Below are 67,858 nucleotides of genomic sequence, written 5' to 3' on the forward strand. Positions count from 1 at the left end.
CTAATGTGAAGAAAAAAAGGCTAAAATAGAATAATAAAGTGGGATAGGATAATCAGGTAGTAGAATAAAATGCTTTAATGCATTTTTATATTGCAAAGGTTACATTCAAATTAGTTTCCCAAAATACTTGATAAGGGAATATATATTCACAAATGAGTTATTCACATTGTAAACTGAACATAATACATCTAATTAATAACTTAGACTTTTAATACTTTGAAATTTAAATTTTCATTTTACTTCATATTTGTGATGTCAGAGCATAATCTATATACATGAAAGCACTGTGCTTGCTGACAAGAATACCCTTTTTACCAGTACAGAGAACATCCTCCTACTAACTCAATCCAATAATCCAGCTTTTAACATTGTTCATAAAAATCAGAACACAAATTAGTCTTAATTGTGCCAACAGCTAAATTTTGTTAAAAACAAGATTAGCTAAGCAGTTAATTAAAACAATGTTTTACAGATTTATAATGATAGTAATAGTGGGACTGCAGAGCTTATATACTTACAAAAATGGAATTTAAGGTAGCCACTAGTTCTTGAGGTATTGATCCTTGTGATAATGTTCATCTTGGCTAAGATGTAACTCAGCGTATTCAGTGTTCAAAATCCATAACAGCACTTGCATTTGAAAGATGACCCAAAAAAAAAAGGTGTTAGCTTGGCTGTCAAGAAAAACAAAATGTTAGAAGCTCAGTTTTTCAGCTTGTGCAGGAAGCACAAGTTTTCATTAGAAACTCCATTTGCCTGCCTACAGCAAACTCAAATAAATGCACAAGTTCAAACAGAAATGTAAAGACTAACTAACACAAAATCATCTTTGAAATATAACCCCATAAAAAAACCCCACTGGCTGGATAAATGGAAATATTTGAAAGTAAATGTCATGTTTGCAATGAGGTTTTTGTGTTCTTGTCATTCAAACAGTATTGCAAAGGTCAGTTTATTGAAATGTCATGCCTGAAAAATCTACATGCATTTTTTCTCCCTACACTTTAGAGAAGTTTTTTTTTTCAGTGACCATCATCACATTGTCTTAAACAGTACAATGAATCAAACTAACTGGAAGTATGTTTTGTGCTATTGTAAAATACAATAAATATGAAATAAGTAGTTACAGCTGACACAAAATTCAAGCCCTTTCAGTGAATTTACCAAAAGAAATCGGTACTTATGGACAGACAGAGTGCTCACATCAAATACATTATCCTTTTAAAGAGCAATGTATTAATAAGTAAATCCAAGATTACAAAGACAGTGCTTAAACCTTAATCCAGAACTTGAATTCATGTGTGGAGGGCATAATCTCAATTCTGTTCCTCTTTCAGAGTGAGGTTCAGCAACCTTGCTTCCTCTCTGCCTACTTTAACTGTACAGGAGAAAAGAAGGGGTAACATGCATCTCAGACAGTAAAATGCTCTTAATGATAAAAATACACTTATAATCTCTTCTAGAGATGTACTTCTGATAAAAAGAAATAACAGAAAATCTTAAAGATTACGCAGAAATCCTTTGTTTGCTGAACAATGACTTTCCCTCTGAGAGAAAAAATTAAATAATTGCAACATCCAGAATGAACAGAAGAGTGAATATTCATTGAGCATTGCATTATCTTTGTGATGTTGTATCCTAGACATTGAACTGGAGAACGGTGTGTTGAAATGTGGCACTTTCTGCAAGACACTTATTTGTGCAGAGCAGGACTTTCTTAAGCCTCCTAAGCTTGTAGCTTCTGACAAATGCCAGGTACCTCTCCTGGAGGAGCACCAAAAAATGGATCAGTGCCTGACAAACATGCTCCCAAAGAGGCTGGCTGAATAACTCTAATGGAAGCGGAATGCTTGCTGCCTGCATCAGCAGTGCTAAAGGAGAGGAGGAAATTACCTCAAATATTATAATACCTTGCCTTACTTAGGAGCAAAGGGGCTATTTGTATCACTTCTGATGATAGATACCTGCCTTCTACAGGAGTAATTTCAAAAGACTCTGGTGAGAGTCACAGTTATTCTTCTTCAGCAATGCCATCTGTCCCAGTTTTGTATTTTTTTTCCTCAGTGAAAGTACCTTTTGTGTAGAAGGAGGCAAAGGCAAATATTTCAGCGTTACCATGCTTTTTAAAAATGAGTGATGGACATAAGCCATTCCTGTTGCTAAATAAACCATGAAGATTAGTCTTCTGAGAAAGCCTGAGTATATGTCAGTTGTCTGAAATGAGTTCAGCTTACTAGTTAAATATATGTATTCAGTCCTTGGCAGAGGTGGTCTTCTCTTCAGAGACTTTTATGTCTGTCACAACATGGTTTCTTTTTTTGGGATCATCTGGTGCTCCCACAGCAAAAGTTCAGTATCTGCTAAAGCACAGTAACATTCACAAGGGAAGGAGAGTCTCTAAAAGCCAAGAAAGAGCAAACCATGTCTTTGAGCTCTAGATCTGAAGTTTCCACTTTCTGTTTTGCAGTGATGCACTCCTATGTCAGCAGGTTTTTTTATTACATTTCAAAACGTGGTTTCATTCACTATCTCAAGCTCCACAAGCTCCCCAAGGATACCATTTTCAGCAGTCCTAGGGTGCAGTATACCCTGCCTGCATCCACACTGGCTTCTACCATCTACCTGTATGACTAGAACAACAGGGGGTGGCATTCTTTGTGCAGTTACATCTGCCTTTCATCCATGAGGCTCTTTTACCTTACTGCTGGAATAAGAAAGAGCTTTACAAATCAAATGTTGAAATAGGTAGGAAAGGAAAGGAAAACTTGTAGATTTGTTCTTACCAGAAAGAATATTCCAACATTCAATCATATGGACGTTACTGTATCAATATAAATCAAACATATATAGAGATAAAGATATTGTATAGATGTAAAAATACAAATTACAGCGTTTATATAGACAATGTTTCTAGGAAGGGTTAGGAAGGCCAGGGTTTAGTTGAGGTGTTAGGGCATGGGTGGGACTTGAAAATCCTTAAGGTCTCTTCCAACCTAATCATTCTGTGAATTCTGAAAGAAAGTAATTGAACAAAACCTAAAAAATATTTAGAAGTTTATGACTAAGAATGGTCTTTGGTCTTGATCAACTTCAAAAAAAAAAAATAAACTGATAAAAGAGATGTATCAGGTTCTAGAAAGTCAGAAGTGTTAGACAGATGGAATTTTTTATAAAAGAGAGGTGGCTGGTAGAAGTGTTTCTGTAGTTCATTGGTAGAGGAATTGCTTTTCTTGTGCACTGCAGGGAATCATGCCTATGTTTACAGAACAGAAAGGAGTTGTTTAACATGTACTGCACATTCTCCAGTGGCGTTGATGAGCATGCTGAGCTGTAAATGTAACAAATTCTTCCTTTTGGAACTAATTATAGCAACTTCTTCTACCCCACCCTTTTTCTTCCTATGTCCTTGTTCCCTTTCTTCCTTTAACACTTTCAGTTCATCTCTGTAAAAAGTAACTGAAAGAATTCATGACGACCTATTTCAGAATAAATTGTGGAACTGTACCAAAAAAAAGGATCTTTTTTACACCAACATATGGGAATGAGAAATTAATTGTGCCAACACAAGAAAATCCCAGCACTTCTGCTTTCTGCTCTGGTAGAAATATGATGTCTCAGGAAAAGCATCAGGAAACAACGCCTATAACTCATTGCTGTGAGCTCTTTGATAGCAGCCTCATAGCTTCTCTCTGCAGATCTGCTGCTGCTGTTGTTTTTTTTTATTATCATTATTATTTCATCATTGAGTACTGCCTGGTTCTTATCCAAGTAGAAGAATACGTGTGCAGCTCTAAATGTTGAATAAGGCCAAAGCTCTAAACATTGAATTTGAATGCAAAAATGAACTGCAGAAGAGTATCCTACCTCTTGAAAAGGGGTAAGCTTTACTGTAATTTACACCTAGAGCTAGAAGGAATCAGATATATCTGTTCATTATTAACCTCTACATTCATAGCTACCTCAAATTATCATGTAAGTTTGTACGCAATGAAATCCATTTTACAGACAGTGAGGGTTAATTTCCAAACTGAAAGCCAATGGAAAAGACCCTATAATCTGCCTTATACCTACTCTGAGCAGAAAAAGAGTTTGAATTGCTTCATTCACTTAGTTTTGAATATATATCCATGTTTTATTAAAACAAAATAAAAAAGGAAAGGGAAGGGGAAGGGGAAGGGGAAGGGGAAGGGGAAGGGGAAGGGAAGGTGGAAGGGGAAAGGGGGAAGAGGAAGGACTGCAAGATCAGTTCTGAAATTCACTGAAGAGACTTTGAATATTCAAATAATCCTCAGATTATGGAGATGCCAAACAGAAGCGTCTCAACATTGTCATTAATTTTGTAACCTCCTATCAATGACAACATACATATACAAAATCAAACAAAAGCTAATTAAGCAGTAACAGGTAACAGCCTTGGTGAAACAAAGCAGTATATTCTTTCTTTTCAAGCTTTATGTAACCACCCTAAGACATAAAATGCAATGCCAGTATGAGCAGCAATATTAAAACAGACAAGAAGTCTGTTTCTCTGATAAAATACTTTATTGTCTAAGGAAATATATTTCCAGCTGAGGAAATACATCCATAAATACCTAAGGTAACAGTATCCTTCGGTCATTTGCTGTGGCAAAGATCAGTTTCATAAAAGCAAACATTCCATTGAATTAATAGCTGTGTTTTCCTTTTCAAAATCTGATTAGAAAAACAAGAAGGAAAAAAATTGTGGCTGTCCATCCTTTGAAATACTGCTTTTAAATACATCCTGAAAAATGCTTCTGTTTCTGGGTGAAAAACAAATGCTGAAATATCTGACTTTCTCCACAGTGAAATTTCTCAAAGAGACAGAGTCAGACAAATCACTGAGACAAGCAGAGAGACTATTCCCAAAGGCAGAAGATAAGAGACTGATGAACACCTGACAACCTGCAGTGTGGAGAGCACATGACTGTTTTGGAATAATTCTGGTTTTACCTTAAACTCCACTGCATACACTGCTACAGATCTCCCTGTTTTCAGTGTTTCTGTGTAGGTCAGGTCTAAGCATCCTATCCAGACTCCACTTGAAACCAGCAGTACAAGGGGTAGGGAAAAGGGAGGTTGCCTCACAGACACTTGAAAAACCACACCTTTGTCTTCAGCTGCAGTCTGGCTGTCCTGTGACTGCCCCAGAGGGGTGATGATGTATGCAAACTTTGACAGACTAACAGCTGATGGATTTAATACCTACCACAAGGGTTTCTTCTTTTATTCCCATTTGCAATCTCACCATGATCACTCTCCAAGGGAATGTAGTTAGCCATCAGCTTTTCAAAATAACTAACTTCCATTACTTTACCATGTCCAATAATCAAATAAAATTTCCTGATTGTAGTAATACATATCAACTAAATTATCTGTCTCAGAGTTTGAAAAAGTTTTAATTGTACTAATCACATACTAACTCTCTGAAGTAGATTCATTATTGAATGTATATTCTGTAGCATATAATAACTGAATAAAAAAATTGCAAAAAATCAGTTTTGAGGGTTTTTTTCCCCACCAAATGCTAATAGAAGTTCAGCAGTTAAGAGAATATTTTGAATATACAGTGCAGATAGACAGTAAGTAAGGTGGGGGAGAGAGAGGACTATGCAGCCTATGTGAAACACACAGTAGCTGTACCTTGGCAGGAGATGTAAAATAAGTCATATCTAATAGAGCTGTCTTGGTCCATCTGGCACAGGCATCTCTGTACTCAGTAAAGCTCAAGGGAGACACTTTTTAAAGAATGACATAAATTATTACTTTGCAGCACTCCTATCAGCATTCTTAATCAAGTGCTCACTTCCAGGTCGGCTTGTTCAAGGGCGAAAAAATCTCAGAGTAATTATCTGCCTGTCTTCAGCTCTGCATCTTCCTGTCATTCATACAGCCAAAATTTCTCTGAGACCACTTCTGTGGTATGAAGAAGAGTGACAGACTACCAGACCCTTATGTCTGGCAACCCTACAATCCATGTCCTTGCTATTTCCTGATTAATAAGCAGCTGATATCACAAAAGAATTCCACGTAAAACCTACTTGTGATCTCTATGGTCTCTCAGTACAAAGCTGGCTTGTCAAAACATGAGAGAAAAAGTCTGAAGTCTGAATTCTTCAGTGCCATGGAAACGGAAGTATTAATAAATGTACTTTTTTTTTCAGCTGGAACTGCACTTGAGACAGTCTTTTAGTATAAACTGTTAAACTGTCCCTATGATTTCACTGGTGGTGAAGTGGAGTGGGTTAAAAAATACTGAAAAGAGTTTTTTTGGTTTTTTTTTTTTTTTGGAACAGAGCAGAAGTCAGAAGAAGCAGGGGATATGACTCAGAAAAAGAGGTAAATTTGATAAATTTTAAGACCAGAAAGATCACAAGCTGACACTTTGACAGGTTTCAGTAGCAGCAAATTTTTTATGATTCAGGAGTGTATAGAAAACACAGTGATACAGGGGAAGATGCTATGAACCATACACAACCTTTTCCTCAAAAGTAATTGTCTTTTCCTTTCTCACAGCACAGTACATTCACACAGCTCCTGCTTCACAGACCTCTGAAATAAGAACAGGGCAGCTTGTTCCCACTGACACTCCTCAGCACTCACTGACAGCAGCTTCTGGGATTGTGTCTTTGGTGGAAACTAAACTAAAGGCTTTCTGCTTTATTTGTCATCTCCAGTCATGCACTATTATTTCAAGATGAAGAAAGCCTGCAGCACACAGGTCTGTGACCCAGGACCACCCCTTCTGCTTTTGAGCACCTTTTGAACTTTACCAAGGCAGCACTGCTACAGCACTTGCCCTACTGTCTTGGAGAATAAGACATCAATGCAACCCTGGTTTATTGTCCCTATTTCTGGGAGCCTGCAATTTGGAGATCTCCAGAGGGCCAAAGACTGAACTGAAGATTCAGTAGCCTTTGCAATCCAATAAATATGCTGAAGGAAAAGTCATTGTGCATTACAAAGTGTTTGGAAATTCCATCAAACTCTTGTGTCCCCAAACTGAAAATAGGAAAAAGATGCAAGGCTATCAGAAGGAACTACCATACAACCTGTCCTGATGGTTTTATTATTTATTAAGCCTTCACTTTTCATCACTGCTGAAAATGGGATACCAGGCTAAAGTTGTCTTTGGTCTCACAAAGGACAGTCAGTTTTCCACGCCCACTCTAGCTGCTGGTGCTACTGGGGCATTTGTTTGTTAGACCAGCCCACAGGAGCAAACACTTCTCCAAACCCAGTACCTTTATACTGGTCAAGGTCCCACTAAGGAAATCTTTCAACTATTCTGACTGGCAACAGTTTGATAGTTGCTGTGGCTAATTAAAAACTTACAGATGGTTAGGTAGGGCTCAGAAAATTTTGTTAGCTTCTCTCCAGCTCCCACAGTTGCTACTAATTCATCTGCTTTTCACAGCACATGTAAGGGAAAAAATTATGCAATCAGGAATTCAACTAAGTGTTTGCTTTTAGAGTCGCAGATTCTTCACATATAAAACTTATCATTGTCTAGATCTTTTGCTTTATTTAATCAATAGTGAAAATCTAAGTAGTTACATTTCTAAAAAGTAGGTTTTTTCCTTAGCTGTGAAGTATGAAAGGACTGACAGCATATATTTTTCTTCCTTCTTCTGTTTCCTACGTTTTTGTTATCATGGATGTCACACAAATTGATAAACTCAATACCTTTTCCACTCCCTCTGCTATCACAAAAGCAACATTTATCTCTGTGGACAACATCTTCTTCAAATGCATCTTATAGAACTATTTTATAGGAAGACAGGAAACTGACAGGTTCCAATTTATCTCTGCACAATGCCACCCATTTATTGCTGTTCAGGAACTCTAGATCTATTTCTATGTTCATAGTAATAGGCAATACATACTACTACAGAAATATTTTCCCCTCTTTCAGGAAACATTGAGCTTACAAACAATGTTTACTAGGTCTGCAGTATTTCCTTTAGCCTTGCTGAGCTAATGGAAACATTCAATGGTCAGTGGCAACAATAAAAAGCAGTGGTTCAAACCTGTACTAGAACAATTATTTTAAATTGCCTACTTCATACTTTATGCCCACATAGAACAGTACATTCTTCAGCCTTGTTTAAGCCATACAAACAGTCCAGATGTTTATGCTGCCTCTGTTTTGTAGAACTATCTCGTTTGAAACTCATTTTGATGCTATTCCAGAGCTTTGCAATTTATATTGTAGACTGTTCAGTCACTATGCAACAAACTGTTCAAACACAGATCTAAATTTTAATAAATATGTCATGAACAATCATTTAGTAAGAGTAAATTTACAGGATTAAACTTCAGATATATGTTTTTATTGCATTCTGCGGGAGCAAGTTAAAATTGTTGCCTATACACATATAATTACTAGTGGAACTTGGCAAGATTATGTTATCCTTGTGGCTGTCTTATATGAGTTGCAGTTACTTGTGAGTTGCTGACATTTTATTGTCTCATACTGGTAAAACAGCAATGGCATCTATATTTTTCACAGCCAAGCTTAATCATAAGTACATTTGTCAAGATCTCAAAATACACTAAAGGCTTTTCTGCTTCATGGATTTCTTTTCTTAGTTTTTCCTTCCCATTCTGCCCTTCCCCAAGTGACATTTAAAGATCCACTTTCCTTCCCCCAGATCTATATCTGAAAAGCAATCAACTGGTCCTCCAAGCATCTGGCACATGCTTTTTTGTACTTGTTGTTAATTTTGAAGATTCTGCAGTTTACAATTTCTTTGACACTTACTCTGGATTTGTGGTCATGAATACATTTATGTGATTTATTTATCCCCAGTTGTTTCTGAAACCCCAATAAAGGCAGAGCCTGATCATTACAATATACTTGCCATGAGTGTTTGTTAACTGCTTTGAGTATCCCTCTGCTTCTTGCACCACTTCTGCAATTACTATGGCATTTCAGCCATCCCTGAATGCCTTATAATCTTTAATGTGCCTTCAGTGTGCTTAAATAAAGAGACAGATGGACTAAAAAAGATATAATCTATATGTATAAAATACATTAAGAATGTACATATGTCTTTCCATTTAGTCCACCTCTAATATGCTCCAAGATGATTGCAGTGTGATATAATCTAGTTAAACATGATACTGTAAAATATCCAACTATCCAAACACAGTGTCAGTCACAAGAAAATATTTCAGTTCTAAATATTCCAGTGGATGAGAAAAAACCCTTTCAGATTATGCAAACAAAAAGAGTGTGAAAGTGACCTGGGGAAGGGAAAAGAATACCTGAGTGAGTGACTGACTGCCTGCCTGAGTGAAAAATCTGAGCTGTGAAAAAAGAGTTCAAGCTAAAAGCCTGCAGTCTATAAGTAGGTAAAAAGGGTTATGCAAACAAAAATAGTGTGAAAGTGACCTGGGGAAGGGAAAGAGTACCTGAGTGAGTGAGTGACTGACTGCCTGCCTGAGTGAAAAATCTGAGCTGTGAAAAAAGAGTTCAAGCTAAAAGCCTGCAGTCTATAAGTAGGTAAAAAGGCACTGCATGTCTCCTTTTCTAGTAGAAATAGGCAGACTCAAGCTGCCTATAACAATGTGATGGTATTAACCCGTTTCCTCTCTGAAAATCAGAAAACCACAGCAACCTCAGAATCCAGCAGTGGGATGATAATATCTTAGCTTCTGGCAGCAGAGGATGGAAACCAATGAAATACACAAAATATCCATGAAAAGGCAGATAAATTCAGATGGTTATTTAAATCTATAAACAGCAAAACCCACAAATATTATTTCGCGATCTGAATATCCTATATGAAACTCCCTAAAAAGAAATCCCTAAAATTATATAGCTTCAGAGAAGGGACCAGGTTGGAAAGGACATCGAAATATCATGTAGTCCAACCTTCCTGCTGTGATCAGAGATACCTCCCACTAGCCCAGGTTTCTTGAAGCCCATTCAATGTGGCCTTGAACAGGGGCAGGACCTTGTGCTTGGCCCAACTGTTGAATATCAGATTATATAAAATTATGCTTTGAACAACCTAAGGATCATGCTAAACTTCTAGTAAAATATCATCTAATGATATAAAGTCATGAATTCATAATGCATGAATTTTTCTTCACACAGTTGATACCATTCTTTAATATTTATAAAATGTTGAATGTGTATAGAAACTAGAAGTCACAAAGTCATATTAATCATTTGAAGTTTTTAATAAGTAATATAAACCTACCTAATATACAACACATCAAGAAAAATATAAACTCTCAGTAGTATGTATTTTAACAAAAACTGATTTATTTAATTAGATGCAATTAATACAAGTTTAGGATTTTTAAATCTAGTCAGAGTTGCTACTCAAAAGTACTGTAAAACTTTATTAAAATTTTCTTTCAGCATTCTAAACAGAGACACGCTCTAGTTCAGAGGTTAGGCTTTCTTTAAAACTTTAGTGTTAATCATCTATCATGAAGAAATGCCTTTAAAACTACCAGGAATTTTAGCTTATTTTAGCTTAACTGCAAACCACTCAATAAATCACCATTTCCCCTTAACATTCAATAAGCTCTAAAAACAGTTAAATTCCAGTGTAAATGCATATATTTTCTTTATTTCATTTTATGTATATTGCTCAAAATTAAGACTGACTGGCAAGAGTGGAGTGGTGAAATGGCCTGGTGGTATGTCTTTGGAAATATGGGCAAGTAAAGTTGTATTTGAGTGCCAATATGCTCTAGAAGGTGGCCGAAGTTAGGAGACTACTAAGTACATGAATTGTACCTACATTCTTGTTTGGTTTTAAAATATCAGTTGTGACAGGATCTGAACAGGATTTGGGAGTAACATAGAATTATTTCAGCAAATTTTCCATGGTAAGTGGAAAGGTGTTTAAACACTCGTGGTGCACTCTAAGACATGGCAGCCAGCACTCCCTCTCAAATTGCATTCTCACCATGCATCAACCAGCTATCCCTGGCAAGTCTCTGGGGGCAAGTAAAGTTGTATTTGAGTGCCAGGTTTTGCAATCTGCTCTAGAAGGTGTCCAAAGTTAGGAGACTACTTAGTACATGAATTGTACCTACATTCTTGTTTGGTTTTAAAATATCAGTTGTGACAGGATCTGAACAGGATTTGGGAGTAACATAGAATTATTTCAGCAAATTTTCCATGGTAAGTGGAAAGGTGTTTAAACACTCGTGGTGCACTCTAAGACATGGCAGCCAGCACTCCCTCTCAAATTGCATTCTCACCATGCATCAACCAGCTATCCCTGGCAAGTCTCTGCAACAGCTCCAGCCCCTAGGTGTAATCCATTTTTACACCTGCCCACATTTTCGGTGCGTTTTTCATGTTTCAGATGCCCCTTTGAAGGCAAAATAAAAGCCATTCTTTACCACAGGCTGTTCCAGGTTTGTCAAAATTAGCTATTCCACTAGCCAAATAACTCAATAGCTAAGCTACTTTGTTTTTCTAAGGTTAAATAAAAAGCAGGCAGAAAGAAGAGATGAATTAAGGCCTTTTCCAACAGAATATTAAATAATGGAAAAATACTAAAAATACCAAAAATCAGAAAATGCACCTGCATGAAGCACTTTCTATCAGCTGTGATTATCTTCAAATATCCACAAAAGCAGCACACCAGTTATTGGATTTGCAGTACACTTGATGCCAGCACTTTCTTCCCAACTGATCTAGGAGCAAGGTGTGAGTACAGTCTGTCAGAGAAACTTGACAAACCAAACTTTGCACTGAGCTCATTGCTTTATTGACAGCTTGCCCCCCAGGTAAGAAGAAAAGTTTGATTAGACCCTTTCATCCTTCGGCAGAGATATATAAATGCAAAAAAAAAAAAAAAGAAAAGGCCGGAAATGCTCTTGCTGAAGGCTAAGGAACACTTGGTCTGAATACAGAGAAATGTCAGTAGGGAAATGGACTGGAAATGGATGGAAATTGCTCTTTCTGTGCCAGAGGAGAGAGTAATGAGATGGCATAGAACTGATTGGTGCTGCAGTGGAATGGGACTGAGATGGGCAATTTTCATATAGAATTTTAAGGTCTGAGGATATAAGCAAAGCAGTCTCTTGGGTTAAATAAGGGATAAACAGACTTTCTACCTAATGCAGACAAGGAATGTAAGAAAAAACCATCATGAGCTAGGGAGATTTAGTGTTAATCATTATTGCCTTTGCTGGTGGACATTTCTAAGATATCTCTGAAATCTAAGGACAAGCTGTAATTTCACAACTGCTTTACAGTGACAAAAAGCAGGCACAGCTGTCAAAAAAACCAGTCTATCTCCTGCTTCCAAGTGCTTACCCTCTGCCTCTATCACCCCATATTTCTACTGGCAGAAGTTGCATTCAGGGAGATATATCCTGAAGTTCACAGAGAATCTGATTAAGGATATGCTGGTTTAGGGTGGCCATGAAACTCCCATTACAGTTTTGGCTGGGAGAGAACCTGGAAAGCAAATACTAAAATGAAATGTATATGTGCCTGTAGCAAGTTCCTGCTCTTTCCGTGAGAAACCTAGAGCTGAGGCAGATGAAATTTTGAGCAGTTTAATTAGGGAGATCCATCAAAAGAAAATTATAGTTCACCTCTGAGCTCAAAATGTACCCAACTATAATTAGCATTAACTTTTTAAACTGTACACAATAACAAATATTGTATTAAGTCAAAACTGTATTATCTAACAATGCTGTATCTAATAACAAATGCACAATTTCAGTAATTATTAAAATACTGGTACCTTCCTTCTTCCTATAAATAACTGTTAATTGATATTAAAAGTTTAGTAGTAAATAAAGCTGCTCATTTCCTTTCAAGAACCTGTCATTCTCACACAATAGAATAGCAAAGAATGTTTGGTGTAATAGCATCCTGGCAAGGAAAGAGAGAAAACAAGGAGCTCTGTCAAAACAAAAAAAATTCAAATACCAAAACTTCAATATCAACAGCTTGGGAATATACCAGATTTTCATGTTTTTCCACTAAGTTGATTAAAAAACTTGACATATCTAGCTAGAATTTTCTGTTATTTGTTTTTAAAATTAGATCTGTAATGGTGGGTTTTTTCCTGTATGTTAAATGTATCTGTAATCCTGGAGAGAGACACGCAAACAGGCAATGCAAAAAAAGCACGGTATGCAAGCCACTTATTTAATTGAGGATGCAACATTTTGTCCCTTCATGTTAAATGTATCTGTAATCCTAGAGAGAGACACGCAAAGTTAGTATCTGTAATCCTGGAGAGAGACATGCAAACAGGCAATGCAAAAACAGCACGGTATGCAAGCCACTTATTTAATTGAGGATGCAACATTTTGTCCCTTCATAGGTTACCCACACAACATTTGAAGCCACGTGGATTAGCATTAAAATTAATTAAATATAAAATCACACAAGCTTAGGTCATCACAGGCATTACTTATGCAATTTATGGAAGATTTAATTCTCACATAATTTAGATTTATTTTTATGAATTGGCCATGTCCATCAACTACTACAGCAAAGTTTTAATGGTTTTAGTGTGCAAACCATAAGAGCTTTAGCCACTGTTTTGCTTTGTTTTCTTTGTTAGTTAAGTTGCCATTGTCATCAATAGAATTTGCAAAGAATTTTATTGGTGTGAGTTTTTCTGTTTTGTAGAGGCAATATTTCTGGGTTTTGCTTTCTATTAAGCCACTCCTTGGATGTATGACTCTTATCCCTTACCTCTGGGCACCACTTAATCACTCAGCACCACAGTTTGACCCCTGTTAGATGTGAATATACTACTGCAAGTCCGGTGGAGTACACAATATGGAGTGGGTGTCAGCTGGTATTTTTGCGTGTCTTTTGCATAGTTTGCAGAATGTTGTCCAGCACAAACCTTTCTGGCAACAAGTTAACAGTCAGCTTATTTTGAAGCAGAGCTGAAAAATGTGTTTATAGCATATCAGTGATTTGCACTCTGAGGCTGTGAACTTTCTGATTTTGGGACTATGAGCCTAGCAACAGATTTGGTCATTGGAACCCACAGCTATCTCATCAGCTGGCCTCATTTATATTTACTTTTTGCTTACAATAACATGCAACATTCCAAACAGCTCATTCCAATTGCAACCAAAGTTCCCAAGATAAAATATATATCTGTAGAGTAATAGAAACTCAAATCACTGCTGTTAAACAAGAACATTTGTAAATGTGTTTTCACATGATGTGTAAGTCATCATTGCAGATAAGTATAACACATTATGAAACCCAAATTCTTATTATTATCTGCACCAGAGTAGAAAACGTAGATACTCAGCAATCTATTGGCTCTTTAGAGCTCTACCTCTATTAATAATCTTATTATTTTCCACCCAGATTGATAAAATATGAATAATTTATAGTGCTCTTACATTAACCTTATTTAACATTTATTGCTTCCTATGCTCCTGCTAAGAAACAAACCAAAACCTTGCAAAGATGGTTAGGCAAATACTTTCTTCAGAGCCATGCCTTTAGGCTGATCTAGGGGATAATTATTAGTCTGGTACATTGTGCAGAAACAGGCATAATTTTACAGTGTTCCTATATTTGTGTGCTATGTGGAAAATACTAAATTTTATGATATAGAATGTTTTATTTGTCTATTATATGCTACAGCTCTGTGAAATACTTTTGTCTTATGTATTCAAATTCCTAAAAAATATTTCTCAGCTCCTAGTAAACAATGAATGTTTGGAAATTTTACAAGGAATAAATGCACAATAATATCTGTCTGAATGCACTGGACTTACCTACTCTGTCACCAGTGCATGAGGTTTTTACACCATTCCTCCAGTTTTCCAGCCAGCGCTGTGTCATTAGCACAAGTTAATTTCAGGCTCCATCTTCTGGTTAAAGTGTTGATGAGTTTGCAAAGGAAAAAGCTGATTATTTACCTCAGGCTCCCAAGAGCATCCAGAGTCCTGCCTCTCCCTGCCCAAGCCAGGAGGCTCCCCTCACCTGCCCATGGCCCAGGACACCATCTCATCCCCCAGGGCTGTCAGCCCCTGCCCCAGAGATGCTGCAGCAGGGCCAGTTTCCACCTTCCCATGGCCTGGTCCCGCCTGGCCATGGACCCTGAGCAGGATCAGCCAGACTCAGCTTGGCCCCATCCCTACAGTCCTGCCTGGCCATGGCTGAGGGCCAGAGCAGCTGCGCAGGAGGGGTCTGTTCCTGGCAAGTGACACCAAACAGGTTTCCTTGGGGTCTCCCACACTGCTATCATGTTTCTACTAACCTGACGACCTTGGAGGAGTAGCATTTTCCTCCATGGAAGAAATAAGGTGCCTTCACAGGTGACCCAGGGAATGGCTTCAGCAGAGGTCATGTTTAAAGGAAAAAGTGAAAAAAGAGAGACATTTTGAGATGCATCTGACCCCAGTATTGTTTGGGACTGCTCTAATATTTATTTTCCATGATTAACAGGTTTTATTTTAATTGTCTTCTCTGATTTTAGAGCTACTACAATTTTGGTCATAGGAGCCTTTGTATGCTTGCATTTGGCAGAGTAAAGGAAGAGTGAATTAAGATTAAGCACACTATATTTGGGAAAGCAAAAGATATGAGTCAATTAGATTCAGGAAGGAATGGGTCTATTTAATTTAACAGTTAAGGGTTTTGCAGAAATTATCAGAAAATAAGTTTTTGGCCGACAGGATTATTAGAAAGCCATGGATATATTTTCTTCACTTAACTGGTATTTTCAATGCAGAGATACTGTATTCTTCAAGCATTCTTCTCTCTACCCTAATCTAATCAATCCTGATCTCATTTTGTGTTTTCTCTTTACAAGTCCCCAGAATATTTCCCTCCAAAACATATTTTTAGTCATCTGACCCTGTAACTTAGTTGCTAAGCTCATAAACATTAGCAGCTAGCCTAGCAAGCCAATAAATAACTTTGCATTTGTTGAAAATACCAAATGACTTGCTGATGTATGAAATAACAGTTGTACTGCTAATCCTTTCCATTATTTCTTACCCAACATTCTTTAATTTGATGGCCCTTATTTAAGAAGTGTATGGGAGGACATGTTATTTCTCTCTGTTAGGATAGCATTAAGGACTGTGGAAAGCTGCTTTTGGATTTCAGGAGCACCACTCCAGTAAAATTAACAAAATGTATTAGGCACACTGTTTAGGATGTGCTATGAGCTTGTACAAAAGGGAAAAAATCAAGGTATGTAAAAAACAATGGGACTGGCCTGCATCAGGTAATTGTGGTCAGTCGCTTCCAAAAGTCCCCCAAAGCTGCTGCGTCAGAAGACACCATTCCAGCACCAGGCAGGTGAGATTGTGCAGGACCTCAATGACAGCTGGTATTGTCAGAGCTCCACCTCCAGGAGCCTGGGAAGAAGGTGAGACTCCTCATGAGTCTCTCAGAGGACAGTAGCACCATGTCTCAGTTGCAAGTATCGGATGATGTCAGGGAATGTCATATCAAAGGGCGTGAAGGTCCTTGTCCAGTGGTGCTGGTCCATTACATTACTTACACCACTGTTTTCTTGCTGTTATTAATCCTACTGAAAGCAATCCAGAATGTTTTTAATCCTACTGAGAGCAATTACAGAATGGTTTTGGATGGAAGGGAGCTTTAGTTGTTATCTAGGTGGGACACCCCTGCAATGAGCATCTTCAACTTGAACAGGTTGCAATCGGACCCTACCCAGCCCAACGTTGAATATTTCCAGGCACACCCACCATCAGAAAGAATACTCTCCTTAACATCAATAAAAGCAGATTTTGACAAACAATAAAGAGCTAAAATACAAAACAAGAATTAAAAAAAAAAAACCTTTGAAGAAATCTATACCAAAATAAGCTTTCAGAATGCAGCCAGCACCTGCTTTCAGTGATTTAACCAAAGCAGACTTGCAGCTACAGTCACAGAGCTCTTAGAGGTAAAACCTTGTAATGCAATTAACTTCACGAAAAACCTCATTAGAAGCAGTGAGGGTTAGGCATGACCAAGCACAGTAAACAGATGCACAGAGCTACATCATGTTTTAGACACCTAGTGCAGCCTGCCTGCCCCTGCTTAATGGAACAGAGTATCTCAGAGCTCCTAATGGGATGATAACGCTTGCACAATGAGATGTTCTGGCAACGTCTGTTTGATGTCTCTGTGGAAACTTTATTTGCCTAGGCTGGTCACTTAAATTTGGGTAAACTGATATTTTCTCTCGCTTACACAGTGCTAGACCAGAGAGCTCATGACCACTTCAACAGAATATAGGAGCAGGTGCAAGAAATTGTGGCTATTGCTAATAATGCTACATGTAAGAGTATACTTCTAATACAAAATAATTATATCAGGCCTGTAATTGACTAGTTCTGTAGAATTGACATTTTGATTTTTTAAATAAATTTATGATGCACACAGGGAAAGCAAATCTGAAGCAATGCTAAGATAAAATACAGAAAACAGGAAGATGAGAACATATGTCCCCTACATTCTGCAGCTAGACCAAAAAGTCTGATTGCTATGTCTTGGCTGCCACTCTAAGGTGCTTTTTTTATAATTCCTTAACTGAATGGCTTATGGTAACATCCAAGGGTGGGGTTTTTGAGGAATCATTTTATCTGTTTTTTTGGAATTCACTATTCTACGCAGTGTATTTTAAACAATGATATAGAATATTTATGAATCATCTAGATATTTCTGAATTGTTCCACAAACCAGTGGCATATAAAAAAAGAGATTTTTATCTTCATATTTCTTTCTGCAGCTGTAGGGGTTCCACAGAGTTTCCAGGGATGGACTTAAGCGCTCAATTTTGTTTTGTTTAAGAAATAGCAAATGGGATCAAGTCACCCTGATAGACATTGCAGCTTTCCTGACATAAAGGTCAGATTTCATGACATTAAAGTCTTATCAGTAGATTTTTCATCTTCCTTAGAGAATACTTAATTTTCTGTCTTCACAAGAATACTGTAGCATGGAGAAAGACTGCAGAAATAGCAATTTGAACACTATTTTTTAGAGGGAGAGTAACATCTGATTTCCACCAAAATAATTGGAAAGGCTCCCTAACTTCCTGGGAAGTTAAATCAGATTGAAAAATAAAAGCAAAATAAATTACAGATCATAACAGAACTATGGCTGGTGGGAAGGCTAACTGACCTCCTAAATCATGTAATAATCCATCCCCAAAAACTGCGTGCTGGAGAACTTTTCAAATGCCCAATGGCAGCTGACATCCACAGTTCCAAATTATTTCTTTCAAGATCTTTTACTGTTACATATTCATGGTTTTATCGTTTGTTTTCCTTCAGTGAAATCCAGCAGATTAATTTAGGAGTCACTTTTTTCTTGCTCAGGTGGAGTATATGGAGAGTTACAATACAAGGAGAATGATAACGAAATGGACTTTGAGCAATAGGAACAGCTTCCATTGTTTCTCCTAATGGATGCATAAGGGATGTACTCGACTTCATCATCTACATAAAAATGGAGCAGTAATATATCAGTTTCACCCTTATTTGCACTTCCCGAACTTACCCTTTTGCCTCTTAAAATAATGTGCAATACAGTTCTTGGCTTTAGAAATACAGTCATACAAATATTCTCACTGTTCTTTCTCTCTCAAGCATTAATTGTCAGAAGGATAAAAGTAATTTAAAAGCAGTACATTTTTCAGTAACAGTGAGGGGTTTTTGCAGATAAGAAATACAGGACATGAACAGGGATTCAGTGCCATGAGCTTTAATTTAATTAGTACACACACGTTTTTAGAAATTTGAGTCACCAAGAAGATAATATGATCTGTTTCAATCATTTTAGTTAGACAGAATGAAATACAGTAGATAACATTCATACATAGGAAAAGGATTCCAATTACAAGGTCTAAGTCAAATTTTATAAACAAATTAAAGTGCATAACATATTTCCTCCTATAATAATTTCTTTTTTTATCAGCCATGAAGCAGTCATTTTATGACCAAGTTCTTTTGCACTGATGGAAGAGATTTCAAATTACAAGAAAATGAGTATTCACCAATGAAAAGTAGGAAAAGTCTCCAAAAAATATATTTAGGAGTGGGAAATATGACAAGACATAGAGTAGAAGTAGGAAAGGCTGTTTACTTCCATTTCCATACTCAACTAAACCATTGATAATAGTGCTGTCTTATATAATGAGGAAGAAACTCTTGCTCTTATAAATTAAATAAAGCTACTGAAAAAATAATTTAAATATAAGGTTCTAGTTTAATTAACATTATAGAAAGCTTCTGGATGAGGCAAAATTAGCAAAACACCAGAACCCCCAATTTTAATGAGATGTCTGTGATTAAAAAGATCCTAAACATCCACCTATCATTTCATCCATAGCAAAATGATCATGAGCCCTTTTTATGAACAGTATTTTAAGCCTTATGAGGTGCAGTTCTGAATTACTTTTACACAAATAATTTTTTCCAGCATGGGATCATAATGTAAGTATTCTTTGCAATCATGTTTCACACATTATTATCAGCTGTAATACTGCAGTGAAAATTAAGTCCATATTTGAACATCCTTGCTGCATCTCATTTTGAGCTGAGAATTATTTCAGCTACCACTAGGTTATTTCTCTGGATATTTAGTAGTCATTTATACATAAATTGTGCCTTCTGACCAGGTGTCTGTAGAACTGGAGGTAAAATAAACCCTTTTATCATCATAGGAGTTAAAAAGAATATTTGAATCTTCATCCATATGAATGCAAGAAAATCTGAAAATGCATCTCAGGATAACACTGTAGAGCAACAAGGGGCAACATAATAGAAATATGATCCTGCAAGGTATATTACAGGCATGCAAAGAAAAATACATGAAAAAAAAATTACTCAAGTGCAGAGGATTCTGTGTTCCATATAGTAACAAACTGCCTACAAACTACTTACTGAGCATTGCCTAGGGACAGGTTGAAAGCTGGGACCATGAATAATTCCATTCACACACATGACTGTTGTCAACATTTACTCCCTCTCCTCCTACCCTTCCTTCTCCTCCTCTGATGTAAATAATTAGATACCACTTTTCAATTAGCGCATGAGGCCATCCTTAAATCAGGATATGCTTAAATCCATAGCAATTCATTTTGTCTTCACATATATAGAGCTGTGGGAGTAGCTTATTTGTATAACTAGAGCAAGATGAATTTCACTTAAAGGTGACAAGGAAGATAAGGAGAAGGAAGCAAAGGTGTTTCCTGTGGCCACTGTGATATTGCACTATTACAGATTTCAGGATTGAAAGTACAGAAGAGGTTTTCTTTCTGTTCATGATCCAGTTAAGCTTACTTATGAAGGACAAACAAGTCTCTCTGCTCCTCATTTGTAGCACTGCCCTGTGTATATTTCAGTAAGGAGAAAGCAGAGGTCTTGAAAACAGCAAGGTCCACATTCACATCAGTCTTGCCACCAACAACTATTCTGGAAGCCTTGCATGGCATGTAGGCAAGCTGGGAAGCAACTATAAACAGGTGCTGGTCTGACCAGGTAGCCTCTTCCACAAAAACTGACTGCTGACAGCAGGTTAGGGGCCGCCTCTCTAAAGGTACAGGATGCCATGATCAGAGTGTTGTACAACTATTGCAAGAGAAGAGAATTCATGACAGCAGCAATTTTATAACTATTATTCCTAAAACTCACATAGGACACCCATAATTAGACAGGTTTATCTATCACACAACCTGTACAAATCTGCCCAAAATTTTGACTGCTCTATCAGAAACACCATGGCAGATTATATTTGTTCAATAAAGTATTAGCTTTTATAATGTTTCATATAAGCAAGGGGGAATTGAAGACTTTACTGTCACAGGCTTTAGCTTGCAAAGATTTCCAATATTTTCACAACAGGTTGGTAAAAAACCTTGACATCAATTTATGGAGGGAAATGGAGGTGTTTGCAATGGGCTGGCAAACATCAGCTCACAGTTCCCATGGAAACAATAAATTGCTATGCATGAGTAATGGAGAGTGATTATATTCAGAGTAATTACGGAAAAAAGTAATTAAGCAAGATGAGAAGAACATACAGCATCATTTTCCTTTTTCCCCTACCAATGGCAATCCACATGCCAGTTTTCAATCACGTTTCTTAATCACCATAAGACCTTTTCAGGCTTTAGCTCACTTGTGGAGTCATTCTTCACGCATCTTTAGATGATCACTAATTGACTGAATAATAGGTGAGTTTTGTTGTGTTTTTGACCTTCATATCTGCATAGCTCTCATACTGTTAATTACAGAAATATGAGTACAAACTGACTAAGGCCAGAAGGGCCACTGTGATCATAAGGTCTACATACTCTGTTACATTAGATGCATTTTCTTCCTCACAGAAGTGCTATCACCTAGTCTGTATTTTGAAACTCAAATACATAAAATATTTCAAGAAATTACCAGATGTGATTTGAAGCAAGATGAATATATTACACTTGCTCATTAAGCAAGGTTATTTGTACCCATGGCTTAATGTTAAGCCTTTCTCTTAATTAAGATTCAACCACCATAGCCTAATTTCATTGTGTGTGACCTTGTGAACTCACCCACTAGTTTCAGAGATGCAGAGCATCAGGCGTTTCTCAGTCTCTGTACAGAGCAATGAGAAGTTATCAGGGCACTTCTTAACAAGAGCCCCCTGCACTGAGTTTACGTCAGTTGGCTTTGGTAGCAGGGCAGCTGCAGGGAGAAGGTGCCAGAAGCTGTGACAGAGCCAGTGCCAGCCAGCTCCATGGCTCCATGGTCCCGCTGCTGGCCAAGGCCGAGCGCACCAGTGACAGTGGTATTGCCTCTGGCACAACACAGCTAAGGGGGCATGGGGTATGGGAACTGCAGCGGGAGAAGGAAGAGAGGATATGTGAGAGAAACAGCCCTGAAGACACCAAGGTCAGTGCAGAATAAGGGGGAGCAGGTGCTCCAGGTGCTGGAGCAGAGATTCCCCTGCAGCATGTGGTGCAGATCATGGAGAGGCAGCTGTGCCCCCACAACCCTTGGAAATCCATGGTGGAGCACCGATCCACCTGCACCCCCTGAAAACCTCAAGCTGCAGCAGGTGGGTGACTGAAGGAGGCTGGGATCCCATGGGAAGCCCATGCTGGAGCAGGCTCCTGGCAGGACCTGTGGCCTTGTCGAGAGAGGAGCCCACACTGGAGCAGGTTTGCAGGCAGGACTTGTGACCCCATGGGAGCATCCATGGGAGTGACTGACACTGGAACAGTTTGTGAAGAACTGCAGCCCATGGGAAGGATTCCTATTGGAGAGGTTCATGGAGCACTGTCACTGGTGGGGGGACCCTACACTGGAATAAGGGAAGAGAGTGAGGAGCCTCCCACCTGAGGAGGAAGGAGTGGCAGAGTGTGATGAGTGTGACTGCAGCCCCCATTCCCTGTGCCCCTGTGCTGGTCAGGGTGCAGAAGTAAAGAAAATAGGAATAAAACTGAGCCCAGGAAGAAGGGAAGGGTGGGGAGAGGATATTTTTGAAATTTGGGGTTATTTCTCATTATCCCATTTTGATTTGATTGGTAATGAATTAAACTAATTTCCCCAAGCTGAAACTATTTTGCCCATGACAGTAACTGGTGACTGACCTCTCCCTGTCCTTATCTTGATCAATGAGCCTTTCCTTATGTTTTCTCTACTGTATCTGGTTAGGAAGTTGTGCTGAACTGCTAATAGAGTTTAGCTGGGCTTTTTTTTTTTTTTTTTAAGAAGTTCTAGGAAATGTCTTTGTGAAAGCCCCTCCCTTGCAGTGGTGCTTCCCATGGCTCAACTCCAGTGCCGATATCCTCTGGATTCAGGATTCCAGGGGCTATGCAGGTCATTTCAGTTACACAGATTTGATGGTCATGTTTAGTTTACTGGCAATATCAGATTCATAATTGTCCAGTACAATAATACATTCTTAGAGTTTGCCTCATGTTCTTAATTCCCAAATGTACAACTTTTCATTTTACTCTCTTAAAACTATGTGTTTGCTTGTGCTAATTTGTGAAATTCAGTGTAAAGGAACTGTCATACCATCACCTCTACTGAAAATGTCACAACTATAAGACATTAGCAGTAATTTTGTATTTTCTTTCAAAATCTTAATATTAAATTTCAACAAGTTGATAAGTTCTTGACAAGTGTTGCTAGAAATGTCTATGATATATAAATAGAGGAGAGGTTTTATTTTTCTCAGCAAATTTTAGATGAGGCTAGATGTTTGTAGAGGAACGGAATGACCATGCAGAGGAAATTGTACAAAGTTTTCCAAGAAGAGAATGTTGCCATTAGGGAAATACTTCTATAAACTGAGACCTCAGCCTTCATCCAGTAAATGTATCTGGCCCAGGTGCACCAACATGAACAATGTCGTACACAAAGGGTTCTTGAGTACTGCACAGTAAAATTGATAAAGTGCACATAATTTTAAATCCATGTTGTAGCATTTACTTTTGGTTTAAAAGGTTTTCATTAGGTATAAAACTGATTGTATTTTGGTTTCATGCTCAACCAGATATTTTTACTGTATTGAAATAGCCTTTCATCAATGTTAAAGCAAGTATACACACAAATATGCACATACTTGACTGCTTTCTTCTTTCCAAAAGTGAGCCACACACAGGCTTTCATAAAAGAGTTTTGGACATCACACCACTGAAAGACTCATAGTTTTTTCTCAGATTCAAATATATGAATCTAGCTCTATTTGTCTGTCTCTTAAACTATACATAAATTACAGAGATTTAAACTACACTTGATTAAGAAATATCAGTATGTTCCATAAATGTCAATAGACTTCTTACCAGCCTGAATGGAGGACCATGCCTCCTCCATGTGAGTACATGAAAATCAGAGTAATTGTTATATCAGTTAAATTTTCAACACCTAGTGACATGTAGCCATCATACTCTATTCAGTTTTACGTTTACACAGTTTTTTCTGGAAGTTTTCCCAAAGATGTTTCTTGGTTTTTATTATGTAAACATTTTTAAAGGAAAGCAGCTTGTATCTCATATGACAGAGCTAAGAAGAAATGGTACAGACCTACTGGAACTATCCCGTGAAAATTCATGCAGAGTACAATAGATCTCACAACAAATGCACACTACTTTACATGCACTATACATTGAAACAAACACAAATTTTTAATTTTTTGGTCTTTGACATTTGCGCATGTACTGAAAACAACACTAACACAAGCTCTGTCAGATACAAGCTGTTCCTTTCTCTGCTGTCCTCATTTCTCAAACTACCACAAATATCATTAGGTTCAATGGGTCACATCGCACTGTGAAGCAACCATGAAGATAACATAATAAAATAATGCATTCACAAAATTTTTCTAATAAAGAGATCCCTTTCCTTCCCTACACATGGGATTCAAAGCAAACTTTATTTCACTGCAACGTTAAATATATAAGCTTAATGTTTATCTCTTGGAGATAGTGACACAATTTTTTGAAAATGGAGATCTTATCAATTATGAAAATAATAAAGTTAAGGTTTGAAGGAAAATATGCATGCATACAAAGTAAAAGGCAATACAAATCTCAAAGGACCATAACTTAAAAATTGTCAACTACAAAATGTAAATGTGCTCCTTATCCAGTCATAAGGTTTTTCACATATAATTTCAGCCAGTTTGAGCAGATCTTTGTAATCTGTTACAGCATGAAATTTAGTTACCAACCATAGCCATACAAAAATTTTGAAGAAATTCTACATTTTTTGATACAAGAATTTCAGGCAATTATGAATGATTACATTACTACATATGTTCAGTACATACTTGTGACTGAGAACAGTGTAGCTTAATTACTCAGAAGCAGCAATTAAGTGTCAGCTTCACTTGCAACTAATAAGATTCCTCTCTTCAAAATGAGTTAAGTGGGCAACACAATTACCTGTGAAGTAGTATGACTGAGCGTAAACCTACACAAGTTCCTTCCTTTTACTGCATGTTTGCACATATTCAACAGTATGTTGGCCAAGTGCCATTTAATTGGGGTTTTCTTGGCTATGGATCCTAAATCTGATTTATATATAGCAGTGCACAGTGTGCATCTGGGTCCACACATATCTTGGAATTGTATTTCAGATTTTATTAGAGGAAGAAGAGCACTGCTGTAATCTTTTGTATTATACCTCAAACACACTACTCACAATCAGGCAGGGCAAACATGGCACTAAGAACCCTAGTGGAATAATTTCTTTACCTCTTTTAATGAGATTTTTATATCTTTTTAAGGCAAAAGTGATGCAAATCAGAAAATGTAATATATAAAATGCAAACTTTGTTAGAAACCTGCTGCAGTGCCTTAGTTTGAGAATCTGAGTAAACCTGTTACTCATTTTGTTTTGTACAGCATAACATTTTCAAATTCACACAACAGGATGGAATTCAGTGGGATTATTTCCTCTTGCCTTTACTTCATGTACACTGAAATCAACCTTTCTGGTTAGAAAAAGATGTAACAAAGCATACTAAGCCAGTCAATGATGTGAAACTTTTGCTTTTCTTTCCACCAGAAACCACAGTCCCTGTCAACAATCTTCCTAGAACCTGGAAGCAAATACTCAGTTGTAAAGGATCTTAGCACCCATTCCCTGATTTTCTACCCAAATCAGCCATTTCTGTGGCAGGACACCTTGCTGCTCAAGGGCTGGACACAGTTCATAGCACACACTAATACTGCTGCTATATTCATAACCTTCGTGCCACAAGTAACACAGTTCACAGCACACATATAATACTGCTGCTATATTCATAACCTTCGTGCCACAAGTATGACAAAGTCACAGTAGAGACACAGACCAACAAAGGCATCTTCCAGGCACGAAACTGAGTCTTAGAGTGCTAGCTGCCTCTTAAGGTTTTCCTGAAAAGTCAGGTGGAAGTTTTACTGATATTCATCAGGAAGAAGGTGGGACCTTTCTAGCTGGTTGTTACAGAAGTCCCTAACTTCCCACTCCTTCATCATAAAAGTTTCAGACAGAGGTAGCTCCATTACTATCAAGCACTGAGGTTTAAAATTATGTACAATTAAGGGAAAAAATTCTTTTCCAGACAAAACAGCAAACTCAGCTTGTTATTATAATTTTTTATATAATTATATGTTTACGTTCCAATTTTTATTCAAAATCATATAATAGAAACTTTTAAAAATTAAAAATACAATTTTCAAAATTGTGGAATCTCCTAAAATGTTGTAAATTCAGCTGAAGTTTGCTAATGTTTTAATAATTTGAGTGTTTAGGTGGTGACTATCTCAAAACTCAAGAGAACTTCTTTCTAGGCTGTTTCCAGACCTCAATCCCAGCCCAGGAAATGGTTTCCTGCATAGATAAACCCTTCCGACTATCTCAAAACTCAAGAGAACTTTCTAGGCTGTTTCCAAACCTCAATCCCAGCCCAGGAAATGGTTTCCTGCATAGATAAACCCTTCTTTTCCAATTGAGAGGTTTTCAAATATGTATTTATATATACTTAGATTTTTTTATTCCTAGAAAAATCATCAAATAGTCTCTTCACATGAAATAAGTATGCATTTATATATACTTAGATTTTTTATTCCTAGAAAAATCATCAAATAGTCTCTTCACATGAAAGAATGGACACAAACACCACGCATGCAATAGCATGTCTTTGACATTTTACTGATTCCAAGCAGACAGTACTGACACATAAATACAGCTATTTTTACGTGAGCTAACTCTCCATATTTGGCATTCCACCACTCTGAATTATTATTTTTCTTAAAGTAAGTCTGTGGAGACAGTTTAATCTGAAAGAGCATCTGGCCAACACTATTCAGCACCTTTAAAGACCAGGAGAAGGTTTTAGGACTCTCAGCAATTTTGCACACAATACTGAACCTAGGGGAGTGGTAGGTATTCTGGAGAGCAGGCATACCATTCAAAGGGCCCTTGGGAAGCTGGAAACATGGAAGAAACAGCTGTCAAATACATGAAGATCAAGAAAGCCAAAAGCCAGGTCCTGACACTTGTACTGGGACTCAATGCAAATCTGCAGAAAAGGACTCGAGGGCTTGTAAAGCAGAAATTAAATACAAGTCAACAATGTATCCTTGCAGCCATAAATTATGATAATATTGGGCTGTATTAGCAAGAAACAGCCAAAGGATCAAGAGAAGCAATTACCCTGCTCTGTAATCATCTGAGAGCACACTCCTCAGTTTTGTACACCTCAGGTCATGAGAGGGATGGATATGCTGGAGGAAGGGCAGTGGAAGGCTAGTGACACAGCCAGGGACCTGAGGAGAGGCTGAGGGGAAGCAGCACATGGTTCCAGAAGGGAAGGCTGAGGGGAAATTCAATGGCCATCTTAAAATTACACATTAGTCAGTTAGAGAAAAGGCTTCAGTACACAGTGAAAGGGAAGAAAGCAATGGTCACAAGAAACATCAAGGGAAATCCCACCTGTGGATATGGAAAAATATTTTAGTGAGGATGATTGGCACAGGGTTCTCCAAATATATTGTTGAATTGCCATCCTTAGAAATTTTCAGATTTTGCCTAGTCAGGGAAGTGATACAACTCCGAGGGTATCCCTGCCTTGAGAGGATGTCCAGAGGTTCCTTTAATTTGATTTGCTCTATGAGTCTGTGGGTCATTAATAAAAAAAGGTAAAATCATGTCTTACTCCAGCTAAAGGAATGTTTTTAAACATCATTTAATCATTTAAACATCATTTTAATAATTTAAACATAATTTTAATCATTTTCCATGATTTCTTTAGTGGTTTACCACCTAAAGGCATTATAAGTAAGGTTATAAAATTGTGAAAACTACTAATTTTATCTAAGAATTTGCAGAATTGTACCATTTATCTTATGTACTTTTCATTAATTTAAATGCTACTTTCTTTATATTTTCAGTTTAAAACTACATGATATCAAGCTCTTTAAGGGAATGCTAACTTTAAATCCTTAAGCATTGTCTAGAGCTTCTTTATGAAACATAATTTAAAACATATGTATACATTGCACTTTTAAAACTGTATTCTTTATGAAACATAATAATTTAAAACATATGTACACATTGCACTTTTAAAACTGTATTCTTTATGAAACATAATAATTTAAAACATATGTACACATTGCACTTTAAAAACTGTATCTCCATCTCAAAGCCTATGAAGTTAACAAAACGCACGTATACATGCACATGCAGCACACGAAGAAAAGCTTCCCTCAGTTAGACACAAATCCTCATTTTTGGTACAATTACACACAGGCCATAAAAAGCCCCTATACAGTGTACACAAAAGTTCTGTGTCTTGTAAGGCAGCCATAATGAAGTGGAAAACCAATCCATCCTTGCTCAGTAAGACATATTAAAACCAGCTAAACAGATAGCATTTCCTCTCTAAAACAATTGCCTCAAGGTGTACACAACTTATTCCAACTCTGAATCAGAGCCCGGGTTTACTTCAAAGGAAAAAAAGGCATTGTTAAAACAATCCGAAGAGAGAACAAAAGCTCTCCTCTTTGAAATCCCAGTAGTTCAGTATTTATTATCTGTAGGACAGGAAATGTATCCATTTTTCACTTTCATGGAGTAAGATGTCAGAAAGTTACCCGGCCACATCAACATCTTCTTCTTGTACCTTTGCATGCTTAGTGAGTAAGAATACAGACATATCATCTCAACATTTTGTTTTCTAAAATATCTGTGAAAGTCCAAGAGCTTTATTTGACAAAGGTATCTATGATGCAAAGGATCAGCCCAGGTTACTTTCATATGAGTTTCACAAACTTTGGTTACAAATGCAACTTCAGTACATTAAATACCAATTAGCTTTATCAAGATAAACGCAGGATAAAGCTCATTGTGCTTTTTTTTTCCCTTGGTGTTTAGTTTACATAAAGGAAGAGCCAACATACAAGGCTTCTCAACATTCACACGTGGGTACAATTGGTAGAGGGTGGTGTATCTATCCGACTTTTATTTTCCTTAGCATCATTCAGAAGTGACTCATTACCAATCTGGCATTTGAAGACTTGTTTGTAGGCCTTCCTAAAATTTTCAGATAGAAATGCATATATGATTGGATTCACAGAAGAATTGCTGTAAGCCAGGCAGTGTGCAGTTACCCTGAAGAGAAAGGAGGCTTGAGTCAGTGGGAAAACTCCAAATTCAGCCCAGAGATGGATCACATGATGAGGCAGCCAGGAGATGCCAAAAACCACTACCACCACCAAAACAGTCTGTGCTGTCTGAGACAAGGAAAGGAAAACACATATGTCTGATGAGCACTCAAAGAATCAGCTTTATCTACTTCAAAACTCCTGTTTGGAGGAAAAAAAAAACACACAACAAAAAGCATACCGAGAAGGAACACATTGCAATATTTGTTACTGATTTCACCCCATTACTTATATGGGCTTTATTTTGCATCATGAGCTACTGCAAGGAAAACCCCAGCTTTGGAAAGTGTCATAGTAAACAGCAAATGCACAACTTTCCTCAAAGGTGAAGAATGATGTTCCTAACTCCCTACACAAAAGCTTAGCCTTTTTGAAGTGCTCCTAGGCCTGTTGTAAAATAATAACAACAGGGGTTTTTGGGAAATCTCATCCTAATCTAATGAATTTTAGTACCGTGCATGATAATTTCTGATTAAAATTTCAAGAAAGATCTATTATGCATGAAAACAGCTGGTGGAAAAGCTTAGACCTTGATCAAGTGCTTACTAAAGTAAGCTTTTTGAAGTGCCTCCTCTAAACACAGAATTTCCTCAGAGCCATACAATAACAAAAAAAGTAAGGGCTTGAAATTTCTGATGATTGCACATTATCAAAACCAATCTAGAAGTTCACCACCAAACACATTAAAAAATGGAACATAAAATATCCTCAGTGCTGCTTCCACACACCACTTCTACTATTTATGAGAGGACCATCAATTTCACCAGATCCTTTCAAAGCTCCAGAATCAATTGGTAGGGACCCTTCAGGTGCTGTGGGTATTCTGTCAGGGCACAGTGGAATTTGACTGTCAATATTTTCTTTAGCATTCACCTACTTCAGAAACAGCAGTTAGTGCTTTGCACTGGCCTAAGTAATTAATATCTATTACTCTCCCAAGTACCTCTTTCAACTAAATAAGTCTCCAAATAAAAGTCTAATAATAATTCCAAAGCATATTATGTCATGAGCCATTATAATTTCTACATTAACACTCTATAACATAATTTTTCTGATAACTTCTTCACATCTAAAACTAACTCAGGGGTCACAGAGTGATAAATATTGCAGCATTGAAAATATGTAGATTTTTTGCTAGGTTATTGAACGTGGTCTATACTTCTTGAACTGATTAATGATCAGTAATAATTAAGACTGACCTATGTAATCAGAACATGAGTTAGCTTAGAAAAACTTACGGGAAAAAAAATTTTATTTCTGTGGCAACAGGCCAAAATAACTTATGACGGATGCTGTTGTTGGTCAGCATAATCTCACAACAGAAACTAAAGAACATTAAGTCTGCAGTTAATATAATATGTTTAGTCTAAAGCAAGCATCTGTTTTCATAAGCCATCCCTCTGCTTGGCCCTATGGAGTTTAAATCAGTTGCCACTTAAACAGCCACAGAGATATTTACTTTTTCAGGTCTTATTAGGAGATTGTGTTCTAACAAGAATGCTGCATAAATTTAGAGCAGTTTTTTCCCTGATTGATGTGTTCAGTGGGTTAATATTCCAAGTAAAAGCAAGTTTTCAGGATACCACACACACAATTACTTCAAAAGAGGCATTTTATTTCAGTTTATTCAAAATTCTGAAAAAATCAACCAGGAAAGTCACTGACATTCAATAGGCTATTGATGCACCTGAAAGCAGAAGGTGGCAATGTGTCTCTTATAACTTTCACTTAAGGTATTTCATATCTGCAGAAGAAGCAATTTTGCATTATGAAATCTCACAACATCTGCTTTATCCCATTGTTCCTCCTAAGTCTAACTTCAGAGCTTACTTTTCCAAAATCACCACTTTGTCTTGCAAGCAAGGTATCACTAAAGAGAAGCTCTTTTATACCTACTGGGAGCTTGCTGAGGGTTTCTTATTAGCGCATAAAACCTACCTGAAACATATGACATTAATATTGATGCTTTGTGACCAAAAAGCATGAAAAATAGAACTTAGGCAAATTAATATTTTTCATTATCTTTTTTCCACACAGGCAGCAAATTCATTTTAAGATTCTGCTACTAGAATGTTCATAAAGGTTTGAATAAAACAAAAAATGTATAATTACACCTGAAATGCATTCTTCATAAGACAGTAGAAGGAAAAGAGGAAAGAATGGTAACCAAAGGGAACACTAACACACTAATGAAGACAGAGTCGTTTCGAAAAACATGAGTTAGGCCTTAGGTTTAGAAACTCATCTTCTAAGGCAAAAAAAAATAAATAATTCTGGACTGCTTTTTGGTTATTTTTCCTCTTTGGCTATTGAACTCTGATACATTCAAGCAGTCTTGATCATATCTGCAATGCTTTATCCTGAAGCTATGAAAGTTAATTCCTAGTCAGATCTGCAATTTTTGAGTTAGCAGTTAGAGGAAATGCAGAGATATTTCCAGTTTGAGAAGAATTTAGATGAGAGATGGCAATGTACAACAGTCTTTGAAAGCTATACCTTTGGCCTTGACAACATTAAATGCAAAATATATATGTTAAGTATTTTACTGAGTTGGGCCCATAATGCTTTTAATTCTTGGAATCAAAACCTGTTAAGTAGGATATTTTTCAAAAGAATAGAGAATGCATAAATAAGAGAGTATTTATTCCCTGTTGAGTCCATGTATATCTCATTTACATTGCAGGCACTCTCCATGCCCATACGAAAACAGTGATCAGATCAAATGAAGAGCTATAGCTCAAGGGGTTTTTCCTCCACATCCATAAAATGAGAAGTCACTCAAATGATCACTGTGGTCAAATCTGCTCAAAAATCACACCCACATTATATTAACTGACAAATTCTCTGTTTAAATGCATCTTTCAGATATTGTTCTAAATCATGAAGCTTATATTCTTCTTTAAAGATCTTTCATGATTCTATTTGTATCCAGTACATAACATGTCTTGAATGTGAGAGAAGAAAACATTGTATGGAAAACCAATAGAAAAATTGGAGAATCATGAGAAGTCTCTTATTAGATTCCTATTGGGAAGCACAAAAAATTTCATTTTAAAGGTCCCTCATACAACATAGGAATTATTAATTAAGACATCACAAAATCAGCTAGTTTAAAAAAAAAAAAGAATTCTTATGATTTACAAGTCAGGGGAAAATGCCAGAGAGGAAAAAAAAATTTAACACAAAAGACATGTTGTCTCCTTGTGCCTAAATTTCAGATGCTCTGAAGTTCCAAATATGAGGATCTCAGGTAATGGCAATGTGATGGAAAACCTGGATCAGAAAAGATTCCAGTCTGCTAAGTTCAGAGAGACACTGAACATTTCATTAAATACTTAATTTTAATTTCTTCTCTCTGTTACATCTTTAGCAATAAGTACCAAATTAGTTTAGACATAAAACTAAAATACACACAAATGAGTATTAGTAGTGAATGCAACATACCTTTTTCTTGGATGCTTCTGACTTCTTTGACATGTTTTTCAACTTCTTATGCAGATGATTAAGAACCTGAAAAGATTAATTTGTATCTCTTTATCATATTTCCCCAATTTCTATTCAAACAAAATTAAAACCTGTGTATCTTAGAGTACTCTTGTGCTCTCCATTACTGCATCATTCACCAGCAGATATCACTGAACCAGCTTACACATTTCAAACATGCACAGTAGGAAAATCAAAAGAATTACATATGTGAGTCCATGTGAACCAACAAAAACAAAGCAGACCACAACTGAATTATTACTAAAATATTCAGATGTATTATATAAGAAATACATATCACAAATTAACAAGGAAATGGATGGAAATCTATTTTGTACATAGAATTAGCAAACTCTGGTCTTCCATAAAAAGTCAAAGACTTGTTTTAGAATGACCTTTAGTGTGTGTAACATAAGAAAAGTGTATGTTTTGAGTCAGAGCTTTTCTGAGTCACCTGCATAATTTGCTTCCTTCAGATGGATGCTTGATTAGTATAATCAAGACGTTGGCACTATCTGATCTTTGAAAGAAGCTTAGGCTTTCAAGAATAAGTCATACTAAAATGAGACATGACACACGAGGCATGACACATGAGGCATGACCTTTCACAACAATGTGATGATACTCACCATCCATCTTTCACAAGCCAATTTAAAAAATATGTCACAAAAGGGCTCATTGTCCAAGTGCATTTACACATAAGGTTTTGGATAGAGGATGCAAAGAGATCTTGGGTTGAGGAAAAGGGTCCAAATTCAGATTCTTTCATATAATCTGGTGACATTTTCTCTGTGTTCTTTGGGTTGCACAGCTAACCACTATCAGGACAGACATCAGTCAAGATGATCTAGAGACTTGATCCCATCAGATCTAGAGACTTTGGCACTTGAGTTTTATAGACATACATATTGAATTTAAAGAAGTAAGCTGGTATTTGCGAATGTCCAGAGCTCATCAGCAAACTTAATTTTTTAAATATCTACTCTTAGATACCAGAGAAACACCAACAACAATAAAAAATCACTTATAACCACTTAATATTGTAAGTGCAGTTCATTTGTGCTTGTCTGTGTACTACTGTGTGACTCACCCTCCATGCACTTCCTATTTGGAAACACTATCCAGACCACTTCTGGGAGCTAACCCAAACTAAGAAAAAGCAGGAGAAAAATAAATGGGCTTTCCCTGAGAAAGTCCTATTTTGACTTAATTTCTTTCTTCAGTATGAAGCAGACCCAAAGGAAAGGGCAGAACCCCAGCAGAACAGGGAGATGACTGTCTGGCTCACAGACTTTTTATTCACCTCCCATCACCCTGTAGAGACCAAATGAATTGCTAAGTCCACCAATGAAAAATATAAAACTTAAAAAAAGGGCATGGGAGGAATGCAATTAAGTTCATGTCCCATCACTGCTGCTTCATCTATCATACCCCCTTCACATAACTTACAGGGATGGGCTGTTTCTACTGGAACTTTGTAAATCCTATCACATGCCACCCAGTGATTGCACTGCTCTGAGGTTCTCCCTCGCAGCCCACTAAACTAAAGTCAGACAAGTTCTTCACAGAGATCTGAACTGCAAAATGGTTTTTAAAGTTACAAACACTTTTTTCTTCTGTTCTGAAACGTTTAGCCCAAAGTTTTGCATTGTATCTCTCTCCAGTTCAAAGAAAGATGCAGGAGACAAAACAGGTAAATTGGATATTTGAGGGGAGTTGGGAGGTGGTGGAGGAGGGTTTTGTTGTCAGCTTTGATTATAACCTTCAAATGAACCCTATCAGCTTCCCCTCTTTTGGATTACATACAGATTTCATAAAATAAGTATTTGCAGTGAAAACATATTGGCATGGTATTGTACTAGATGGCATGAAAAGTAGCAACAAGAGAAATAGGCAAAATGCAATTACTTATCAACAGCAGTAGGTCTCAAAGACCTACTGAGACTGCCATGGAATATTAAAAAAGAGCCATGTTTATGCACAAACACTATATGGCAAATCTAAGACACTCTCCCCATAGCCTGTTCAAATTGCCTCTTCTCTGGGCCAATGAATAATCAATTGTTCCTCTAACAGCCTGAATGAACAATAATTTGACAATGTCCCTTACTATTTTCAACTCCAGCTTTTATGTACTTGCTGTTCAGAGATCAGCTTCCCTCTTTTCTGGAGATGAGGTTGGGGTGCTGTGGCAAGAAAATTATGTTGCTGTGTAAGAGACTGTAAGGAGACTTGTAGATTACCACTCATGACATATAGGCCCTTGGCGTGCCTTTCCCTTTCTTTCCCTCCCTCCTTCCTTCCGCCACTTCCTTCCTTCCACCACTTCCTTCCTTCCACCACTTCCTTCCCCTCTTTTTCTCTCTCTTCTTTTTTCCTTTTAAAGTATTTTTAATTATTCTTTTCCCCCATTTGTTTCAGAAACTACATTCAAGATGGCTTGAAAGCCGTGACAGAGGACTTTGACCAAATCAAGTTGAGAAAGAGATATTTCCAATAAAGAAGTGAAGAAAATAACTTCAAGTAGCTGTGCCTCTTCACATAAGTCTACCAAACATTACAAAAGGTTGAAGTCTACAGTGTTAAAAACCATGTTTGCTGTTTGGCATTTCACTGACCACGTCTTCATTATCAGCCAAAATCATGCAGAAGGAAAGCCTGCACGAGGTCACTGTATAGTAAGGATGAACTTCTTGATTTACAGATAATGTAAGCATTACATTCTGAACCACCTTTGTAGTATGAACCTGATTGAAATTCAAGTGCTATTGCCTGCAATCCATGTTTTAAAGTAATGTCACTACTTCTATTGTCATAAGAGATCCTTCATCCTCTTTCAATTAAGAGTGTGTGACTAGTGTGTCATAGCTTTTATTTTTCTCTTTCAGTGAAGTTTAATAAACTTTTCCCCTTGCTGCTCAGCAAAATTTAGGATATAATATCCAAAGCCAGATAAGCTTGTATTTTATGTTGAGGCTGTTACTTTTTATAGCTTAGTTTTAACCAAGTCTGTAAATCATACATGACATGAATTCAGAATGTTCAGAATGATAGATAATAATGGAAACATTCTTAAGGCAAGACATATTTGTTTTAAAGAAAACTTTTAACATTATGCATCTATAAAAGGAAATGTTTGCTAATAACTATAGGTGTCCAACCTAAAGGTTTAATTGAAAGAGGCCTGACTTTCAAGGAGTGAATTATTAAAGTTTTAATAATAGTTAAACCTAAAGGTTTAATTGAAAGAGGCCTGACTTTCAAGGAGTGAATCCTTGAAAAATGGAGGCACCCAAAATTAGTTGTAACATTGCACAACCCTGGCAGATGTCAACTGTTAAAAGCTGACTGGGAATCATTTATCACTTTACTCTTTAAGGACATACTAGTGAGCAAATGTTGTAGCACTGTTACAAAACACATACAAAAAGCCAGTGTTACAAAAATATAGCAAGTAAAATGATAAGCAATAAAAGAGTCAGAACACAAGGTGTCTCTAAGTATGCAGTGCTGAGACTCAGCTGATCACTTCATAATCGCTGCTCCTCCCCCTGACGTAGTAACCTTCTTTCAAGAGTAGTTCTCTGAGGCAACAAAAGCTGATTTCCTATTAATTTGTGACTTTTTTTACAGTGTTCCCAAAAAGATGAGTCTTCTCTGTAAGTTGATATGGCTTGTCTTCCCTTATGGCTTGTCTGGTGTTCAACAGTTGAATGCAAACCAACTCCTTAAAAGAGAGAGGATAATGGAGACTCCCCACCTTCTTCCTTGTCTGCTGTTTCCACAAAACTAGGGAAGTATCCTTAATTCTGATATTTTCACTCCTCTATCAAAAATTTTCATTGAAACTGAACTGATGTTACTTGTGGAAGAGAGAAAAGAGGTAGCTATACATACAAGACAGAGCATGATCTCATAAATCTCTGCCTGAAGAGGATGTATCACCTGAGATATTTTGGGAGGACACTGCTTCCAAATACCTGGCACTACTTCATCACCTCTGTACATTGTAACAGCATTGTTATCCATTGGAAGAATGCTCTTCTAATAAATGTAAATGTGAAGTGAGAGAGAAAAAGAACTTGGCTCCCTATTAGAGTGCCTAAAAAATGAGACTTTCAAAACTGAAAGTTCAATTACAATTTGTTTATGAAAGAAACACAACTGCCTTAAAGGAGTCTAGAAAAGGCAATATATTTAAATAGAGAAATGAGTCTCCTTTGTCTTAATTTACTGCAGCAGAAGATTGTGTTATCTCACTGATCCACAGTTCATGAGAACTAGTGAAGTCCATAAGAAACTAATGCAGGAATTAATGTCTCCTAATGTCTACAGGCTGAGAGAGCTGGGGTTGCTCAGCCTGAGAAGGCTCTCCCTGTCCCAAAATACTGCAGTTGGAGGTTTGTCAGTGGCTCCTAAAGAAGACAGGAGTGACTCTTCAGCTGCAGGGTACAAATACCTTCGATAGCTCTGTACAAGTCACGGCACTTTCCAGCCTGTAAACTGATGGTAGTACCAGCTACCTCCTAGCTATCTTCCAAAATTCACCCCTTCAGGTCAGCTCCTCCAGCCTGACACTGGCAAGCAGTTTCACACACAGAGGCTCAAAACACATCACAAAGCCAGAATAAGAGGCTAGGCTGGCAATAGTTTAAGCACACAATTTTATTGTAATTTCGAGTGGCCTTGATTTTATTAATTTGTTATTGGGCATATTTTTCACATAAAGTTGCTTTTGTTGGCTTGGAGGGGTTTTAGTTGCTTTTTTTAAAAACTACATATTAATACTAATATTGAGAGATTTACTTCTGTAGAGGTGCTTTGTAATGACAGAGTGTGTTTTATTTACTATGCATATATTCTGGTTAAGCATATTTGCTTTTTTCATGCTTACACTGTTACAGGACTATGCTAATTTTGAAAGATTTCTTTTTAACCTATTCTCATATAATTAGATGTTAAAGGCCAGCACTTTATGCTGAAACAGAAGATGCTTTGGCTCTGAAAAAGGGAAGAATTAGTAGCTGAAAGCTCCCTATGCACACATTCTGTAGTGTTCCCCCTGCAATGTGTAATAGTTTTTTCAAACTGATGATCTGTTGCTACAGCTCAGTCATATCCACCACAGCAGATGAAATACCAATGTATTCATTCAGGGAAAGCAGGATTTGGTTTATGTATGAAAACTTGTATTTCTTCTTCATTTGCCAGGCTGGATTTGTTCCACTATGAACAGCCATTTAGAAATGTTGTCCTTTGTGTTCTGCATGCCTTGGCTTCATCAGAGTTGGACAACATTACAGCCAAAATTTGCACATCACAATTAAGCTGATGTAATATATGTGAAACTGAGCAGAACATAAAATTACTTGTTCAAATTAAATACTTCAGGTACATCTATTGAACTTCCCAGTTGAAGAACTGACTTAAGCAGTCTGTATTTGCAAGAGCAGTCCTACCCTCTCCAATGTAAATCACTGCCTAAGGAGATATCCTGCAACCGAAGGCAGCTGACACAAACAGCAAGATATCAGCAGGTGGACACTGGTGCTCCAGATCCTGTTCAGCAGCAAGCAGAGGATTGTACGCTGAAGACTGCAATTATTACTCCAGAAAAATGTGACAATTTGCTTAAGCAGAGAAGTCCTTAAATACTCATACTCAGGCACCCTTAACTATTGCTTTTTCCTATCTGGGTTCTCATGCCCTGCTCCCTGGAACCACCTGCTTTTGCCTAAGTCAGAGAGGTAACTCTCTCATCAACTTCAACTGGGGCAAGACATGGCACCACAGGTACCAGGCAGCATGAAGTACATTTTAGTCTTAACACCAAACAGATAATTTTTGTCACTTTCAAGTGCACTGGACATTTTAAAGAACCACAATGCTTCATCTGAAGCTTGAACAACTTGTTGCTTTGTTGTACTTTATTGAGTCAAACTCCTCATGCAGCGCTGCAAGAAATTAAGAGTTATGATGATGGAGAAAGCAGCAGAGCACCGGGGTTTCTTAGCATCCTGCAACAGGGAAATCTGACAGGGAGACCCCTCTAATTGCCTGAACACCCCTTCCCACTCACCCCATGCATTCCCTGTTTTGACCTCTCTGTGATAGTGAACATATGTCACCCCTCAGACATCCCTCAGCTATAACACCTGCCCTCTCCCTTTGTGGCACAAACTCACCCCTGCTCCTTTTTCTCCCAACACTGCCAAGTCTCTCCACATGCCCAGAAACAGCCCTATGGCTCATGGACACATTTTCCACTACCGTGTCCCTCCCATCCTTTTACACTTGCCCCACCTTGGCATAGCAGAAGGAGATGAGCAGCAGCGGGAGCAGATACCCGAAGACGAATGTGCAAATCACGTAGACCTTCTTGTGGCGTGGGTTGGGCCAGAACTCCCAGCAGAAGGTCTGGTTGCTGGTCTCGCGGTGGAAGATGCGCTGGTGGTGAGCCACAGGCGAGGCCATGGCGAAGGAGAGCGCCCAGATGAGCCCCACACCCAGCATTGCGTTGCGGGGGACACGCAAGGCTGAGGAGCGCCGGGAGTGCACGATGGCCACGTACCGGTCCACAGACATGGCCGAGAGTGTGAAGATGCTCACCAGCATGGAGATGGTGAAGAAGTAGTGGATGAACTTGCAGATGAAGGCTCCCAGCACCCAGGTGGGGAGCACGTAGACTGTGGACTGGAAGGGGATGCAGAAGAGCAGGTAGGCCAGGTCGGCAATGCTCAGGTTGAGGATGAAGATGTTGGTGGTGCTTCGGCGCTTGCCTGGCTTGCTCCTCGCCAGCACCGTGATCACCAGGGTGTTGCCCAGCACACCCAGGGTGAAGATTAAACCGAAGACGATCAAGGTGATGAAGTTCTCAATGCCGATGCCGAAGAGGGGCTTCCCCTCAGCCTCCGGCAGCCCGGACAGGTTGAACTCCCCGCGGGGCGTCTCTGCCGCGGCTCGGGACAGGTTGAGGGGCGCCGCCGCGGGCTCTCCTGGCTCCATCCTTTCCCTGCGCGCCGGGCCAAGTTTCCGCGGGCGGAACGCGGAGCCGCCGCTTCCCGGCACCTCGGACCGCGGCGAGCCCGGGGCAGCCGCCCCAGCAGCACGGGGCGGCGGGGAGGGAAGGGTGGAGGTGCCGGCGCGCTGGGCGCAGCTTGCGCGGCCGGGAGCGGAGCCGGCGCNCGCTCCGCCCGCTCGGCCCCGCGCCCCCGCCGCCCCCGCCGGGGAGGCGCTCCGGCCGTGCCCGCCCCGCCCGCACAGCCGCGGAGTCTCCGCGCCTCTGCGCTGCCTCGGCAGACTGAGCTCCCCGGGAACGTGTCCTCGGAGAAAGGGGAGGTGGGGTTTTCTTGCCCTCTTTATTTCCCCCCGCCTTTTCTTCCCACCCTTCAGCTTGCAGGCGCCCCCACGCCCGCCCCCAGGGCGGCAGCCGGAACCCCGGTCCTCTTCCCGGAAAACTTCTCTCGGCTCGGTGCCTCCGCTCCCAGGGGGGCTGCGGAGCCGTGTCTCCCAGCAGGGCTAGGCGGCGCTCGGCTGGTCTGGCCGGGCATCTGTGTGCTCGCTTGGACAGTCAGAAATGATGGAGCGCGCCCGTGAACCAATCTCAACAGGTAGCGGGCAACAGGAGTTTCTCCGGACTAAGCGCCGCTTGTGCTCGCTCTTCTCTCCTCCTTCACAAGTATCCTCCATTAATCACTGACTATCTCAAATGACAAAAGGCGGCAGACATTGTCACGCCTTCCTGTTAAATTGTTAATAAAAAAACAACAAAAACCAAAGACAAAACCACACACACACAAAGCAAAAGAAATGGACTAGGAAGTCCAGCCGCTTTTCAGTGCCAAATCACGGCGTTCGAGGGCTCCGCCGCGGCAGGAGCGCGTCCTTGCTGAGGGCCCCGGGGCTCCTCGGAGCCGGGCAGCCGCGGGCAGCGCTACACGGGCCCGAAACGGGAGCTCCTGGAAAGCCAGTCCTTTCAGAACGGGGTTAAACATGGAACTTGCTCCCTCACAAGGATGCGAGTTCATGAGAACATTCTCGCCGGCACATACACCTTGTGAAAGAAACGGATTTGCCTGAGGTTTTATATCCATTTGTTTCCAAATTACCAGTCAGTGAGCTACCGCTGGCAGCAGCAGTGACCAACAGAACTGCCCAGATGTGCTGTTGGAGGCAGCGAGCTTTTGCTTGCATATTTTTCAGTCTGCAGTTTGACGGGGTTTTTTCCTACCTTTCTTTTTGCTACTTATATTGAAGCATCTCAGCAGCTGCGCATCAGCTGGCTGCAAAGCCATCGACTTCTGCAGATCTAGATTTTAATTAAACTAATGTATGGTCTGTTCCATTACGTCCAAAGGAACACATCACGGGAGAGCACAATTCAGTTTATATAGATCTAAGAAACTTTTATTTGGATTGAGTTGGTTTCTACATATGTTATAACTCATTCAAGTGTTTATAAATATATCAAGCAAAAATAACCTAGTAGGGATTCTTCACAGACTTGAGTTTGGAATTTTTTGTAATGTGCATTCTTTACAGTTCTGTTGACATGTTTGATTACCATGCGAATCTATCAGTCTCTACTTCTGCAAGGGATGTGAGAAAGAACACTGTTAAACATTTCTAGGATATATCAGATATCACACACTTGTTGGAAAGTCTCTGAATATATTGTGAAAATGTGCAGAAGTCTATAGATTTTCCTAGTGTTGCTGATGCCTGTGTTTGCCTATGAATTCCTTCATGTGGTGAAGGAGATACAAGAAACGTTTTGAATACAACTGATGAATCATGTAATGTTGCCAGACACCACTCATTTTCCAGGATGTCTGGAGTGCAGCCCTGGTTTTGATGAAGCTAATGCAATCCTCCATCTGATGTGCTGCTGGTCCTCACTACTCACACCTCTGTTTTCTCGCAAAATAATATGTTTTGTGCAGAATGGCCTGAAAGGTTAGAACAAAGGATATTACACTTAACAGAAAGGTAGGCAGGAAAAGTGGGTATAGAAACAAAATCAATTTTAGTGGGAATCAAACTGAAAATCGCATTCATTATTTGGATGGGAGAGTTGACTATTGGTTTCCTTTAGATATTTAATTGACAGTTCTGTGGTTCAAGCTTTGCTTTTCTGCTACATATCTATTCTAAAGTTGCTATACAGTTCCTATAAGACTACGCTGAGCATTAGGGGGAAAAACCCTTATAACTATACAACTATATTGTAGCTTTTCTCAAAGACCTTCAGGCATCGGCTTTTACATGAGTGAATGAAAGTTCCCACACTGAAAACACTCATGATGGTGATTGAGGTTGTCGTAATCAAACAGGTATTGACGTGTTAAACCACTGTTCTTCTTATCTAGACTAAAATTTTCATGAAAAAGAAAGTTGAGATGGAAAAGCTGTTATGAATTCAGTACAAATAAATATATAGTTAAATACAGGGATTAGCTGAAAAACTACAAGAAAAAAAAGCAGTAAAAGTATTGAATTGCACTTAAAGAGAATAAACTTAATGTCTTTGCGAACAAGATCTCTTAAGCATGTGCCTCACACATTTCCTTTAATCTAGTTTTACTGAATTTATTTTATTGTTTTCCTGAACACTATTTGATGTGAAAAGATCTACTTAAGCTAAAATAGCCTAGGAACTTCAGAAAGAGCAAGAAACTGCATGCAGCGTTCTTCAGTCAGTGACTAGAATTCACAATTGTCTTTATCAGATAACTCACCTCCAAAAATTTGTTTGGCTCCAAAATTTTCCATTCTAGTCAATGGAGAAAATAGTAGGCATGTCTAAAAGGGATGGGAACCCTCCTACGTACCCTGCTAAGTCTAGGCCTTATATTTACTCCTCAGTGGGTTAATCCAGAAGTTATTACTGTAAAAATGTACACGGATGTCCTTCTTTTTGCTCACTCCAATGGCTGGTTATGTTATTTTTATGTTGTTCCAATAATAAAAATATTTGACATACACTGGTAAAATTTTATCTCAGGAATGAGGATTCCAGTACATTGATTTAAAATATTAATTACTACTAAGCTCTTTGTTCCTATTTAATGCATATATATAGGTATAATAAACATACAGTCAATATAATGTCAGTAAAATTTTAAAGGAACATTTAATTAGCACCTCAGAAACAATAAAAAACCACAGTTTTCAGCTACTGTCCCGCTTTTGATTACATTGAATATCTAAGGCACAACAATCAACATCTGGTCATACATACACAGATGTCTCTATGCATTTTATCTTTCTACAAGAATAAAATAATAAGATACACAACTTCTTCAGAGAAGAGTTTTAGTAAAATCCTGTATAAATACTTTTGGGAGTGTTTTCAGGCTTTTTTCCATAGTGAAGTTGAATATGGAGTTGAGGTTCAAGGCTCTCAACTGCACCCCTGTGTCAATAAAGAGAAACATTTAAAGTGTATTTATACTAAAGCATATGAGTAACCCTGACCTTTAGAAATCTTTTCACAGCTCAGTCCTTAGTTGATTGGCCAGACTTCTTTACTGCAAAAAAGATTTTCCAGATTTGGTCATGTTTTGTTTATAAAATACAAGACTGGAAACAGGTCTGTTTTGAAGACTGATTCTTTTATTTGTGAAACAACATCAGAGGCAACAGTCACATCAATCATACCCCATTATTTTTCTTTGTGACAAGTTCCTGGAGTAGAAATTTACATTTTAAAGGCAGATGTGAAGTCCAAGTAAAATTCAAAAACCAAATAAAAAAGTCCATTATTCATAATGAAATTTTGATTCGCCTTCTATAAAGTCAGTAGTATGTAAACGTCAAGCATCTATAAGCATTAACTCCCCTTCTATCTGTATTGTTGGGAATAATGTAACCCTCAGGTCACAGTTGTCACTACATTCAGACTTCCATAGTGAAGAAGTGTCACCAATAAATTGAAGTTTATTGCTGCTTGCTGACATTTAAAAAGAAGTAAACATCTGCCCATATACATTTGAGAGCCATTGTCATTCCATCCCTGAGTCTGTGCCGACTTTTTCCCTCTTAGTTCTGTATTCCAGTTCTTAAAAATCAGTTCTAAAAAAGTATTAAAATGCAGGCAATCAAAAGTAAATTTGAAGCTAAGTTTTCAAAATCCCATTCCATATTTAGTGCTTTCAAGTAATAAGTTTTAGGCTTAAAAATTGTACATAAACACATGCATCCATTCTTTATTCAACACCCATACATTTTCTCTGTAAAAAATGCCAAAAACTAAACACCATGGTCTAACAACTTGAACTTGCATTATAGTTGTTGAAGAGAGTTGCTCGTTTCATTTTCATTGATTTGTGACAATTACCCCATGGGATGCTTTTTAATGTTGGCTGCAGAAGCAACTCACCTGTGCATAAAAACACAGCTATGTTTTGTCTAAAACAGAATCAAGTGTATTTTGATGAACACTTGTAATACAATATAACAATAGATCAGGTCTTATTAAACTCAGGAGAATGCAGCAGGTATCCAGGTCATGGGCACAGCAGCTGCAGAAATCTTTCAAATGGACAATTATTCTACCTTCAAACTGCTTTGTAAAATGTACAGCTGACTGGGGTGAGGTCGTAGGGCTTATGAAAGGCTTAAGTTCTGTAAAATGAACATCATGTTCTATATAGGAAAAGCAGAAATACGGGCTCAAGAAGCTACCTTAGCCATGATGTTGACATCAAAATTATTAAGGCTGAAAGACGTAGCAGTAGAAAGAAGTAAATTGGAAAGAGTGATTTCAGCTGAACCAGGTGTGTGCTGCTGGCAAATCAGCCAGGAGTTTGCAGGTTGCTTTGTCTGGGGTCAGCTCAGGGCACAGGCAGAGGGAGTGAACATCTGATGTAAGGGAAAAGGCCAGGACCTCACTGTCCAGCCCTGGAAACCTTCCTCACTAGGGCATTTCTTTGGGCAAAGGGAGAAAACAGGTGGACACTGCACAGTGGATAGACACAATGGACACTTTTCCCAGCAGTTACTGCTGCCTCTACACTCTCCTCCATCCTGGCAGCAGCAGTAGCAGCAGCCTTGGCTCCTTCAGGCTCTCCACAGCACTCCTTCCACAAGAAAGGGCTTGTGTGTCAGCAGCACCCTGGATTTGGCTTGACACCAGTCTTCCTCATTCAAGAGAAGAAAAATCTGATTTATACACCTTGCCAAGGAGCATGGAGTTGGCTCCAAATACAGCTATGTGAGTGGATTGCCATTTCCTGGAGGCAACATGTCCAAAAAAATATGTAAATCATAATTTTGATTTTTCTTGGAATATTGACTTTTTTATATGGATTCCTAGAGATTTATAGTGTGTAGGAAAACAGTAAAAACATCTCTGTAGTTGTGCAAAGGTCTTGCAAAATGTAGTAAAGAGAAACAGAATTTTTGTAGAGAAAAACTGCTAGTTCATAATTTCTTTTAATTTTGAGTGCCAGACTGTCATTGTATCAATTGTGAGTCAGGAAACAAAAACCCTAATGCAGATTTAATAGTAGTTTATTAGAACTACTATTAGAATTACTATCAGATCCTGTCTGCTTCACAAAATATACCCATCTTCTATCTTCTAGTTAAATAGCCTGACAAAATTATTTCCAGTTACAAAGTTCTGGGGATGACTATAAGATTATTTTCCTTTGCAGGTTTGTATGCTGCACATCACTTTACTGCTGTTAGGACATTGGTTGCATCAGAATTCAAGGAGAGAGAATTAACATATAGAGATCAAAATGACAAATTCAGCACAGCAAATTAATTCCATAGTTGCCATAGGTCTCAACTTCATGTCTTGCAGAAGCCAATTTAGGCACTGCTGCCAGCTCTCTGGGCTTTAGTGAATCCTTTCCCCAGCTCTTGCAATTTTTTTTTTTTTTCTGACAGAACAGAGACCAGTTTTACTTTCAGGTAATTACTGTAGCACTTTATTGCAGTGGATGGAGGTAGCTTAAGCTTTGTATGAGCCAGACTTTTCTTTTTTATTGGTTTTAGTAACTGCCTAAGTTTGGGCTTATGGATTCAGGTTCAACTGTGCAGTGTTTTAATTTGCTCTGGGAGAGGGTCAAGATCATTAAAGTGATCCTGTTTTTCATTTTTCTGACAATTCACGGGAGGTGTTATTACTCAGGGTCTATTTGAACTTCACCAAAATTATAGATGTGGTTGCCTTCCCTTCCCTCATCTCTCAAGACTCACTGGGCGTGTGCAGAGTTCTATGGAAGAGGGTTCTGCTGGAGGAGTTTCTAATCTATCTGCCCCTCATCTCCGAAGACAAACAGAAGTCATAAATAAGAACAATTAATTATGTATAACCGATCTTCATAAATACCTATTTATCATAAAACAACAGCACTGATGGAACCCCCCCACTTATCACTTTCTCTGCATCTGGATTGAAGGTACTTGAGATGGTAGCTCATGTTCAGACTCAGGTGTTTATTATTTCTTATCAGTGAAACAGTCTCACAACCATGAGTCTGGCAGCCTTTCATTAGCAAGGCACAAAATGGCTAACTATCTCTTGTTACAAGGTCTTTTAAGATGAAACTATCCAATTAAGAAAGGACACCTAGATTATTTTCCCTTTTAACCCAATAACTGATCCCTCAAAGCCCACAATGTGGACTTTTCTGTCCAATTAAAAAACATCACCATGAAGAAGAAGGAAGAAGAAGGTAAAGAAGAAGTTTTCCACCTTGCCCTAAAACCTGCATCTTGTTAATATTTATTATATTCTAAAACCCCAAACTCTAAGTTTTCCACCTTGTGATATTACACACTTCTAACCAACTATACACCCGTAATCCCAGTACTATCAATTAATTTTGGAAGCCTGTTCCATGGCCTCAGGTCAAATGCAGTGTTGTCTTGTGCCTTTAAGCACAGCAAGTTAAAAATTCTCAGCATCCAGGATTCCAACACCCACCTTTGTAGACACTCCTAGTGCTCAGCTATCATTTGCAACCAGAAATTTCCGGTATTGTTTACTTACATTCCTACTGCAGCAATTTAAGGGTACTCGTCTCTTATCTATGAATATGGAAACTGGTGTATTCTCTCCGCTTTTGTAGACTTTTCAATAACTGAAGACAAGCAGCCCTTGCTGGAGACAGTTCATATTCACACGTGCCCACCTGGTGGAGGAACTTGAGGTAAAAATTTGATCCAACATACAAAGATTTCTTGGCTTTTCCTCCTGCTCTGTTATTGTCTACTTACATTCGTAGTTTCAATTTAAGTGTACTCGTCTCTTATCTATGAATATGGAAACTGGTGTATTCTCTCCACTTTTGTAGACTTTTCAATAACTGAAGACAAGCAGCCCTTGCTGGAGACAGTTCATATTCACACGTGCCCACCTGGTGGAGGAACTTGAGGTAAAAATTTGATCCAACATACAAAGATTTCTTGGCTTTTCCTCCTGGAAGGAAAATAGCAATGTGCCTTGGTGTACAATGATCATTTTTAGTTAATCCAGAGGATTATATAAACTACCCTGAAGAGGCATTGCAAGTAGGCTTGATGCCAGAGCATCCATACTTCATGCCTTTACATATCCAACTTTTTCTGTCAGTCCCATGTGCAGTCCAGTCCTTTGTGTCAACAGCTCAGCATGAGAAGCTGTGCTTGCTTTTAGTCATCAAATGCCCTCATGACATTATTTTTGAGGTGTTTCACCCCAAGGAAACCTGGAGTAACATGTGTAAATCAACATGGAGATAGGGTGGTTTCATATTTAATATAGTGACAAACTGAGTGTCAGAACATAAATTATTTCTGTATTTTCTTTGCTATTTCTAAGAAATTGATTTTTAGCTTTAGTTTGGATTTGGTGTGAAAAAGAAGATGCACTAACTCATTTTGTCTTGATCAGATTCTTGCTATATCTTTTCTTTTTTCCCCTTTTAAAATAACTCCAGAATCCACCTTTTGATATTTCTATTTTTTAAATAAAAAGTAAATTTTTTGAGTTCTAATTATGCTCGTCTTCCACTGATATCCCACAAGTAATTGTCCAGAAATAAAAAAATCACAGCATCAATTTAGTATATTATAGAGTCGGCATAACTTTGTGAATCTTTTTCCATTTAAAAAAAATTAGGTTAGAGTGAACTCTTAGGTTCATTGAGTTTGAAATTGATCACTGATGAAATTTGGCTCAGCTGGAACCTTGTCAGTTTGTACCAATTTTCCATCGGGTTTTGACATTTTATGAAAAGTTATTTACTAAAGCAAACCTCAGCCTATATTCACATAGTCATTTAAAAATTAATATGGTAATATAAATTAAAATGGAAGCTTTTTAGTTTTGTTTTGGTGGCCTGTGATTGATTTAATTTTTTTAAGGAAAAAAGTGAAACACTGAAGGGAAAAGTATGGCCACAGAAACGAAGGAGTAAAACCACTTTGCAATTACTTTAGTAATATTTCTCAGATTATTTTCTACATTTCTATTAAAAACTTTTCTACATTTCTATTAAAGATTTTTAAAAGAAAAATATTCAAAGAGACATGTGGAGTGAATCGATAGTTTGTTTTAGCTATCTAAGAATTTTCAATAAATTGTTTCAGTTGTGAAAGGATGACTTTATCCATGAATATGATCTTTTGCTGTTCTTACCCAAAAATATCACATGAAGAATACTATCCATCAGTTGTATCTATCAGTTTTTTCCTGGAGATAGAATTAGTTCCTCAGATTTTTTCCATGTTTGAAAAATAATCAATAGATAAAAAACATTTCTTGCAGAGAACCCAGACTAGTGTTGTTAAATCCTCAGCAGAGCTTACCCAAATTGAATTTAATGAAATTTAAGTACTTCAGGGATTTTGTTTCATGAGCTTGCTGCCTTTCTTCCTATTATTTTATACTGTGATCTTTTCTAAGAGCAAGATGTTTGCAGTTACGATTTTTTTGCAACACCATAGGAAAACCTATGTGTCAAAGAGAGGGACAATATTACATAGCAATGGTTGAAGAGAATGTGTTTGTGTTTAAATTGTCTTTGGACAATTTTGCGCTAGGCTCTTGCAGTACACATTTCCTTATAAAAATTCTGAAGGAAAATTTCAATGCCTGATATTTTTGCTGCATAAGGTTACAGAAAACAAACAAGCAAATATTCATTAAAACACTTTGGAAAACCTAATGTAGACAAACTTGAATCAACCAATACCAAACTAACTCATGGCCACTTGAACAGCAATATAAATCGCTTATTTTTGTATTTATCAGTCATCGCTAAAAGAGAAAACTTTCATGTCAAAAATTGTGCAATTTATTACATATTTTCTTCAGCAGTTTGGCTATATTTATGCAAAGTAGTGCATACTGCCAAGGACTTAAAACTAAGCTTAAATTCTCTCAAGGCATTCTGTACAGCCATTGTGTCAGACATCACTGGTAAGCTTCTCTCGGTAAAACAGTTTTTTGTCCATACTCACAACCTTGACTGACCATCATAAACTTCAGGAAGGAAGACTTCCACCAGCAGATTTTATCCCTGGACAGGGGTGCACCATTAGCAGTGATGTGTTGAGCCACCTAAAGCTGTTCCACAGGTTTGTTCTAACAGTCAAAATTTACCTGAGACCATTATTTTCTGAATACGTTGAAGAGCGGGTAACTTCTTGGTGTTGAAGACATGATCATAAAAATATGTATTTATCACTCAGTATCTGTTCTCATTATCTCTGTACTTAGCTGTTTCTTGGATATGAAATACAGGTATTTAAACCATAAGAAGTTCTGAAAAGGCAATAATTGTTAGAAGCTTGACCTAAGTGAAAAATTACTTAGTCTCAATTCTGTTCACCTGCAGTCCAGGTGAAATTGACTTTTTGAGCATATGATCTGTGATCTCGGACTGTCTTCTGCCAATTTTCCTGTGTTTCTTCCAATTTCAAAAATTCTGGTTTAATACAAAGAATTACATATAAAATTATTAATATTGTTAGTTTACTTAAAAAAAAAACAACAAAAAAACCCCCCAAAAACCCCATCAAACCCCCCAAAAAACCCCAAAAAAAACACCCCAACAACAAAAGCCAGCTTCTTTTTCTTGAGCCTTTAGAGGAGAATTTTCATTATATTCATTATGTAAATATTTTAGAAATTTATAATAAAGTTATAACTGGCTGGATATCTGCTCAAAAGAAGGCCATATCTCCTGGGATTTGATCTAGAAATTCTCCCATGCTAGCTTGCAATAGCCTGGGGATCAAGAGAAAATGCACATCCTCACCTGAGTTAGGAGAAAAGATTGCCACCTGAGAGAAAGCATAATGCGTCCAGATTATTGGAGAATTTTGCCTTAGTAAATAGAGATATTAAAAGCCACTTACCTGAAATTTTGTATTTAGGTGTTTTATTTGGATTATTAACATGAGTATTATGGGACATTAATCTACTGGTTAGTTGCATCTTCTATTTCTCACTTTTCAAAACACAAAAGAAATTGAGGGGGGGAAAAAAAGGAAGATTTTTTTCAAATATTTTTTAGCTTAGGAAGCATATTATGATCTAGATTACACACATAGTGTGTATGAAGCTTTATACTTTAATAAATGGATGATTTCTTAATTATTCCTGGAGCATGACATGCTAATGAAATCAGTCTTGTGGGTTTTATTGTGCGGCCTCTGCCCGGTACCCACCAGAGGGAGCCCGAGAAGCTGCGCGCACAAACGATGTGGGAAAGTGACAAAGCAGAAATGGAGTTGGGGGAAAAAAATTGACAAAGAAAAAGTCATCTTGCCTTTCTGTTCCTACGCTCGGAGCTTTTACAGGAGCTGATGTTTCCATCTATTTCAGTAATGAAATCTCTGTGGCTGAATGGTTTCCTGGCTGAAATCCTGCAGGAGGACAATGAAGACTAAATGATACATCTATTTCTTTAAACAACATCTAGAGATTATTTTTTTAAATTAAGTAGTTAGTGGGAATTTGTGTACACAGCATCTGAAGTGGTTTACAAAAAAAACAAACAAAAAAGAGATAAATTATCTTAACTTCTCCTAAGGGCAGTATTTAATTCAACAAACTAAACAAAGTAAAGACATTAAATCTGAAGACTCGGAAATGTGTTTTCTTCTTTCAACTCTCTGATATCACTGTAGTAAAAGGAAAATCCGAGGTATCACAGCTGTATAAATGAAATTAGAATATGTTCTTTCTGAATATAGTTTTTAGGGTTAACAATGGTTAGATATCAAAACTAACTTATGTACTGAATGGGATAACTGCAAAAAGTTTTCATTCAGACATGTCCTTCTCAGTAATTTCATTAGTTACTTGAATCGTGGAATAAAGACTACACTCAATAAATTTGCAGACACTGCTGTTGTCAACACATTCAAGTGCAAGCTTAGAAATCAAAAAGATCTGAGAAAAACTGAACCCCGATGCCCTTTGTGGCAGAATAACATCTACTCTCATTCAAGTGAGGAACAACAGGTGAGGCAGAGGTGCTGTAGAAAAAGATCTCCGGATCACAGTGGATTTTAGGCTGGACCGTGGCTGAACAACATGGTGTTATTACAAAAAAGGCAAATACACACTGGAAAATAAAAATTCCCCTGAAATTCTTGGCTCAAACAAAAAAATAAATATTATTTAATTTTACAGTGCACTTTGTGAACTACTGAAAATCTAGTTGCTAGAAGAAGTTCATTACTGGAAGCCTACTAGTTGATTGATTTAATTGGAAGCAGAAGCTGCTTTATACTGCTGGGGTCACACATATTTGGAATAAAGTTTGGGTAACCAGTTTTAAGTGACTGGTAATAGTGAAAAGTTTACCAGAACAAAGGGAAAAAGAATGTGGCTTTTGAAAGCAACTAAATTTAACAGCTTTACTAAATTTGGAATCTGAGGCCTAAAGTTTTCATCAGGGTATGCAGATGTCTGTGTTTTGAAAAGTTAGGATCTGAATGTGCTTAATGGGATATACATTTCTAAATGTAAATGGCAGTGACCCATAATATTATCTTAGCCTTTTCTCCTAGTAATAGATGAAATACGGGGTTATAATTGGAATGAATGTTCCTTATAAGAGGTGATTTCTTAAGATGATGGTCTAAAGAATTCAGCAATATCATTGGCAGGTCCATATTCTTCTATGGAAGGGCATGGGTTCACTTTCCAGCAAGGTGGGTTTTGTAAAATTAGTGCTGGCTCTTTCTGTATTTTTAAACAGTATAAAGTGAATCAAGTTTTAAAACTTTCTTGTAAGGAAATACGATAATTCTTTAACTTTCTGACTATACTATCACTAATTGTGAAAGTTGTACAAGAACATTTTTGTTTTTCTTGTTTCAATCATTTATAGTTACATTGTAGATGTGGTATCAAACAATCTTTTTAATTGCATGGTAGCTCATGCAATAAAATCAGTATTCAAGACGATTGATGAATTTGAATATAATATGATTTAACATCAGATAAAGTACTGTTTAATTGTAGATGTAGTTAATTCAGTGAAAGTCCCCCACAAGAGGATCCAATGATTAATGAATGGATGTGCAGGCCTTTTGATTGCTACTTGTTAGCTGGACTTCATAATACTTGCATCATATGGGAAAATTATCAACAGAATGGCACTTGCTTCCTCTCAGAGGCAAAAGTTGCTTTTTTGCAATACTTTGTCCTCAGTCCCAAACATCTGATTGAATGCTCACACCTTATCCTCTGAAATGTGCAGTAAAGCTACTTTTGCTTTACAAACGGTGTAACCTGTGTGGCAGTTTCTCTTTGGCAATTTCTCTGAGTGATAGTGGTATTGAATAATGAGTAACCTGCTGAAACAAGCCTCAAAAATTGTGGGCAGGAACCCAGCTTCTGTTTGCTAAGCCTCCCACTCTCTGTGTATGGTACAGACTCTCTGATTCACAAGTTGTTTCACAATGTGACAAGATCCAGTCATGAAGGATGGCAGATTGTCACAGGAGCAGAAGGGAATGAGTGTTTCTCTGTGGCTGGAGTTTCTGCACTTCCACTAAAAAATAGGAGGAAATGGTAGAAATTCTCTTTGTTTGAGGTTGCTGCTCCTGACTAGATTTTTAACTGGACAGAAAAGAAAAAAGCAGCCTATGTTACATTTTAGCTCTATAGACTGATTCTTCATCTTCAATTATATTTGTAAACTCAAAAGAGAAACCAGCAGTCTCTGGGAAAAGCTTGCAGTTGTAAGACTGGGTCTGCGAGCTGTAGACTCAGTTCTTTCCATGGACATTTTTAATGCTATATTCTGGGCAAGTAATCAGATCTAATTTTTTCCTCTCCCTTGTCATTAGTAAATTCCCAGGGAGTTTTTCAGTTGCTCAAATATATTACTGGCCAGAGATGTATGAATTCCTAATGAGAAACTAGTCTCAATATAATTTTCCTGTCTGGACCTGATGGCCACAGGTGAAGTGAACTGTGTATCCCTTTGCTTAGGCTTGTGTCTTACCATTTCTCTAAAAAAACCCCCCAGCAACAAGAATAGTTTTCTTATCTTCTCCCACAAAGTGAAAGTGAGTCAATTACTGATAAGAACAGAATCCCTGTGCTCTAATTCAGACATGCAGCTGTTTGATCCTCCTAAACAACATCCCCTAAACAGCTATTAAGAAAATTCTTCTGGGTTTTATTTGTCCTAAACCAATAAAAACTTTTAACTAATGTTAATATTCCTAACATTTTGACAAGACATGACATTTTGACATGGTCAAACAGTATCTAATTGATACTGCTTCATATTTATATTTATAGGAAATGCAAAATATTTCATATTTATATTTAAATTCATATTTAATATTTAAAGGAAATGCAAAAACTCGATTGCTACTGAGACCACCATATGGCAAATACCTGTAAGTAGCCATGTGGCTTCCACAGGTAGGAGCATCATAGGAGACCTTACTGATTTTTTTAGGACTAGCAGAACAGCTAATCATGTGTTTAAGTGGTAGTACCACCAAAACCTTGAATGGCATTCTGTTAAAGCATTCCCAGATCTAAGGCCAGATAACCAGTTCTTAAGATCAAAAGCTCTTAATTCCCTTTTTCCTTCCCTTACTAACAATTTACTATAAATAGGACGTTACTGCTACATAAAAGAGAAAAAATTCCTTTCAATCAGTACACTTTTATCACTAATGACAGTCAAACTGGAACAGGATTTCTTGTCTGCTTGTGAAGATTTATAAAAGAGCACTTGCTACTTTCCATGATTGGAAAAGTAAGAGCATTACATCCCACTTCACAGACAGAGATTGGACTGAGGTCAATTCTTACAGCAGAGAGCATTAGTTCCCTGCATTGCATATAACATTATGACCTGTCAGAGAGAAAAAAAAAAAAATAAAAAGGGAAAAAAATAAAACTAAATAGGAACAAGCAGAGCATAGAAATATGGCTAAAAGTGGGAGAGACCAGGGGACAACTCCCTGATGATGGCTGTGCATCCACTGCCTGAAATCTTTCAGCCTAGGGAAAGTTTAGTGTTGAATTACATATTTAATACAATATAAATCCCTTTATTGAGAGATTTGCCATAAAATGGTAATAAAATAAACTTGGTTTAAGTTTTAACTCAAGGACCATACAAATAATAGAAAATTAGAAAAAAAAATTTTTAAAAATAGGCTTGTAAAGCCTATAATAGAAAATTAGAAAAATAAAATAGAAAAATAGGCTTGTAAGGAAAGAACTAGCATCTCAAAAGTAATTTTCAAGGAAATTGGACAAAGCTTCATTATTAAATGTTCTCCTGTTTATCAATTATCTTAAACTTTTTTATAAGGTCCTTATTCCTGCAAATAAGCCTAAATGAAACTAGAGAGGGATGATGTTTGGTACTGGTGAAGCTGATAGATTTTTTGCAAGTGAATTTTATACTTGGGCTTCCAACCTTACGCTCAAAATCATGATATGCTTATCAAGAAAAACATAGTGTAATAAGATGTAGTTTCCTGGGAAAATTCTAATTTTAGGGTATTTTTCCTGTAAATATCTGCTTCTTTAGTGATTTCTTTCACGGGTAAAAATAAAATTTACATGCTGCTTTTCTGGGATAAAGTTTGTCCAATCACTTATTACTCAAAGGAGATTATGTTTATATTGGAAAAGAAGCATCATTGGTTATGATTTCAAAGGCAATATTAAATCTTATGAAAAAGCATCAAGAACTCTAAAAAGATGAAGGAAATTGCTTAAAGTTATTTAGCCTATAATGATATTAAGCACTTCACTGGTTTTAATTACTCAGTATAACACAGGGCTGTGTGGAGAGGCAGGAGTAAGATCTGTGTCAGCAGCAGATGAAGTGAGGCTGTGAGCTGCAACACCAAATGCATGAGAGGCTGAGTTTAGAGGCACTGAGCACCCTCAGTGACACCCCCTCTTTGGATTCTTGACATTAATCAAACTCATGATCAGGATCCAATCCCTCTGCTTTCAGAACAAGATCCTTCCCTGAAATGAGGCTGTGAGCTGCAGCACCAGATGCATGAGAGGATGAGTTTAGAGGCACTAAGCACCCTCAGTGACACCCCCCTCTTTGGATTCTTGACATTAATCAAACTCATGATCAGGATCCAAACCCTCTGCTTTCAGAACAAGATCCTTCCCATCTGAAGAGCCCACCTGCTTCCACATCAGCGACTGGCTGAGTGATGGTGCTGGTTCATAAAGATCTAAACTGTGCTTTCCCTGTGGGCAGTGTGTGCAGCAGCTCACACCAGGGCAGTTCACACTTAGGACCTGCCCTGTCCTATGGGTTATTCCATCAGACATCTGTTGTTTCAAGGGTAGCATCCCTAGGCCTTGATTACCCCTTTAATATTTTGTATCTCATCAAGGCTGGACACAAAATGCACAGAAATGCAAGGCATCATGGAAAAGTGCCATTGTGCTGTAGCTAATGCAGAAGTTGACAGTACCTCATGTTGTTTTTGGTAATTAGTCAGATCCTACTTTCAGAGTAGTGCCAAACTACATGGCAAAATGGTAATTAAAACTTGTGTTTGAAACATTCATTCTTACCACAAACTGTGCTAAGAATAATTTCATTTACTTTTTTATTAATAAAATTGATTAGATTTAGCTTTAAGAGTCTAAGAAATACCCCACAATTAATGTGTCTTGCTTCAGCTGTCTCCTGTGTTTGTGCATTTTTGTTTAAAAAAAAGATTCAGTTTTTGGATAAAGATAAGCTAAATGATACTGAACTCTGTCAGGTTCAGGTCAATGTAGAGATAGTTGAAGGATAAAATTACCTTTCTTGATTAATCTTTAACTAATGTGGGGAAGGTCTGTTATTTTTCTCCATGAATTAAAAGACAGATGATCATGGAACGGCTTCTCCTTTTAAATGTATTTTTTAAGCACCCAATATTCCCTACTTTTCATGCTGGTTATACTATGGAACAATATTTTGTTCAAAGACGTCTGGATTCAAATTTTCTGTCTAGATTCAGATTTCAAATTTTTCTCCCACACACCAAGAAAGAAATACACATTGACTTGAACAGAATTAGAAGTACAGATCCATACAGAACTGTTAAATCCCTGCAAATAAACTGGGTTTGTATTTATTTTAAAGGCTGGTGTTCCCTTGAATAACAAAGAGGAGCTCATCTGCTGGAAGGGCAAAACAGTGAGTTTAAATCTAATACAAAACTGGTTAAAGGATTATGGACAAAGAACAATCCCTGTATTAGTGGAATGTAGAGTATCGAAACAGCTTTGCATAAGGTCACTTCCCCTGAAGTTACCACTGCTGTTCAGCCTCAGATTTAAGCCTGCATAAATTAGGCTCTGGAGATTTATTCCCAATAAATCTTCACTAAATTCTTGTCAAGGACAGAAGTGAAGGACATAGAAAACCCATTAATTAGGGCTGAATGCAAGGCAACTTAGGGGTTCACTTAGGTTATATCTACATTAGCATATTAATTTTGTTCAGGAGTGTGTTTTGGAAACAAATCCCCAGCTGACACTGGTTCCTGTAACTCAGTTCTTCCCACTCAGGCTGAGTCTGCCTTACAGCTGAAGCTGAGCTGGGGATATGATACACTTCAGAGTGCACATCGTGTGCTGCAGCACCAGCTGGATGTCCAGTGCCTTAAGCAGACTGAGTGGGGTTAGGGTGAAACTGCTGGAAATATGTTTTTTATGGAGTTTGGATCCCCAGAATTAACTGTGTGGTTTGACCAACCAACTTCACTGCAGTGCTGCTTGGTCCCACAATATAGCAAAAATGCAGTTCTTGCCTGAAGGCAGGATGAAAATAATCTTTTTTGAGCAGTAATCACAGGTTAAATAATTTGTTTAAATTTGGCCAAAGTTAGGTCCCTTACCGTAAATGTGAGGACATTTTATACCAAGTAGAATAAATGGAAGAGGTTTTGTTGCTGTTCTTGGTGTGAACAAGTATTAAGTCACTCGAGCAGAGCTGTTTACAGCTGACATTTCAGTGGCTTGAGTATCCCTTCTCAATGGTCTGCATGGGGTAATGAGTGTTACATTTGGCAGTGGATCTGCCCTAGCATCTCCTTTACTGGACTAATGACAAAGAGTGGAAAAAAATTAAAAAATAAAGAAGCATTTGCACAAATAATTTGTAACTTCTTTATTCAGATGATGACGCTATTATTTGATATGTTAGTAATAATAATAGATAGCCACCTTAGCTCATCCTAGTATTTCATAATAAACGCAGTTGCATAATAGCAATCGTAGAGATTTGAAGTGGTGTTTAGAAGGGAATTCATAAGAACAACAGATATGAACAGGTCTTGACTGATTCCTTTGATTAATCATCCCTGAAATTTGCTTAAGAGTTTGTGCTAAGGAAATACAGCCCAATGGGAAAAAGGTGTTTAACTTCTTGCTTTGCTGAATTTCCTTTTACTCAAAAGCTGTTACAAATCAGGCCTTTTACACTGAACTTTATTAATCACATAAAATACAGTATATTAATAAACCCAGACACTGGTGTTGCCTGGGATAAAGTTCATTTTCTTCTTTCAGTGGTACAGTGCTGTGTCCTGGACCAAGTGTGATAATAATGTTGATAGCACACTCATGTTTTGGTTGTTGCTATGTGGTGCTTACCCTGAGTCAGGGACTTTCCAGTGTCCCTTGCTCTGCCAGTGAGCAGGTGCACAAGAAGCAGGGGGAGCACGACCAGGACAGCTGATCCAAACTGGGCAAAGAACCACAGAACGTTGTTTTCAGTCAATAAACCGGGGAAAGTTGGTCAGGACCTGATAATTGCTGCTCAGGAATGGGTGGTGAGAAATTAAATTATGCATCACTTGTTTCTCTTGGGTTTTATTACTTTCTCACTCATCTTTTAAAATGAAAATAATATGACTATTGTTATTATTCTAATTAGTATTATAGTATATTTGGGTTTGTTTCAGTCATTAAACTGTTCTTATCGCATCCCACGAAGTTTGCTTTTTTCCCCCCAGTTCTTCTCCCCATCAGAGGTGGGGGAGTACTTAGTTACTGACTGGGGTGGAATCACAACAATATTATTTACTTCAAACTCATAATAGCTCTCAATAAGCTTTGTTCTCTGAAAATTAATAATCAGCTGAAGCTGTGGGTTTGCTTCTTAAAAAATGCCCAGTATTTTCCCTCTTTCTTTCACAAGAAACACACACATAAAGATATTTAGAAATAACAAACGGAATTGGAAATTATTCAAATTAATTTCTTTGTCAGTTACATAAAGAAATACAGCTCCAGAAAAGACCTTCTAGGTCAATTTATTGCAGCAATCACTGTAGAAAGATAAGGTACAGTCCCCTCAGTGTCATGGAGCAGCAGGAATTTCATCATTGTTATTGAAACATTACTTCCTTTAAAATATTTAATTTTATTTGCCTTTTGGTAAGTCCATTGTCCTAAGAGAATGGTGACTAAAAAAACCCACAACATACTTTTAATCTCAGAGAACACCTAAAGAATCTAAATAGGATATATTAAATCAGTTCTGTGATTCTCTACCTAGACTTTGACATTTGTGGTTTGATACAGTTATTTTCCTTACTGGTATTTTGTAGGTGGAGAGATGTTTCTGTGCATTTTTGTGTGTGGGCACCCATGCATGCCCTTATTCTTCAGTCCAGGAAAACAGAAAGGCTTTAGATCAAATTTGGAACTATGACAAAAATATGTTAATAAATTTCTAGACAGTATAAAATCAAATTCATGTTAAAAAAAAAAAAACTTTAAAAAATAAAGCTGAGCAACCAATAACAACAGAGGTCTGGCTGGATTTCCAAGATTCTTATCTAGAACTCAATACTCAGTGAAAAGTTCACTGAGTATTTAACCTTGCTTGACAGCTGCTCACCAGGCTAGACATCACCCATGTAACTTCCATATTAATTAATAAAGGAATTTGTATTTTTATGACTTTAGTTTTAAAAACATGAGAAAATCAAAATTTTATCAGTTCAGGCACCCAATCTGCTAATTGCAAAGTTCTCTTTCATATGATTCTTTCAAATTCTCACATCATGTTGACTTTCCTTCTCACAGAATTTAAATACTGACCCATGATGAGCATTCTTTGGATCTGCACAGAGGGCACAAATCAGCAGCAAAGGATGCTGTTCTTTATACACCACCTCATTACTCCTATGAGTCAATCTAACAGGCAAAATGGGTGAAAAAAACCCAAACATTTTCAGGACACTTATTTAAAACAGCTTTCCAGTAATATGTATGAAAGTGGGTGTTCTCTTAAAGTAGATTCATTTGTACAAGGCTATGTTCTGCTAATCATTCTACTAATTTTATAGGAATCAATCATTAAAAATAAGGCCACCAGATAAAGCTGCTTTAAAGCTCTTGCTCACTTGCTCACCTTGGCTGAAAAAGAATAAAAGCAAATTCTGATCAAGCTCTGCACTTACTTATGAGATCGATACACATTATTGAAATGTTAATGGTGAGGCATTTTTTAATGCTTGGAAACGACTTGATTTATGTGCCTTCTCTCAAGAATTTAAGCTCCATAAGTAAACAACAATGATGAATTCAAGTGCTCTAAAGTGGCCTCCAGAGGTCAACTCTCTCTGCTGACTACCAAGGAAAACTAGACTACTCACCCATGTTGGAGCTCCACAGCACCTCATGGTATGCCACTGTACTGAGAAGTAAAAGCATAAATAGAAATAAGACCCTCTCAAGATCCCATAGGTAAAACCCCTGATCAACTCAATTGCTCTCCCATATGTCAAAAGCCAGTGACAGTTTCTTGTAAACAGGCAGTCTGTTGGAAAGATGACACACAAGTTATAATTAGAGCGTGTGACATGGATGGATTCCAGACTAGGCACCTACTCCCTGTGCTTGCCTCCTGTAATGCGATGTCTGAAAATTAATGGAGCTATCTTCCAGATCAGTCTTTTCAGGTTATTTACCAGCAAAATATATTTCTGGGGGACAGGTCCAGAATGACTCACTTTTATAACTGTGAGAACTCCATTTTCCTGTCAGTGTATTTATGAAAGGAATTTCTTTCCATTTTTCAGTCTGCCCTAGCAGAGTTATGCCAAGGTATGCATATTTTTTATTTCACAAAATCTCTAGTGAAATGTTTGGAGCACTAAAACAAAACCAGTAAAAATTCCCCAAAGAAAATTTTTATAAGACAATTTTATTTTTTTTAAATAAATTATGCATTTTCTATTTTATTCAAGCAAAACATTTGTGTATGTAAACATCTCTGCATGTGTGTCTAACTCCAGTGTTTCCTTGTGGTGCCAATTAACCAGCTGAAGCCTTGTGAGCAGGTGTGTGATTGCTCCTCACGAGTTTAGTGGTTTCAGTAGCAGTTTGCAAAAGACACTGGACTTCCTTCCTCTTCATATTAGTACTGCCTTCTGGCACCACTGGTTTATCTGGCTTTCACCTATGCAATTAAAAGCAAAATTGGACCAAAGGTGGTATTTTGATGATGTTCTTCCTCACTCATCACATCATCTTCTCAAGTTGTAAAGGGGCATTTTTTAAAGGACTCATACCTAATTTTCCTCTGCAGTTTCCAGTTCCTGCTGCAACACACCACTTTCAGCTTTACCTCATCTTGGTAATTATTAATATTTTTTTAAAAATAAATTATGCATTTTCTATTTTATTCAAGCAAAACATTTGTGTATGTAAACATCTCTGCATGTGTGTCTAACTCCAGTGTTTCCTTGTGGTGCCAATTAACCAGCTGAAGCCTTGTGAGCAGGTGTGTGATTGCTCCTCACGAGTTTAGTGGTTTCAGTAGCAGTTTGCAAAAGACACTGGACTTCCTTCCTCTTCATATTAGTACTGCCTTCTGGCACCACTGGTTTATCTGGCTTTCACCTATGCAATTAAAAGCAAAATTGGACCAAAGGTGGTATTTTGATGATGTTCTTCCTCACTCATCACATCATCTTCTCAAGTTGTAAAGGGGCATTTTTTAAAGGACTCATACCTAATTTTCCTCTGCAGTTTCCAGTTCCTGCTGCAACACACCACTTTCAGCTTTACCTCATCTTGGTAATTATTTATCTCACCCTGTCTTATTTGTTATGATATAATAATTGCATTACTATTATGCTGATGCCAATCCTTTGTGCTGTTTAATAAAAGTCAAAGTATTCCCCTCAGACTGCAAAAGACAAATTTCTTATCTGAAATTCAAGTACAATGATCATGCTAATCACCTAGTGGTTTAGGTGCACATCAGGAAACTGAAGCACCAGGAAGGCAATTCCTCACTCATTGAGAAGAATACTCATTCTTCTCAAAATTTTGTCTCCATTTGTTAAACTTAAGTAATAACTCAGCTGAGACAAAGATCATTGTTCGTTTTGGTTTTGGGAGTTTTTTTGAGTAAGCTCCTTCTCCTTGCATAAAAAGGCTCATGGGGTTTGCAGGTGTTGCTCAGCATAAAAAATGCCAGCAATACAGCACAGGATTGTAGATTATGGAATTTTATAATACATGTTAATTCCAATGGTAAATTCAAAAGAAGATGAAAGTCCAGCAGATCTATGATGCCTGAAGTTTTGTGAATCTGTTTTAATCAAAGCACTTGTGACTACCTTCTTGCTAGAAGTGGTCTGTCAAGATCTGTCAAGACAGCTCTTGATACGTTTTCATGGTAGAGAGTGATTTGAGAATCAGGCAATTGGAAAGGATATTTTTTGAAGATGTACTTGACTTTCTTTTATAATCTTTGAAGAGAGCACTCAAGACAAATGCATAACCACCGAGGAAATACTAATTACACCTAGGAATGTCTATGTACTTTAGAAACTTGATTCCTTTTAAGTTCTGCTGACCTCCAAGTAAGTGATTGCAGTGACCATAGTGGGGTCTTGGATCAGTTATCTAAGCAAGCATCCTCCCCTTCCCTCTCTGTGTCATAATACAGCAATCAGCAGACCTACTCCCAAGGGCTGCTTACACAGAGCCACTTGTTTTAGCAAGCAGGGTGCTATTGGCACTACATTCCAACTAGGAGTATTCGAATTTGCTGGAAGTCATTTGCCCTGAGAGTTTCTTGATCTCTTCATTTCACCTCTCTGGTGAACTGCACAGGGGAGCATGGGAGGTATCCTTTAAACAATTTTACTGATCCTGTTATGAAAAAGGTTCTTTATGGAGCAGGGGAAGAAGGGAGAAGGGGAAAGAGGAAGAGGAAAGGAAAAGGAAAGGAAAAGGAAGGCTGGAGAGAGAGCTTATAAGGATCAGTTTACTGCATTTAAAGTTGGTCGCTGCGAGCCATCTCTTTAATCTCCATGTGGAGAGGATATGATTTGATTGATCTGAAAAATCTGTAACCACCTGTTAAGCTAATATTATTTAAGAAATGCTCATTATATGACTTACTTCTGCTCTGGGTCATAGATACCAGAAATGTCCCTTTCTGCCTGTGCCTTTCAAAGTGTGAGGCTTTCTTCAGTGATTCATTTAATTAAATTTCTTTGCATATCAAAAGAAGGAAGTTTAAAAGAAATATCCTGCCACTAGATATTTATAGAGTTCTGCACATTTTAGTTATCTGCTAGAGACATGGAAAAGGCATGATAGCATTTTTTTCTTATTTACTTAGTTGAATGTTCTTGCATACTGTGATCAAAAATCATGCAGCACTTTTAAAGAAGTTTTGTACAATTATTCACAGGAGATAAGGTCATTATCTTCATAGTGACCTGAAAAAAAAATGATAATGCATTTCTTCTTTATCAATGATCCATTTCTCTAAAATCTGCATGATGGTAAAAAACACTTTTGTATGATTTAGTTTAAAAATGCCTACTGAGCAAATTTCACCCTCTAATCTGACTGAAAAATGTGTTTGGTATTCCATATTGATTCAATTTATTTGGAGAATTATCTGGTCCAATAATGCAACAAATCCCAGTGAAATTCCATTGTTACACAGGGGAGCAGAACAAAGATTTTTTTTCCAGTATTTGACAGCCAACATTTGGTCTCCCTGGTCTTGGATGAGGGAAGGAAGAGGGTAAGCTTTAAAGCCAGCATAACTATTTCCCCCCACACCTGAATATTGGGCTGCATGTTAACTTTTACCATAATGTGCCCTCCTTGGCTAGATATGTGAAAGAGGGTATGTAGAAAGAGAAAAGAGGGGTGTGTAGATAGAGAGGCAGAAGCAGACTAGCTTTAGAGACAGAGGACCAGCTACTAGTGATTTTCCTTGTGAGTCTTTCTAAGATCCACTTCAGGAGCAGCAGAAGAATTCCCAGTGAGTAGGAGAGGGAGAGGGAAGTCCTTGCAGGAACTGTAATGATGACCACTTTTAAAGTATGAGAGTGAAATGGATTAAATTAATTAAGTGAATTTCAGGGTTTTTTGTCATGTTTCTTTCTAGAAATTCAGGAAAATCATCTTTTATTGATACTGTTTAATTGGCAGAACTATTCGGAAGGAGTTTATTTTTAACAAAATACAGTTCCCTTGTTTACACATTCACACAAATACTGTGCTTTTGTCTACACTGAACCATTGTCTGAGCCCTTGCCACAAATGATGAACCATACAATTATATATGCTATGGGGTTTTTTAATCCTTATTTACTGACAGGAGCAAGGTGTCAGAATCAAAGAATCTGAGCATTCAGCATTTCAGAAAAGGTCCCCAAACCAATTTGATATTGGTATGTTCTTCACCTGTTAATTTCAGCTCTATCTTGGTTTTACAACATTATAAAGGAATGCTGTTATGGATGTGGTTTTCTACAGCTTGATCTCTTTGGAGTCAATTCTGGTTTTCATGTCAGCATTCCCAGGGCCACAAGCCTGCTTTATTTTCTCTTGAAGCCAGAGCTGGCTCAAGTGTTAACTACAGATCAATGGGCTATGTGAGCAGGTCAGATAGATAGATAGATAGATAGATAGATAGATAGATAGATAGATAGATAGATGACTTGTACACCTAACATATAGTCTAATAAAGTATCCTGTGTCTTCAAAAGACATACAGAGAGAAGGCTGTACTTCCTCCTACTGTTTTGTCTATCTCAGTTTGAAATCTGACTCATATTTTTATCTATGTGAGCTTCTTCAAACATCCTTTAAGTATACATATGCATTATGTGAGTCAAGACAACTACTGTCAATGCTCACAGACAAAACATTTCTTTCTGGAAATGAATTCCTGCTATAGTTTAGCAGTGAACATTTTGCTATCACCTTCAAAGACAGATGGGATCTTAAATGCTTGCTTTCTACCAAGCAGCAAATATAAATGAAGACTAGATAGTAACGGTACAGAAATGTGACAAGTGTATGGAGAAATTATGTATATATATGTATGTGTGTGTGTGTGTGTGTATATATATGCGAGATATTGTTTAAAGGACCTTGCACTAAAATTTATCCATGGGCGTCACGGGAGGATTTTATCCTTTTTTGCTGTTAAGTGCAAATTTACCTGATATTGGACCCTTCTTCCTTTCTCTGCCATCATTTTTTATCATCATTTGTCATCATGAAAACATGGCTGAAAAGAAATTCCTAAATCCCTGATAAAAATTTCATTATTATTTCTCTTGGTGGGTTCTGCCTACTGCAGATCAAATCAGGAAGAAAAACAGTCCTACCATGTACTATTTAACAGAGTGCTCATAGTGGTTGTTTCTCTGCTACTATTGGCTGAGTCTTGTCTTCAACAGTGGCAGTTTTTGTATAAAAACAGTACTTTGAAAAAAATCTTTACAATATGTAGCCAATTAACATGCAATTGGTTAATTGCGGAACTGTGAAAGCTGAAGTGCAGGGATAATGCTGTTTTCTACAGAGGTTAATGGACAGAAACTGGCTTTTGTAGAGGAACTGGTTTTATAAGGAGCAGCAGGATTCTAATTCAAAATTTGGAGCAATCTCATATGGTTTACAGCTTTTAGTTTAGTCTTGTTTATAACCCAAAATACCTGCAGCATTCTGCTTTGTGTTCCCACAGAGCTTTAAATCTTTGGGGTTTTAAACCTTTGTTCCCTGAAGAGAACATTTTGGAAAAAGTCAGAAGGTTTGTCAAACTCCCAAGTATATTAGAAGACTGCAAACTCATTCCAAGTACCTATAATAAAGACATTTCCTCTGATGTCTTGATGGGAATTGCAGTAAAAAAAATCTTTTTTTCTTTAGTTTCAGAGCTATTACAAGGAAATCAATAATATATGATGGGGGACATTTAAAAGAAATGTAAAAAAACCTTGGATAATAGAAACCATTCATCATGCTGACATGGTTTTTAAAAAAATGTTCCAAGAGAAATAATAATTTTCACACAAACTAGCAGTCCATGAATGTCTTTTGTGTACATATACAAATGTGGACTGTCTTTACTTTAGGAAGAATAATTTTTCTCTAGGAATAATACTTGATGCTAGATATAAACTCTTGCAGTTAAAGCAAGCATTAATTAGTGTTATTACTATAAATTTGAGAGCCACCAGCATATCATATCAATGTATAATTTGGGATCTTCATTTTTCCTGAGCTATTTACACTGAATTTCTTCCTTCTTGGGTGAAATCAGAGGGATTGTTTATGCTTGTTTGATAAAAAACACTTTCCCATGTTTTACATTCCGTCGCTTTCAAATCAGAGTAATAGTTTTAAGAAAATATTGCAAGTCTTAATTTGGATTTTTTAAATGGTTATTCATGAATGCTCTGTTTTAAAGGATTACTTGTTATGAGTTAAAACTCATGGACTCTTTATGCTATTAATTTTTTTCACATTGTCAATTTTTTTTTTTTGTAAATGGAAGCAAAGCCAGTTTTTAAAACACCTTTCTCACAGAAAGGATAACACACTTTAACCTAATAGTTAATTTAAAAAAAAAATTAAAGAAGGAAGCATTTTCCTTTTGATGTACTTCTTTTATTACAATATTTCATACCATATTTGTGTACAGGGGAAGTGCCTGGTGCAGCACAGCAGGTACAGAGCGTGGCCGGGCCCTGCACGCCTGCTGACAGCAGGGCTCTTTCCCCTCTTGTTTGTTTCAAGCACACAGAAAATGCTATCATTTATGGTGCCAAACTCTTTAATTTATTTTTCTTATGCGTCTTTTGCTACACTGTATTTCTGTTTGTTTAGCATGTTGGCACCATGGTGAAGTGTCAACCAAAGGCTGCTATTGGAATTTAGCCTGTTTCCAAGCAAAGACGCCAAGATTTTTCCACATACTGAGTTTTGTTTGAAAGAAGTCAAGTGAATTCACACGTTCTCTAAGCACCAAGTGCAACATCCATCTTCAGAGTACACCATCACAGAGAACAGCATGTTCTCTGTTCAAGGAGAATCTACTGCTTGTACTAGAACATAAAACACTAAGAATTTCTTTGGAGGGGGAGCTCTTTTAAAACTCTCCTGAAGATAGCTCACACAATTTTATTCATGCCTTGGTGCCTAACAAAAGTCATTTAAGCTCTGCTGTGATGAACACAGTTTTTACATGGTCTAAAATAGTCTATAAAATTGGCAAATGAGTCTTATCTGGCTTTATGGTTGTCACAGAAGGTGGATCAAGCCCTGCATCACATGAGAGGGAAAACATCAAAGAGGTGGGATAAACACTCAGCATCTGACATGACAAATGCATGCAGGTTTATTTTGCAGAGTAGTCACAAGCATACACTAAAGATAAAGGCAAATGGTGATAATTAATTTCTCTTCCAATAGAAAATAATTTTCTAGTGATTTTCCTGGAATGTTCACAAGACAGTACATTTGCAGCACCTGCTTCATAGATCTATTTTATTTCCATATAGGAATTTATCTAATGAAAGCAGATCTCTGGCTATGTTGCTGTGAGTATTCATCCAGTGAGTATTCCTGGGTACTCTGCAGCCATTCCTAACAATCCTGGCATGACCCACATGCTGGGGCTTCTTATGCAGAACTCTTTTATCAGAGAACTTCTGGCCTATTCTTAATAAAAGGGCAATTTCTTCCTGCCAGCTGCAGAAAGAAATAATTCACAGGGTAATATAAACAGTGTCCCTTGGTATGTCTCCTTCAATAACCGAGAATAAAAGGATAGGTACAACATGAACATTATTGCTCCTTCTGCTGCCACAGTCCCTGCACTGCTTCTCAAATAAACCCCAAGTGCAGTAACACTGCACTAATTTCTTCTGCCTGAGAAATCCAATATCCCATGAATATGTGAAGGATGGTATTGGTATAAGTCAATAGAAAGGTTTTTAATATTTCAGGGTTTTCTGAGCAAAAATTCCACCCCTTCCCCTTCCATTTTTTAAGGAGAACGTTTTGCAGGAGTATTATAGATAAAGTCAAAAAGAACATGCATCAAAGTGTGAATTTTATATCTAAACTGTTGGAATCACAATTACTTTTGATTTATATGCTAAGCCTGTGCCAAATCATCATGAGTGTTTATGTGTGGATATGCACAAACATACACTAGCTCTAAATTTTGGTGGGTTTTGCTTTATGGTAATCACAAAGGCATGCTGAGGCCAGGAAGGAACTAGAGAACATTCATGAATCATTGATCAATCTCAATGCAGACCCAGATTTTTTTTTTTTTTCCTATTATGCCCAGATGGGCTATTACTGTTACAGGGAAGTGATTTAGAGAAGGAGAATAGTGTTGAGCAAGACAAAGAGAACAGAAGTGGCTCTTGCATTGGGACTAGTGGGGTCCATCCCATCAAAA

At 37.6% G+C, this 67,858-nt stretch overlaps 1 protein-coding gene across 1 annotated transcript; it reads right to left on the reverse strand.

Annotated features, from left to right (window-relative positions):
• Positions 1 to 26,632: 26,632 nt before the first annotated feature.
• GALR1 (galanin receptor 1) lies at positions 26,633 to 39,820 on the reverse strand. Its single transcript, XM_039711170.1, has 3 exons — positions 38,946 to 39,820; positions 32,604 to 32,669; positions 26,633 to 29,228 (listed from the first exon to the last, which is right to left on the reverse strand). The coding sequence occupies exons 1-3, from the start codon at positions 39,645 to 39,647 to the stop codon at positions 28,911 to 28,913; spliced, it is 1,086 nt and encodes a 361-aa protein (XP_039567104.1). The 5' UTR covers positions 39,648 to 39,820; the 3' UTR covers positions 26,633 to 28,910.
• Positions 39,821 to 67,858: the final 28,038 nt, after the last annotated feature.

This window comes from Passer montanus, unplaced genomic scaffold (assembly GCF_014805655.1).
Source record: "Passer montanus isolate IOZ18808 unplaced genomic scaffold, ASM1480565v1 scaffold24, whole genome shotgun sequence".
Classification (NCBI taxonomy): domain Eukaryota; kingdom Metazoa; phylum Chordata; class Aves; order Passeriformes; family Passeridae; genus Passer; species Passer montanus.

Excerpts from the sequence above, each read along its gene's own strand:
- GALR1 (XM_039711170.1), bottom strand. The coding sequence starts at position 39,647 with ATGGAGCCAGGAGAGCCCGCGGCGGCGCCCCTCAACCTGTCCCGAGCC. Across the intron at positions 32,670-38,945 it reads TCTCCTTCTGCTATGCCAAG|GTTCTTAATCATCTGCATAA; the intron begins GTGGGGCAAGTG and ends TAATCTTTTCAG. Across the intron at positions 29,229-32,603 it reads CAGAAGCATCCAAGAAAAAG|ACAGCACAGACTGTTTTGGT; the intron begins GTATGTTGCATT and ends TCCTTGTCTCAG.